The sequence below is a fragment of the Lactuca serriola genome, chromosome 3 (assembly GCF_051521515.1).
Source record: "Lactuca serriola cultivar US96UC23 chromosome 3, Lser_US96UC23_V15, whole genome shotgun sequence".
NCBI classification, from domain to species: Eukaryota; Viridiplantae; Streptophyta; class Magnoliopsida; order Asterales; family Asteraceae; genus Lactuca; species Lactuca serriola.
The window spans coordinates 79,200,985-79,273,073 of NC_136410.1; the positions used below are offsets into that span (position 1 = coordinate 79,200,985).

General features: G+C 36.6%; 3 protein-coding genes and 2 non-coding genes across 7 annotated transcripts; 3 read left to right on the forward strand and 2 right to left on the reverse strand.

Annotated features, from left to right (window-relative positions):
• Positions 1-28,163: 28,163 nt before the first annotated feature.
• Positions 28,164-29,637, reverse strand: LOC145095430 (uncharacterized). The gene is made up of 6 exons (XM_079033313.1): positions 29,389-29,637; positions 29,166-29,295; positions 28,998-29,056; positions 28,587-28,935; positions 28,269-28,440; positions 28,164-28,185 (listed from the first exon to the last, which is right to left on the reverse strand). The coding sequence occupies exons 1-6, from the start codon at positions 29,635-29,637 to the stop codon at positions 28,164-28,166; spliced, it is 981 nt and encodes a 326-aa protein (XP_078889439.1).
• An 11,737-nt stretch (positions 29,638-41,374) lies between these two features.
• LOC145092729 (ABC transporter C family member 10-like) lies at positions 41,375-51,614 on the forward strand. Of its 2 annotated transcripts, XM_079030711.1 has the most exons (13): positions 41,375-42,902; positions 44,549-44,869; positions 44,933-45,019; positions 45,105-45,536; positions 45,615-45,686; positions 45,762-45,926; positions 49,524-49,818; positions 49,908-50,122; positions 50,207-50,512; positions 50,588-50,651; positions 50,733-50,972; positions 51,208-51,320; positions 51,426-51,614. In XM_079030711.1, the coding sequence occupies exons 1-12, from the start codon at positions 41,448-41,450 to the stop codon at positions 51,318-51,320; spliced, it is 3,765 nt and encodes a 1,254-aa protein (XP_078886837.1). In that variant the 5' UTR covers positions 41,375-41,447; the 3' UTR covers positions 51,426-51,614. The 2 variants fall into 2 exon arrangements, with proteins under 2 accessions (XP_078886837.1, XP_078886836.1); XM_079030710.1 differs by having other exon boundaries at positions 45,105-45,686.
• A 9,088-nt stretch (positions 51,615-60,702) lies between these two features.
• On the reverse strand, positions 60,703-64,098 carry LOC145092730 (Metallo-hydrolase/oxidoreductase superfamily protein). 2 transcript variants are annotated; one of them, XM_079030713.1, is made up of 13 exons: positions 63,658-64,098; positions 63,047-63,188; positions 62,819-62,973; positions 62,561-62,743; positions 62,401-62,476; positions 62,215-62,292; positions 62,053-62,138; positions 61,899-61,972; positions 61,762-61,807; positions 61,577-61,686; positions 61,318-61,492; positions 61,110-61,221; positions 60,759-60,957 (listed from the first exon to the last, which is right to left on the reverse strand). In XM_079030713.1, the coding sequence occupies exons 1-12, from the start codon at positions 63,922-63,924 to the stop codon at positions 61,156-61,158; spliced, it is 1,458 nt and encodes a 485-aa protein (XP_078886839.1). In that variant the 5' UTR covers positions 63,925-64,098; the 3' UTR covers positions 60,759-60,957; positions 61,110-61,155. The 2 variants fall into 2 exon arrangements, with proteins under 2 accessions (XP_078886838.1, XP_078886839.1); XM_079030712.1 differs by lacking the exon at positions 61,110-61,221 and having other exon boundaries at positions 60,703-60,957; positions 63,658-64,097.
• A 5,874-nt stretch (positions 64,099-69,972) lies between these two features.
• TRNAS-UGA (transfer RNA serine (anticodon UGA)) lies at positions 69,973-70,054 on the forward strand. The gene has a single exon. It is a non-coding gene; the product is annotated as a tRNA-Ser (tRNA).
• A 1,445-nt stretch (positions 70,055-71,499) lies between these two features.
• TRNAS-UGA (transfer RNA serine (anticodon UGA)) lies at positions 71,500-71,581 on the forward strand. Its single transcript has one exon. It is a non-coding gene; the product is annotated as a tRNA-Ser (tRNA).
• Positions 71,582-72,089: the final 508 nt, after the last annotated feature.

The following is a 72,089-nucleotide window of genomic DNA, read 5'->3' on the forward strand; positions in this document are numbered from 1 at the left end:
CATTCGAGTTGACATGCGTGGGCATTGGATGGGGTTTCCAGAGTGTGAGAAATAATCTGCAGCGAAAAATTTATCTAACATAAGAGCAATCCATTGAGGAAAGGAGACATGATCAGCGCATACATTGGCACGAAGAAGTTGAAGAAGTTGATCAAAGAAGAAAGCCCCATAATCAAGTCTTTTGTTGAGAAGAAGTGAACAGACGACTTGTTGCTCATAAGTGCTCAGTTGATCACCACTTCGAGACTTATGACCCACACATTTGCACAGAGCACCGGTGAAGAATTTCCATCCTGGAGTCATACATTGACGCAGAGTGAGAGCTGATCGAGTACCAGCCTTTGAGTGATCATATCCCAGTTGATCAAATAGACGTCGACAACGTTCAATAGGAGGAAGTTCAGAGAAGGGTTCAAAGATTGGTAACCTGAGCGCAACACTGAGGAGGTCAGCGGTAATAAAGACTGAGTGTCTTCCACGGCCAATAGTCCTGGAGATGACATTGTTTTCTTCATTGATTGCTGCAGTGTAGTAGAACTCACAGACTTGTTCAGGAAAGAACTTCGATGGAACGTCACTGATTGCGTATCGGAGATGGCAGGAGGCTAGAAAATTAACAAAGTCATCAAGTCCAAGACCTCGATGAACATCTGGAATGTCAGGGTTGAAGACAACGTTGGTGGCTTTGATGTATATTGGAAGAGGAGGAGAGTTTGGAGCAGGGATTACTCTTCGTGAAGTGGAGGAGAAGGTGAATAGTGATGCCGCCATTGAAGAATTTTAGGATTCTAGGGTTTTGAAAAGAAATGAAGGAAATTTGAATTATGGAAGGAAGGTTTGAAAAAGAGGAGGAAAGAGGTTTAAATATGGAACGAAACGGGTTTTAAAAGGTAATGATTATCTTCTTCAAAAATAATTGCGTATCATAACAACCTGTCAAATCAGAAAGATAGCCGTTGGGTAAAAAGAGTCGTTGGACTGAAGATGAAACGACAATCAGTGTCTGCGGAAGCGCTGAGATCAGTGTCACAAAAGTTACATGCTGAGGATGGTTCTCCGTCAATTCAAGGTACAACTTGCTTGATTGAGGCTAGCAAGGAGGTTGGTGCATGTGATAGATACTAGTTACATTATCTAACCATTGGCACAGAATGTTGTGTCTTTATCAGTGCGTGGTTCGTCTTACTGAATCATTAGACACTGAGTGAGAAGAAGGTAAAGAGAGGATTGTTGCGTGTGATAGACCGTGGTGTTTTGGTCTAACCATCGGCAAAGATTGTTAGACTCTCATCAGCGTGTGTTTTGTCACACTGAATCACAGAATCAGTGAAGATTGGTAAGAAGAGATAGTTGCGTGTGATAGATCTTGGTGCTTTGATCTAACCATCGACAAAGAGTTTCAAGTTGTTATTAGTGTATGGTTCAATACAGTGAATCATTCAACTTTAGTTTAGAGGATTTGAAGAAGAGAGAGAGATAAGAGATCAAACCAAGTACTTAGTATGAAAAAATCATCAGCATGTCATCATCAGCAAAAAGTACATCAACTTATAAGACAATAGCAAACATTAGCAAAATAAATTACAAAGAAATCATTCCAAGTTCTCCAATAATGTGAGCAGTTGTTTGAGAATCCAGTGCCTTAGTGAAAATATCAGCTAGTTGATCTGAAGTCTTGACATGTTCAAGAACAACCTTGCCTTTCTCAACATTATCTCTGATGAAGTGATGTCTGATTTCGATATGCTTTGTCTTTGAGTGCTGAACAGGGTTTTGTGTGATCTGAATGGCACTGGTGTTATCACAGTATATGGGAGTCTTTGTGAACTTGAGCCCATAGTCTAGAAGCTGATTCTGAATCCATAAGAGCTGAGCACAACATCTTCCAGCTGCAACATACTTAGCTTCTGCAGTCGAGATAGCTACTGATGTTTGCTTTTTGCTAGACCAGCTGATGAGACGATTTCCAAGGAAATGACATCCACCTGATGTACTCTTTTTGTCTAAGTTGCATCCTGCATAGTCTGAATCAGTGTATCCAAAAAGTTCAAATGCTGAGTCGCGAGGATACCACAATGCTAAGTTCTGAGTCCCCTTCAAGTATCGAAAAATACGTTTGACGGCCATGAGATGAGACTCCTTGGGATTAGCTTGGAATCGAGCACAGAGAATGGTTCCAAACATGATATCAAGACGACTTGCAGTGAGATATAGAAGAGATCCAATCATTCCTCGATAAAGAGAGTGATTGACATCAGTTCCAGTTGGATCAGCGTGCATCTTATCAATTTTGGACACCAGAGTGGAGGCTGGTTTGCAGTCACTGAGAGAGTACTTAACAAGCAGGTCATAAATATATTTACTTTGGCAAATAGAAATACCTGATCTTTGTTGTTGAAGTTCAATACCTAAGAAAAAAGTCATCTTCCCCATCATGCTCATTTCAAACCTTTGAGACATGATCTCAGCAAATTCCTTGCTCAGTTTCTCACTTGGAGAGCCAAAGATGATGTCATCGACATAGATTTGAACAAGTATCATGTCTGAGCCTTTGTTTTTGATGAAGAGAGTGTTGTCGATTGCTCCTCGTCTGTATCCATTTTCAAGAAGATACGATGTCAGCGTCTCATACCAAGCCCTGGGAGCTTGCTTCAGTCCATAAACAGCTTTGTCTAGTCGGTACACATAATCTGGGTGATTTTTGTCAACAAAGCCTGGGGGCTGACTGAGGAATACTTCTTCTTCTAACACACCATGAAGAAATGTTGTCTTCACATCCATCTGATAAACAATGAAATACATGTAGGATGCGTATGCGAGAAACAGTCTGATTGCTTCAATGCGAGCAACTGGAGCAAAGGTATCCCCGTAGTCGATGGATTCAATTTGAGTGAACCCTTGAGCAACAAGCCTTGCTTTGTTGCGAGTAATGATGCCATCTTTATCAACCTTGTTGCGATAGACCCATCGTGTTCCGGTGATGGTCTTTCCTGATGGTCTGGGAGCAAGAGTCCAAACCTTGTGCCTTTCGAACTCATTCAGCTCGTCTGGCATGGCTTTAATCCAGTCAGCGTCTTGAAGGGTTGAGTGTATCTTGTCAGGTAAGATCATTGAAACGAAATTAACATACATACATAAATTATTAGATACACGAGATCTGGTTCGGACACCATCATGAAGATTCCAAATAATTTGATTAACAGGGTGATCTCGATGTTCAGGAGCTGATACTGATTCCAATGGATTTGACGCTAAAGTGTTATTACTGAGAGGAACATCAGTTGCAGGAGACACTTCAGCTTCAAGGGTTTCATCAGCATCTGACGAATTAGTTGATGATCTAACTGCAGTATCTTGATTCAAGGAACTTGGAACTGGAACGATAGAATCAGAAATAGTAGCTTCATCTTCAGGATGAGGAACTTCATCATATGGGCAAGAAAGAAGCTCTTGAAAAATAGAGGAAGAATGAGTGACTTTTTCATCAGTGTATGATTCCTCATCAAACTTCACATGAATGGATTCTTCAATGCACTGCATGTTCACATGAAAAACATGAAAAGCCTTTGAAATAGATGAGTACCCAACAAAAATACCTTTGTCAACCTTAGGCTCAAATTTTGATCTTGGATCACGCTGATTAAGAATATAACAAATACATCCGAACACGTGAAAGAAGGATACGTCCGGCTTTCGACCTTTTAGCATTTCATATGGTGTCTTCTTGTGAATCCTATGAATTAGAGATCGATTTTGAGTATAGCATGTTGTATTAACAGCTTCAGCCCAAAACGACATAGGAAGACCAGCATGAATCATTAAGGTTCTTCCTGCCTCAATCAGTGTTCGATTTCTTCGTTCAGCAACTCCATTTTGTTGAGGAGTGCGAGGAGCTGAAAAGTTTTGCCCAATGCCTTTATGATCACAAAATTCTTCAAGAGTTGAATTCCGGAACTCAGTGCCATGATCACTCCTTAGCTGCTTAACTTTGAGACCCGTCAGTATCTCATTTTTACGAATCAGCGAGATAATTTCCTGTGCAGCATGACTTTTCTTTTTCAGGAAGACCACCCATGTAAATCGAGTAAACTCATCCACAACCACTAGAGTATACTTATTTTCTCCTTGAGAACGAACAGGAATAGGTCCAAACAAGTCCATGTGTAGTAAATGAAGAGGAACAGATATGCTAGAACATGACTTGGGTTTGAATGATGACTTGGTTTGTTTTCCTTGTTCACACGCTGAGCACATCTTGTCTTTTACAACGCTGAATTTTGGGAGACCTCTAACTAGATATTGATTGGATATTTTGGATAGATTCTTAAAGTTCAAATGAGAGAACCTTTTGTGCCAAATGCAGCTGAGATTGGTTTGAGACTTTGTAAAGAAGCATTGCATCAGCGCCTTGTCACTTGAGAACATATCAAGAACATATATATCATCTTTTCTACTTGCTGAAAGTACGATGTTCTTGTCAGTGTTGACAAGTCTTCCTTCCTTCTTTGTGAAGTGAACTTCATAATCAGCATCACACAGTTGGCTGATGGAGATAAGATTGTGTTTGAGACCCTTTACATATGAAACTTTTTGAAAAACCACGTTATTGCACTTGATATTTCCATATCCTTTAGTGAACCCCTTTCCATTGTCTTCGTATGTTACTGCAGGACCAGTTTTCTTGACATAGTCTTCCAGGAGAGACTTGGATCCTGTCATATGTCTTGAGCAACCACTATCTAAGTACCAAAGATGCTCCTGACCCTGCAGTGCTGAGAAACTAGTTAGAACACACTGACCCATTCGAAGATGGGTCATTCACAAAGTTATTTGATAATAAGTTATAACATTCTTTAGGAAGACAGTTTAAAGAATTTGACTTAAGAGTCCATTTTTCATTTCTAACTTTAATGTTATCAGCTCTTAAAGATGTTTCATCAAATGAACATTCATTGATCTTATGAGAGGTATCACCACATCTGTAACAAACTCTAGTACCAAAGTTCTTCTTGGTGAGCATATTTCTAGACTTAACACATTTAGACTTGTAAGATTCACCAAGTGAACTTTGAATCCTTTTGTTTATCATTGAATCACAACTGAATTCAGTGTCAAATAAATTATGATCAGTGATAGATGCGGAGCTGACATCAGTATCTGATTTGGACTTATTCACAGAAGCATCACAATCAGGAAAATACTTAAGTTGTTCATGAACAGCGTGAAACACTCCATTTGAGATAGGGAAGGCAATAATATTCTCAGTGAGAGGAGTTGGTCTCACAAGATGTGTTGGGTAAGAGGTTGGATCAATTCCGGTAATTTCAACATCGCACTCAGTAACACCATTAGAGTTAGTAACACAGTATTCATCAATTAGACTCTAATTAATAAAAGAGTTACTGACAAACTTGTTTTTGAAATTGTTTTTCACCTCATTCATGGAATAACATTCAGATTTTTTTTTCTTGTGATTTAAAAACCTTTTCAGCTTCTGCAAAGTTACCCCCAAGAATTTTCTCACATGAATGTGGAATTTGAGAAGAAATAATATAATTAGCATTTTTGTGAGATTTTGCCCAAATTTGAAGCACAGTTTGTTCTTTGATCAAAAGATCTTTAATATTATCAATTTCAGCAGACAAAGATGAGTTTGACAAACTAGTGATTCTAAGATTTTCCTGAGTGGAATCAATAATGTTATTTTTCATGGATATTTCAGTTTTAAAAAGATCAAGTTGATTTTGCAAATCCCTTATTGTTTGATTCTTCTTAGAATTAAGAACACCCAAATATTCAAACATTTTGATTTTTTCATTCATTGAATAAGAAACAAAGTTTTTAACCTGATACATAGAAGGAGAGTCAGTGTTGTGCTTCCTGGAATATTCAACTGTATCAGACATATCAGCATCAAATGTACTTGTGCTGTTTTCACAATCATCTGTGTCTTCTATCTTGACCATCAGACACTTAACTTCATCATCTGATGACTCCTCATCAGTCTTCCATTTTTCTTCTTCAGCAACAAGAACTTTATGTTCCAAGTTCTCGGCTTTCAGTTTCTCAACCATCTTGTTGTACTTCTGCTTCCAGTATTCATCCGAGCTTTGGGTTTTTTGTTTGCATTCTTTTGCAAAATGATCAGTGCTTCCACAGTTAAAGCACCGAGCTTTCCCTTTCTTATCAGTACCATGCTTTTTATCAGCGTCTGGTCTTTTTGAAAATTTACCACCCATCTTCTTCTGAAACTTTGAGAAGTTTCGGCCTGATTTCTCAAAAGTCTTTACAATCAAAGCCGCACTGGCTACAACCTTTTCGAGATCATCAGTGTCGCTTTTAGAAGAATCAGTATCTGAATGGTTTTCAGTGTCTGACTCTGACACTTGCTTTTTGTTTGAGAATAAAGCTACAAATGATTCACGCTGAGAATCCTTCATCAGCTCCTTTCTCTGAAGCTTGGATTCCTCATAGTATCGTAGGTTTCCATAGAGGCTTTGTAAGTCCATAGTGTTGATCTTCTCACTGTTTTTCATCACATCAACATGGTTCTCCTAACCTGCACCCAGAGAATCCAAAAACTTCTGCACTGGAACAGTTCGATGCTTCAACTGAGCTAGTCTCCGCAGATCATTAATAAGAGTATTGAACCTGTTAAAGGTTTGAGTCAAGGTTTCACCTTTCTTTGCAAAAAAATGTTCATACCTTTTGTTTAGGTCATTTATTTGAGTGGCTTTGACTTCTTCAGTGCCTTCAAAAGATACAGTCAATGTATCCATCATCTCTTTTGCTGAGATGCAATTCTGAACCAGCCCAAAGATATTGTATGGCAATGCGTAGCTGATTGCAGCCCGAGCACGAACATCTAGACCATTTTTTCTTTTGTCATCTGCCGTCCAGTTTTCTCTAGGTGTTTTATTCATAGCACGATCAGGAACATTGTTTTTCAGAGGCTGATACATCGGAACATATGGACCCTTTTCGACGATGTCCAACATGTCTTCATCTACCGACTCTAAAGCATATAGAGCCTTTATTTTCCACATAGCAAAATTTGTTTCATCAAAAGGAGGAATTTTAGCGGAAGGATGATTTGATGAGATTGATGAAGAAGAAGATGAAGCCATTTGTTTGATAAAAGAAACATGCTCTGATACCAATTGAAAAGACCTTAGATCAATCGATTTATCAAACAATGACCGTAAATAAGAACAATAAGATTTCACAAAGAAAAACTTTCACTAAGAATGATAATCTCACAAAGAGATTATCGTATGCACAAAGCGGCTATTAGGGTTTGTGAAAAGCGTTACCCTACACAAACTGATACTAAAGAATATATACTACTATTCTAGACAATCCCTACAAATCAGGGATATACAGCTAACTAAACTATGTTATCTAAGGAAACAAGATAAATACAAGATCTGTTACAACGTGCTGAATGAAGCTATATACACTGAGCTATTGTGATGCTGATGCTGATAGACTAACATCATCATATTTCAAGGTTTGACCTTACATACGGTGTACCAGCGTCCTTTTCAGAAAATCCTATATTTTCTACTTAAAAGCAGTCTTCTACCAAGACTCGACAGTGTTATGTTTTAAAGAGAAATTTTCTCTGAAATACTATCATTACCAAAATATGGTATTTGACTTTTAAAGAAAGTAGGAGAATATCACTAGTAAAATACTAGTGGAAAATAACATATGCCTCAACAGAATGACTGCTGACCAAGGCAAAAGAAATCATAGACTCCAGGAGAGTATCGAATGAATGATACACCTGGCTTAGTCTAACAAAAGGAAACACAGACCCCAGACGGTATTGAATGAACGATACGGCTAGCAAGGTGTAAAACAATGAAACACAGACCCCAGACAATATCAAATGAAAGATACAACTAGCAAGGTCTAAAACAATGAAACACAGACCCCAGACAGTATCAAATGAAAGATACAGCTAGCAAGGTCTAAAACAAGGGGAAAAATCCTAAGTGGGTTGTTTCAAGAATACAGTGTTAGATTCTCATTACCTTAAGGCCATGAATTATAAGGTAAACATGGAGATACTCGTAACCATGCTGATTGACACTAGAGTACTTGACGCCCTGCAAGCGTCTGAATAAATATGACATTTCTCACCCTTTGGCTTGGTAGGCCATGGACTGTAGCTAGTAGTCAGGGTGCGGGAGTGTCAGTCCCATATAGATCTATAAACACAATGCCCGCTCTCCCTACAGGAGACTCTGGTTACCAACTCGACAACGGGGAGATCCATGTCTTGAAGATGCATCTCAGATTCTGAATTCTATTAGAGGCGCTGGAGAAATGATATAGACTCGCGTGTGAACTGACTCCTATGGAATTCTCGTACTAGAAAGAGTGAATAGAACCTCCTAACTATTCCTATAATAGTTACTAGTGTCTCTGATTTATGAATGATGAATGGAAGGATGCCCTTGCTACCCAAGGGAAATGAACTGGCCGATGTAAATCTTTATGTCTATACATGTATACATAATATATAACTAATGTTTGAATGACCTTCGGACGGATAACCGATACCCACCAGACCACATCCCAACAAGGAAAAGGAAATAGGGCGAACTAGCCTTCCTAAGTCTTTCAAACATTATTTATATAACTATACAAATACAGACATGCATTTAACGAAAAGTTTATGAATGATGAATGGAAGAATGTCCTTGTTACCCAAGGGAAGTGAGCCGTTCGATGGAAACCTTTATGTCTATACATGTATACATAATATACAACTAATGTTTAAACGACCTTCGGACGGATACGGTTACCCACCATACCACATCCCAACGAGGAAAAGGAAATAGGGTGAACTAGCCTTCCTAAGTCTTTTAAACATTATTTATATAACTATACAAATATAAGCATGTATTTTAACGAAATAAAAACATAAAAGAAAACTCTGATGAAAACCTTTACACATAAGAAAATTTACGACTTGATGTCAGTTTGTAAAACAAGTTTTGAAAATCTTTGGAATCCTTTGAAAAAAACCTTTCATACTTTATCAAGAGTTGAAAACATAATTTGGAAACCTTTAAGCTGGATAAACAGTTCAGTATGCAAAATCTATTTTGCTATACAGTTATTAATCACATATGATTTACATAATAACTGTATAGGTCAACTTGTATTCCCCTTATAAAAGCAGTTAAAATCATTCAAAAGGTTGATTCAGGGGTATGAACTCACCTGTTGTAAGTGGATCGGGCGGAGGTGCCGGTTGGGTGCTCGGTGTCAAGTGAAGACTTGAACACACTTAGTGACCTATTAACATATGATGACATATGTTTACATACAATTAGTAATTATAATACTAATTTAAACACGTATACGCATCCTAAAGTGCGGAAAACACTTTGGTTAAGTGCTAGGGGTGTCCCGGATAGTATCTAAGGGTGTGTATGGCCTAGTTAGGGAGTTTACTATTCAAGATAAATTCTTTACAGAGTTTTCGGCCCAAATGACCAACACCCCATGAGTTTACGGCTGTAAACTCATGGTGGGGGTGTTCTAGGATGCTTAATCGTCTTATCTCACTAGTGGAATTAGGCTAGGTCCAATTATATGGCATATAAAGGGGTTTAAGGCTCTAAATGGACCATTTGAGGGGTTTACGGCCCTAAACAAGGAGTTTACGGCCGTAAGCTCTTATATGCTCATTCCTTTGGTGTATTAAGGTCTAAAATGGTAGAGAATAAAGTTCTATGCATTTTTCCAAGCCATATAGGGGAGTTAGGGCATCATTTGGCCACTTTTTGGGAGTTTACGACCCATGGACCAATCCTAGGGGGGTTTACGGCCGTAAACTCCTATGTCCAATGTTTCTTTAATGTTTAAAGCCCCTATATCAATTGTGATTGATTCTAGACATTTTCCCAGGCCATAGGAGGTGTTTAAGGGCAATTCTAACACCTTTATAGGTGTTCACGGCCCATGAAGAGGGGTTTATGGTCCAAGAGTGTTCTTGGGCCATAAACTCATGTTTACTCTCCAAAATGCAAGGTTTTAGTGTTCTAAGCTCGAAGGTGTAAGTCTACAAGTCATATCTAAGCCCTAGGGGTGATTTGGAAGGATTTTGGGGCTTCAAAACCCCACTTAAGGGTGTTTACGGTCCAAGAGTGTTCTTGGGACGTAAACACATGATTTGGCCCCTATTTGATGTCTTAAACATGAATTTTCATGTTAAATGAGCTAAACAACAAGTTATGGTAGATTACTTACTAGTTTGGGGCTCGAAACGGGCGTTTTGGATCGAAAGCAAGTTGTAGAGAGAGTGTAGAGAGAGAGTGGAAAGGTTTCAAATGGAGTCCACTCCCCCTTATATAGGGGTTGAGTTTGTGGCTCAGTGGAAATCGACCCGATACTGACGTTAAACGGGGCTTTTGGTCGCACCTGATTAAATGGTCATATTTTGACTTGGGTGAAACTAAAACTTTTCAAGGGATTATTGAGGGTGTTTCTAATTTGTTTCAACCCTTACTAAGTCATTATAAAAGGCCCAAATTAATTAACCAATCCAAAAGGTTAACGGACAGTTTAATAAAGCGAGGCTTATTAACGGAAGGAGATGTTAAAAATGACGGGATAAATTTCGGGTTGTCACAGGTTCGATGCGGTTATTAGCCAAAACCTCACCACTAACCGCAAATGCGGTTAAACCATTTTCAAAACTGCTTGGTGCAGTTAAGCGATTATTTTTGCAGTGCGGTTTTGTTTTTCTTGTGTTGTGGTTATTAACCGCATTGATTTGGTGCGGCTATTTGTGTGGTTTTTAACCACAATTTAGAGCTCAAACGGTTTTAAGAGTTCAAACATGTTACTTGTAATAATAATAAAAAACCATAATGTATAAGACAATTAACTTAAATCACAAACAATTAATATCCTGAAAACGTCAAATCAACAGTAATTAACAATAAATTTCTTAAATTTTCTAATTTCATCATTTTTCAAAGTTAAACATAACAAAAAACCATACTTTTGTGTTCTAGTATTTTATTCATCTTTCATTCATGAAACTTGTCTTATTTCTAATATTTAATATATTAATAATTAATAAAAAAAAGTTGTATATAATATATGCGGTGCAGTGCAGTTTTTTTGCGGTTTTTGAAAACTAATAACCGCACCGCACCGCAAATTTGCGGATTTTAATAAACAAAAAACCTCACCATCGGTTTTTATTGCGGTTGCGGTTTATCGGTTGCAGTTTATGCGGGTTTTGCGGTTACTTTTAGTTGCGGTGAGGTTTTTGCTCACCCCTAGTGTATTCCAAGACCCAAGAGCAGCACGAGGAGCACCTCAGGGAGCTGCGGTGAGGTTCTGCGACGAGAACGACTGTATGCCAAGTTCTCGAAGTGTGAGTTTTGGTTACGAGAAGTCCAGTTTCTCGGACATCTCATTAACCAGGAGGGGATTTTGGTCGACCCGACCAAAGTCAAGGCGGTTATGCAGTGGGAGATTCTGAAATCTCCCTCAGACATCAGGAGTTTCTTGGGATTAGAAGGGTACTAACGGAGATTCATTCGAGATTTCTCCAATATTGTAGTACCCCTCACTCGTCTAACAAGGAAGAGGGTGGATTTCCGGTGGGGCCCTGAGCAGCATAGGGCATTTAAGACCCTCCGACAGTGTTTATGTGAGGCGCCAATGTTAACGCTCCCCGAGGGAGTCGAGTATTTTGTAGTATTTTGTGATGCATCCATCACAGGCTTGGGGGCGGTCCTCATGCAGATGGGACGAGTGATAGCCTACGCATCGTGGCAACTGAAGTGGCATGAGACGAGATACCCTACGTGTGACATCCCCTAATTTCTCGGCCAGAAAAGACCGATTTAATTTATGTTTTTTAAAATAAAATCAGAGAAATCTTTTTAAAAGATGTTGCGGAATTGGTCCCTAAACAACATATGATAAAAGTTTATCAAAACCTCGGGATGTCATTTTCCGATACAGATCAAAAGCATAAACAAGACATTATAAGCCTTTCAACAGTTATTTACAACTACTGGCCTAAAATCCAAAAATCTCTCGTCGTCCTCCAACTATGCTCGAGGTCCACTACCTGTAAGATAAAAAGTTGAGTGGGTCAGGCTTGGGATCCTGGTGAGCATATAGGGTTTTCAACCCACAATAATAATAAACTTATTAAGTTCACCAATCAACAATAACCCTGATTACCCGTTCCCGTTATCCTCACTATACGTCCCTAAACACTTTTCACAAGGGACCTAGCCTAAAGAATATCATCAGGATGGACACTACTGCTAAGGGGTTTCCCCAGCCATACATGTCCTAAAGGCAACCATGAGGGGGATGGAGTACAACGAATGAACACTCTAGTTCATTAACACCTACAGGTTGCAGACCAGCTAATGTTTCCCACTGGACTGTCTAGAATGTCCGTCATCGTCATCCAAACTCCGCTAGATGACTGGATCTCAAAACACATCGAGGCCTCTCATCAATTTTATTTTATCACAGATCACTATCTACCCATGTTCTACCCAACATATTTGTAGATAAAAATACTTATACAGTTTAAAACTTGTATAAAACATCAACACAACAGTCACCTCAAATAAACAATTAATCTTTTTACACATAGCACGTATTATAAGGTAAATACTTCATATCTATGTGTAAAATGAAAGTGACTATACACTCACATGATTTGGTGATAATCGGGCAGCAATTCATTTCCTAAAACGATCGTTTCTAATAAAACTAGGAGTTTTATTGAGAAACCGGGCTTTGTAAAAGTTGGGCTTCGAAACCGAACAGATAAATTTTCCGGGCTTCTCGGGCACTTCGTGGCGTATTCCGGGGCTTATAATCGATATCGGGGCTTTGGGGGATTCTAAGATGAAGAAAATATGAAGAAAGTGGCTAAATATGGCAAAACTCCAAAAGTAACCGAGAGCCTTCGCAGGTACCCTTCTATTTATAGGGTCCGAAGTCCTGATCCAACGGCTGAGAGGCTCCTGATCCGACGGCTGAGAGGTCTCGCAGGGGGTGGCTCGCACGAGGGTAGAATGTGCGAAGGGGCTGCTGGCTTCTTGTGATTGGACCGAAGCGTGTGTCTGAAATCGGTTCCGGTGCGCAGGTGGTCAGCACGTGCGAGGGCCTCGGTGGCACTTGCTGATTGGACCGCGGAGTCGTGACCCATGTGCGAGGCTCGGAGCTAGGCGGTGCGAGGTTTGGTCCATATGCGAGCCTCGGATTGGACCTCCCTTCGGTCAAATCAGAATCCGACACGTGGCACATGCGAGGCGAGGGTGCGGTGGCAACTCGTGACCATGCGAATTTTCTCGGTTTTCGCGCCAAAACTTCTAAAATCTATAACTTTCGCATACGAGCTCCGTTTTTGACGTTCTTTATATACACGCGTAGCTAAAATTACGCTCTACAACTTCCGTTTAGACTTTGTCAGCAAATTTTGACTTTAAATTTTATATTATTATTTTTTAACAGACCGGGATAGGAAATTCGTTAAAAATTCATAACTTCTTCATCTGATGTCCGTTTTCGTCAGAATTTTTACCGTTGTGTTAATAATGACGAGACCTTCAATTCTCGTTTAGGTTGTGTCGGCTAAAAATCGCTCAATCTAAAATTCGAGTTTTTAGCTGTCTACTGTTAAGCTAAAACTTCGAAAAATCATAACTTCCTCATATGAAGTTAGATTTGGGCGTTCTTTTTATCGAACTTCTCGGTTTAACGAATACTACGACTTTAGTTTAGATCACTAAGGCTAAAAAGTAGTTTATCAAAAACTCACTTTTTACGACATTCAGCACCATGCCGGTTTTGTCGTGAAACTTCGACAGGTCATAACTTCTTCGTTATAACTAGGATTTTGGTATTCTTTATATCCCCGAAATCCTTGTTTCGACCACTACAACTTTATGTAAAGATATCGAGCTTATCTCACACTTTAATTTTGACGCTTATTTTTATTCTTAATTAATTAAACCCTAATAATTAAGCATAAAACACAAAGAATTCACATAATTCCTTTTTAATTTCTTCAAAATGAGTTACAAAGGTTAACCTAGACTATCACCTCAATATAAATGCCTAGGCTAGAAACACGAGTGTTACAATTCTCTCCCCCTTAAGATGATTCCGTCCCCGGAATCATATATCACCAAACCACTACGGGTAGCGACTCATCATGTCACTCTCCGTTTCCCAAGTGAGATTTGGCCCATTCGTATGTTTCCAACGCACAAGCACTAAATCGACCATCTTGCGTCACAACTTCTTAGTCTTACAGTCAACGATTGCCTCAGGTTCTTCGATCAACCTCTTGTTTTCATCCAACCTTAACTCAGAAATCGGAATTATGTCGGGCACATCTCTCGTGAACTTTCTCAAGTAACACACCTGAAAGGTGTTATGAATACCCTCCAGTTCTTCCGGTAACTCCAGCTTGTAAGCTTGATTCCCGATCCTCTGAAGAACTTTAAATGGTCCAATAAACCTTGGACTCAACTTTCCTCTCTTACCAAATCTTATAAGTCCCTTCCACGTCGAGACTTTAAGTAAAACTGAATCTCCAACTTCAAAGGTTATCAGTTGTCTTTTCTTGTCAGCATAACTCTTTTGTCGATCTTGAGCAGCTAACATCCTTTCTCTTATCACTTTCAACTTTTCAGCAGTCTGATGGACTATTTCAAGTCCCATAAACTGCTTTTCCCCAGCTTCCAGCCAACATGATGGCGTTCGACACTTTTCCCCATACAAAGCGTGATAAGGTGCCATCTTAATGCTTGAGTGGAAACTATTATTATAGGAAAATTCTACTAGAGGTAAGTGTTCATCCCAGTTACCTTGGAATTCTAGGGTACATGCTCTCAACATATCCTCCAATGTTTGAATCGTTCGTTCGCTCTGACCATCGGTTTGCGGATGGTAAGTTGTACTCAAACACAACTTGGTACCTAATTCCTCTTGTAGACTCCTCCAAAATCTCGAGGTAAAACGGCTGTCACGATCGGACACAATCGTTAACGGAACACCGTGAAGCCTCACAATTTCCTTCACATAAGAATTCGCAAGTTTATCCATAGACCATTTCTCTTTGGCTGCTATGAAATGTGCACTCTTATTGAAGCGATCAACGACCACCCAAATCATGTCGTGACCGTTCCTTGTTTTGGGCAGTTTAGTCACAAAATCCATGGTGATGTCTTCCCATTTACCCATGGGTACGGGTAAAGGTTCTAAACTCCCATACGGTTTCTGATGTTGTGCCTTAACCCTAGCACAAGTTACACACTCGGCCACATACTTAGCAACATCAAGCTTCATCGTCGGCCACCAATAATAGGGCTTTAAATCCCTAAACATTTTTGTACTGCCAGGATGAATCGAGTACATGGTCTTGTGAGCTTCTTCCATCAGAAGATCTCTTACTCCGCCCCTCTTAGGTACCCAAATTCTATATTGGAATACCTTCAACCCTAGGTTGTTTGTACCGAAGACTAACGTTTTGCCCAAACGTTCTTCCTTTCGGTCATTTTTCTCCAAAGCTTCCTCTTGAGCTTTCTTTATACTTTCCACAATTGTCGAGACAACTTCAATTCTCTACGCTCTTGGCCTTTTCTTTTCAAGTTTTACCTTCCGACTGAGAGCATCAGCAACGACATTTGCTTTACCAGGGTGGTAAAGTATCTCACAGTCGTAGTCCTTGAGTGACTCTATCCATCGTTGTTGCCTCATGTTCAATTCCTTCTGATTAAAGAGATATTGGAGACTCTTATGATCAGTGAAAAGTTTACACTTTGTGCCATAAAGATAATGCCTCCATATCTTTAAGGCAAATACTACCGCTGCCAACTCCAGATCATGAGTGGGGTAGTTCTTTTAATGTTCCTTCAATTGCCTCGATGCATACGCTATCAATTTATCCCTTTGGGTCAGAACACAACCTAACCCAACTCCAGATGCATCGCTATAAACTGCAAAGTCATCAACTCCTTCAGGCAACGAAAGAATCGGTGCTTCACACAATCTCTTATTCAACTTCTCAAAGGCTTCCTTATGCTTCTCATTCCAAGCATAAGTAGCTCCTTTGAGGGTCAAAGCTGTTAATGGAGTAGCAATCGAAGAAAAGCCTTGGATAAACCTTCGGTAATATCCAGCTAATCCTAAAAAGCTTCGAATCTCCGTAGGACTTTTTGGTTGTTCCCACTTCATTACAGCTTCAATCTTTGATGGGTCAACCATTATTCCTTCTTGGTTAACCACATGACCTAAAAATTGGACTTCTTGAATCCAAAATTCACATTTGGAGAACTTTGCATACAGCTTCTCCTTTTTCAGGACTTCTAGCACTTCACGCAGATGCTTTTCATGCTCCTGCTTGCTTTTCGAATAAATCAAGATATCGTCTATGGATACTATCATGGATTTATCTAAGAATGGTTTACAAACCCTATTCATCAAATCCATGAAAGTTGCTGGGGCATTGGTTAGTTCGAATGACATAACCAAAAATTCATAGTGTCCATATCTCTTTCTAAACGCAGTCTTTTCGATATCCTGCTCTCTCACCTTTAGTTGGTGATATCCCAACCTAAGATCGATCTTCGAGAAATAGCTCTAACCCTGTAACTGGTCGAACAGGTCGTCGATCCTCGGAAATGGGTACTTGTTCTTTATCATTACTTTGTTCAGCTCTCTGTAATCGATGCACATTCTCATGCTCCCGTCTTTCTTCTTTACAAATAACACAGGGGCTCCCCAGGGCGATGAACTAGGTCGAATGAAACCTTTGTCTAATAACTCTTGAAGTTGTGTCATAATTTCTTTCATCTCTGTTGGTGCTAATCGATATGGTGCTTTTGCTATCGGCGTCGTTCCTGGTAACAAGTCGATATGAAATTCTACTTGTCGATCAGGGGGCAATCCGGAAAGATCTTCGGGAAAGACTTCCGGATAATCACACACCACCGGAATATTCTGCACCTCCTTCTTTTCCATCTTAGCATCGATCACGAACGCTAGATATGATGTACATTCCTTGGCCAAACACTTTCTGGCTTTCATTAGGGAAATGATTCCAGAATTTACTCTGCGTTTGTCTCCATACACCATAAACGACTCTTTCCCTGGCGGGTTTACTTTTACTATCTTCTTTCTACATAATATTTCTACATCGTTGGCGCTAAGCCAATCCATTCCTAAAACTATGTCGAATCCATTTAACTCGATAGGCAATAATTCCTCGTGTAACTTATTCCCATCCAAGTTAATGAGGATGTTTTTCATACGATGGCTAACATGTACAAACTTGCCACTAGCAATCTCGACTAATAAGGCATTAAGTAGCCTATCTACAGGCAAAGCTAGCTTTCTACCAAATTCATGCGATATAAAGGAGTAATTGGCTCCAGAATCAAACAAAATTTGGGCAGGCAATTCGTTTACGAGAAAGGTACCTAAAGCGATATCGGCTTCTACTTTCGCATCTTCGAGTGTCATCTGAAAGGCTCTCGCCTTCGGCTTTGGTGGTAGATTGGGCTTTGCTGCATCCTTCCTCTTTGGACAGTCTTTAAGAATATGCCCTACTTCATGGCACTCAAAACATACTCTCTTGTCGGACGGACACACATTGGCATAATGCCCAGTCTTTCCACATTTGAAACAAGTTACCTCCTCACTACATTTCCCAGAGTGCTTTTTTTTTGCACTTGTCACACCATTTCGCTTCACCTCCTCCTCCTCCAAACCTCTTGGACTTAGAAAATTTGCTTTTCTTGTTGGAACCTGAAGTTCCTTCAAATTTTCTCTTTTCACCAACTTCTGCCCTCTCCAGACCCTTATCTCTGTTCTGAACTGTGACAACCCAAAAATTTCCATTCGGTAAAACCATCCACTACAATTGAAGTCAAATTTGTATCAACTAACTATCAAACTTTTGGGATAAGTTTGAGTGTTTTAAGGTTAGTGCTCCAGAGGATATCAGGAGAGAGCATACACTAGGGTTTAATATGTTGTAATAAGTGCCCAAACCTTCAAGAGTTTGGAATATTACAATCCAAAAATGGTATTCGGACCAAAAACCCTCAAGGCTATATAAAAAAATTAGCCATTTTGGATTCATTTGTTACATTTCTAGCTAGAAAAAAGTCGATTTTCTCTCTCAAGGATCTTCACCCGATCACCCCCAACTGTGAGTACTTCAACCTAGAGTGTATATAAGTGTGTTATATGCCTTAATAACATGAAAATCAAGTCAAAACAACAAGATATGGGAGTTTACCGCCCAAGAACATCTTGGAGAGTAAACTCCTTTATAAGGGCCAAAGTGTGCCCAATGTCCCTCTAAGCCTTGGGACTAAACCTAGAGACTACAATTACTTGTTTTAGACCCCCAAAACATTAAGAAACAAATCTAGAAGTGAGTTCACGGCCAAGGAAGTTCTTGGGCCGTGAACTCCATTTTAGGGTGCCAAAATGCCCTAAATGCCTTCCATAACCCAAGAGACAAGCATAGAAATTTACCTAGATGTGTTTAGGACCCCAAACAACCAAAATATCATCACCCATAAGTGTTTACGGCCGCAAACACATGACCAAATGGTCCATGGGCTGTAAACTCAAGATAGAGGTGTTTTGATGCCACAAACACTTCCAAGGGCTTAGGCATGAATTTAGAATGCTTCTTTATGACCTTTAGGACCCTCATAAGTATACTTGGCCATGAGTTTATGGTAGTAAATTCATTTGGGCCGTGAACACCCCAAAAGTGCCAAAAGAAGTGGTCTTTCTCATCCTAGAGTAGAGCTAATGTCCCTAAATCACCCCCTAGACTTCAAACTAGCACTAACCCATGAGTAACCATGAGTTTACAGCCGTAAACTCCCTTGGGCCGTGAACTCATGGTAGTAAACTCATATGTGTGCCTTATACCTTCCTATGTTGAATCATATGTGATTCCAACACCTAGCCAAGGTGTTTCCTAGTCCCGGAAGGTGTTATCTTTCATATAGTTGTTTATAAACACTATATTCATGTCATTATGTGTCCTTAAATATCATTTAGGACTTATTGTGTCTCGGAACTTCATTCGTGGAACTTCTCATCCGTACGCGCATACCCGTTTGAACCACCCACATCAGGTGAGTTCATACCCCGTAAGGAATCTTTTAGCTATTTTAATTGTTTTAAGGGGGGGATACAAGTTGAACACAATGATAATTGTGTAAATGTTTGTTATAAACATCTTTCAAAATGTTACTTATGTTATTTATAAGTTGTTAAAACATTTCAAAACTCTTTTAAAGGTTATGTTACTTTATAGTTATACAAAACTCCATTTTTAAAGTATAAGCATAACTTTGTAGATAAATGAGTCTTTTCAGTAACACTCCAGTTAGAGCATTAGTAAGCTATTATAGGTATAGTTTAAGAGAATGTTATTCATTACTTCTAGTACAATGAAGCACACACAGAACAGAACATAACATAACATAACATAACATAACATAATAAGGTGTTATAGCATGGAACAATTTCAGGATCTAACTATACCAATGAATCACAACGCATTATGGTAGTTATATTGGGTATACGTGATCACATAACTTTAATGTGGATAACGTGGCCTAGCAACTCGTTGCGAAAGTCAACCTTGATTCCCAGAATCTCTCGTAGGGAGAACATTTAGTATGGGAATTTCGTATCACATTACGACCTTAATAAAACACATATGTTTTTAGGTTGTTAGTACCTCCGTATGTCATTATAAACGACAAAAGGGAACTCATTTCTCCCATTACTTTCATAAAGTGTCAGTAACACTTGAAAGTTGATCTATTCTCGAATCGAGATAGGTTATAAACTAGGGAGAATGTACTTTTCAGTTGACAAAGGAACAATATAGTTTTGGTAGAAGACTGCTTTTAAAAATTTAGAACCATGATGCTGACCTTATGATTTCGTAATGTATACACTATAGGATACATATATGCTAAGTAGATTCCGACAGCTAATAGGATGTGTGTTCTTCGCTGTACGTCATGTTCCCGTTGGATGTGGGTTTACACCGAGGTCACCCAATCTATTATCTACCCGAATCTATATATATTTATGCTTAGTATACATTAAGTCATCATAAGGGTACCAGGTATGGATCAGGTCATAGGACACAGGGTCAATGCAAAGTTTTTCTAGTACAAAACTTTCGTTTCAAAGTCAGTACTTTTGATATACAAAACTAGCGATTTCCCAGTTAAGGGCTTAATCCATTTTATTAAGCCAGTACAGTTTTAAAGACTTTAAGTGAGTTAACTCTATAATACCTTAGTTTATACACCATGTTTATATATAAGACTAGTATCAGACAGCTAGTAGGATGTGTGCTCTTCGCTGTACGTCCTGTTCCCGTTGGATGTGGGCTTACACCGAGGTCACCCAATCTACTATCTACCCGATATCAAATTATATATAGCAGTATAAACAAAGCTATTATAAAAGTAATCACCATAGTCAATATTTTATTATAAGAAATATAGATTTTCTTAAAAGGAACTCTCCATTAGATATAAAGGAACCATTACAAATAACTCCATGAGTAACAAGTGAATACACCAAGGTTATATATGACAACGATCTAACAACCAATGGAAAGTCTTGTAGATGCGCATAATCGATTGTTTGTTTACTCCAAGTATATATAACTTTTACCCACTTATTACGCATAGAAAGTCTTGTAATGTCATTTTACTCAACTCCCATTTTAAGTAGGAAATATATGATTTTCTAGAGGAACAGGAAAACTTTACAAAACAACACCTTACAGCTTACAGTACTTTACATATACATTTTCAACCACATTTTTACAGCTTACTCACATCACTAAAATCTTATGAACTCACCAGCTTAATTGCTGATCAACTCTTTCAAATAACTTGTATTCTCAGGAGACTATTAGACAGGTGCTCGTGCTGGGACTTCAGAAGATGAATCATTATAGCTTCAAGTCTTGTTTTGTTATTTGTTTATGACTTCTATGTTTTGTGAACACATACATTGTAAACACTTTCTTTCTAAATGAAATGGTTGTTCATTACTTGCTTACCATATACATATCTCGTGATACTTGACATGACGTCCTCCACCCCCGAACGTTTCCGCCGTTCTGGTTTTGGGGTTTCCTCAGCCATACATGTCCTAAAGGCAACCATGAGGGGGATGGAGTACAACGAATGAACACTCTAGTTCATTAACACCTACAGGTTGCGGACCTGCTAATGTTTCCCACTGGACTGTCTAGAAAGTCCGTGGTCGTCATCCAAACTCCGCTAGATGACTGGATCTCAAATCCCATCGAGGCCTCTCATCAATTTTATTTTATCACACATCACTATCTACCCATGTTCTACCTAACATATTTGTAGATAAAAATACTTATACAGTTTAAAACTTGTATAAAACATCAACACAACAGTCACCTCAAATAAACAATTAATATATTTACACATAGCACGTATTATAAGGTAAATACTTCATATCTATGTGTAAAATGAAAATGACTATACACTCACATGATTTGGTGATAATCGGGCAGCAATTCGTTTCCTAAAACGATTGTTTCTAATAAAACTGGGAGTTTTATTAAGAAACCGGGCTTTGCAAAGGTCGGGCTCCGAAACCGAAAAGATAAATTTTCCGGGCTTCACGGGCACTTCGTGGAGTATTCCAGGGTTTACAATCGATACAAGAGCTTCGGGGAAGGTTAAGGTGAAGAAAAGATGAAGAAAGGGGTGAAAAATGGCAAATATCCAAATCTACCCGAGAAGGCTCGCAGGTCCCCTTATATTTATAGGGTCCGAAGTCCTGATCCAACGGCTGAGAGGCTCCTGATCCGACGGCTGAGAGGTCTCACAGGGGGTGGCTCGCACGAGGGTAGCATGTGCGAAGGGGCTACTGACTTCTTGAGATTGGTCCGAAGCGTGTGTCCGAAGTCGGTTCCGGTGCGCAGGTGGTCAGCACGTGCGAGGGCCTCGGTGGCACTTGCTGATTGGACCGCGAAGTCGTGACCCATGTGCGAGGCTCGGAGCTAGGCGGTGCAAGGTTCGGTCCATATACGAACCTCAGATTGGACCTCCCTTCGGTCAAATCAGAATCCGACACGTGGCACATGCGAGGCGAGTGTGACGTGGCAACTCGTGACTATGCGAATTTTCTCGGTTTTCACACCAAAACTTCTAAAATCTATAACTTTCGCAAACGAGCTCCGTTTTTGACGTTCTTTATATACACGCGTAGCTAAAATTACGCTCTACAACTTCTGTTTAGACTTCGTCGGCAAATTTTGAATTTAAATTTTATATTATTATTTTTAACAGACCGGGACAGGAAATCCGTTAAAAATTCATAACTTCTTCATCTGACGTTCGTTTTCGTCAGAATTTTTACCGTTGTGTTACTAATGACGAGACCTTCAATTCTCGTTTAGGTTGTGTCGGCTAAAAATCGCTCGATCTAAAATTCGAGTTTTTAGCTGTCTACTGCTAAGCTAAAACTTCGAAAAATCATAACTTCCTCATATGAAGTCAGATTTGGGCGTTCTTTTTATCAAACTTCTCGGTTTAACGAATACTACGACTTTAGTTTAGATCACTAAGGCTAAAAAGTAGTTTATCAAAAACTCATTTTTTACGACATTCAGCACCGTGCTGGTTTTGTCGTGAAACTTCGACAGGTCATAACTTCTTCGTTATAACTAGGATTTTGGTATTCTTTATATCCCCGAAATCCTTGTTTTGACCACTACAACTTTATGTAAAGATATCGGGCTTATCTCACACTTTAATTTTGACGCTTATTTTTATTCTTAATTAATTAAACCCTAATAATTAAGCATAAAACACACAGAATTCACATAATTCCTTTTTAATTTCTTCAAAATGAGTTACAAAGGTTAACATAGACTATCACCTCAATAGAAATGCCTAGGCTAGAAACACGAGTGTTACACTACGCACGATCTTGAGTTGGGAGTGGTGGTATTCGCTCTCAAGATTTGGAGGCATTATCTATACGGGGTCCGATGTACTATATACACGGATCACAAGAGTTTGAGGCACATCATGGATCAGCCGAACCTGAATATGATGCAGCGTAAGTGTTTGGATGTATTCAAGGACTATGATTGTGAGATCCTTTACCATCTTGGTAAAGCGAATGTGGTTGCGGACGCTTTGAGCCGCAAGTCAGTTGGTTCTTCTACCCAGAAAGGTGTATGAGGATAACTGTGAGTTCCCCGCTTGTGAGCATGATTAGAGATGCTCGGGTTGAGGGCATGAGACCAGAGAACTGGAAGTTGGAGCGGATTAAGGGCGAGAGCGCCCGGTTTGTTCAGGATAGCCGCGGATTATTGACCCGACACGGTCGAGTTTGGTTTTCGATGTCCGGAGGCGTCAGACAGTAATGGAGGAGGCTCATAAGTCTCATTTTTCTATACACCCGGGGGCCACCAAGATGTACCGCGATCTGAGCTTGAGTTACTGGTGGCCCGGTATGAAGCGAGAAATCGCTTGGTATGTTGAGAGGTGCCTGACCTGTAGGATGGTCAAGGTCGAGCATCAGAGGCCGCATGATAAGCTGCAGCCTCTGGAGATTCCTATGTGGAAATGGGAACAAATCACGATGGACTTCATTAAGAAGTTGCCAAGGATGGCAAAAGGGTTTGATGCTATATGGGTCATCGTGGATCGGTTGACCAAGAATGCCCATTTCTTGGCCATACGGGAGAGTTCCTCGGCCGTGAAATTGACCGACATGTACATCAGCGAGATTTTGTCTCTCCATGGGGTTCCAGTCTCCATCATTTTTGATCGAGATGTCAGGTTTACTTCCCGTCTTTGGCAGAAGTTTCATGAGGAACTGGGTACGCGGCTGCACTTTAGTACAATGTTCCATCCGCAAACCGATGGACAGAGTGAGCGAACCATTCAGACCCTCAAAGACATGTTGCGGGCGTGTGTCATTGACTTCGGTGGGAGTTGGGATTCCCACCTACCGCTTGCAGAGTTCTCCTACAACAACAACTGTCATTCCAGTATTGGCGCCCCGCTTTTTGAGCTGTTGTATGGTCGAAGATGTAGAACCCTGATATGTTGGGGTGAGGTTGGACACATAGTGATGGGTCAGACGAAGGTAGTCTTGCAGACTACCGAAAAGATCCAGCAGATCAGACAGCGGCTGCAGACCGCTCTGAGTCGGCAAAAGGGTTACGGTGATAAACGTCGATCGGATTTAGAATTTCAGGTTGGTGACATGGTACTTCTGAAGGTCTCGCCCTGGAAGGGTGTGATCCGCTTCAGGAAGAGGGGAAATTTGGGTCCCCGTTATATTGGGCCATTCAGGATCATTTCCAGGGTTGGCAAAGTGGATTATAGACTAGAGATACCGGAGGAGCTCAGCCGAATTCATAGCACATTCCATGTTTCGCAATTGCAAAAGTGTATTATGGATCAGGAGGTAGTAGTAACGATGGATGATATTCAGGTCGATGAGCGCCTGAATTACGTGGAGAGGCCTGTAGCCATCTTGGAAAGGAAGAAGAAGATTTTTTGGAACAAAGAAATACCTTTGGTGAAAGTGCAGTGGGAACATCGGAGGGGATCCGAGTGGACATAGGAGCCGGAAGCGGAAATGCGAGAGCATTACCCGGCGTTGTTTATTCCAGCAGACTTCGACGGCGAAGTCTAGTTCAAGTGGGAGAGAATTGTAACTCCCCGATTCTCATATATTGTTTAAATATGAATTTCTTTGATTTTAAGGTCTACTCGACAAGTTGGTTGTCCTGCGCGCCAAGTAGCAGCGGGTTGGGGACACGTATTTAGTGGCCTACTCGCCGAGTCCATGAAGGGACTCGATGAGTAGGATTTGGCAGATGAAACCATAAATCCCGGGGTTTTGCACCCTATTTAAAGAAGCATAAGCTCCTTTGCTCTCTGTGCAGTCCTTTGAGAGCTCAGAAAACCCTAATTCGTGTGGTGCTTCATTCTTGTGTGTCTAAAGCTTTGGAGAGGAGATCTTTTGAGAAGAAGAGCTTGGAGGACAAAAGGCTAGGGGCAAGGAAGTGTGGGAAATCAGAAATCTACCTCAGATAACATCATTTGGAGGTATCAAGTCGTCACCTTTACTTCATTTTCCTTCTAAACCTCTTTTGGTTGAGATTTAGGGTTTTTATGGTTTGGTTGAGATGATAATGTGGGATATGAGCTAGATCTAAAGTTGTAACTTCAGATTTGGACCCTTCTTGGGTTCTAAAGTCATAAAGCTCCAAATTTGGTCATGTATGAAGCCTCTTTGAGTACGAAACCCCATTGTGAGCTTGGATTTGACATTTAGAGCCTTTGTAGCTATGCATGCACGTAAAGTTTGCAACTTTACGTGAAAAGCATGCCTTAGAAGATTGGATATGTAATTTGGAGCCATTGCATGGCTTAAAAGAGTCTATATGGCTTAAGGACTGAAGGAACTCGGCAAGTCACAAGGTTGACTCGGCGAGTCTCATGAAGATGAGCCTGGACCCGACGAGTTGGACGAACAACTCGGTGAGTCTGATGAAGATTGATGTAGACTCGCCGGGTTGTATGAACAACTCGGCGAGTCGGTCGAGGTTTCCCAATTTATGTATGCGAATGTAACCGTCGAGTTTCAAGAAGGAAACTCGACGAGTGGCCTTAGGGTTTCGATCTTAAACCGAAGGAACTCGACGAGTCACTCCGGTGACTCGGCGAGTGGGCTAGTACTTCAAGGAACTCGGCGAGTACGCGAGGGTACTCGGCGAGTTAGGGTCAACATGGACTTTTGACCTTGACTAATGACTTTGACTTTGATCAGGGTTTGATTAGTTGGCTTATGGGATACCTTGAAAGATTGGGAACTTATGGGTATGATTATACTATGGTAATAGGTGGGGGAGTTTGTGGCAGTGATCCGAGGGTTGAAGTTTATCTATCGAGTCGACATCTGCAAGGTGAGTTATCCTCACTATATCAATAGGGTCTAAGGCACCAAGGCCGTCCCTTTAGTTGTTATTGTTATGGTATGCTACATATGGTTATGATCTATTAGATCGGAATCAGGATAGACAGTATGTTATGCGTTTACGATCCGTAGGGTTTGGTATGTTAGTGACCTGCTAGGTCGATGCTCTAGTTATGAGAGATTGCTATGATTGATGATCAGTGAGATAGATATGTTGATGTTTGTATATGACAGTATATGTTAGTTATGCGCACATAGTTATTTGCTTGTTGCTTGGGTTGAGGCGGTCCTGCTTTGTGCTGAAGGCCAACACACCCTATGAGCGGTCCGGGGAGACTATAGGCCCACGCGGCAGTCCAGTTATGTCGAACGCTCGGGACAGATTCAGATAGACTGTAGGCCCTGCAGGGCGATCCAGTCAGGCCGATGGCCCAGTATGCATGTTGTTGATTGTCTGTTACTGATATGGTATTATCAGTGTGGTATTGGTATTTTCGGGGGTAGCTCACTAAGCCCTTGGGCTTACAGTTTTCATTTTAATGTTTCAGGTACTTCAGGAGATCATGGCAAGGCGAAAGCGTGACTGTACCGCTCCTCATCCTTATGATCTGGTTATTGGGACACTCTGATGTATAATGATTGAAAACTTTTTGTAAACAAATACTATTTGGTTTGATTTATGATTGGAAAATTTTAAATTTGGCGTAAAATTTTTGGATGTTACAAGTTAATCAGCAGATCCAAAAAAATGTATATCGACATTTCAATCTTCCACATGATCTTTGATGAAGTGATACCTTAGTGCGATGTGTTTGGTCTTTGAATGTTGCACTGGGTTATGACATATACGAATGACGCTTTCAGAATCACAATACAAATGGATTCGCTTGATGTTTATGCCATAGTCACGAAGCTGACTTTGAATCCAAATGACTTGTGAAGTACAAGAGGCAACAACTATGTACTATGCTTCAACAGTGGATAGGGAGACGCGAGTTTTCTTTTCAGATTGCCAACTTACGAGTTTGCCATCAAAAATTGGCATCCTCCCATTGTACTCTTTCGATCTAAACCACAACCTCCAAGTTCAGAATCCGAAAATTCTTACACAAAGAAACCTGAACTTGAAGGGTACCATATTTCGAGTGAGGATGTTCGTTTAAGATACCTGAATATGTTTTTGACAACGCTCATGTAGGGTTTGCGAGGATTCATTTGAAACCTGGCACAATAGCAAACCGAAAACATGATGTCTGGATGACTAGCCATAACATACATTAATGAACCTATCATTTGACGATAAAGTGTCATATTAGCGGCCGATTTGTCCAGAGACAATGTTAGTTTTGTTTTGAATGTCATTGGAACCTTCACCTTCGAATCTCCCACCATTCCAAACATAGAGAGTAAGGTCTTTGTATAAGCCTCCTGATTGATAAAGATACCATCCTGACTCTTTCTTATATTCAAACCAAGGAAAAAAGTTAATCGCACCCGCGAAGCTCATCTTAAACTTAGTTTCCATTAACTTTCGGAACTCAGCAGTTAAGCTGGGGTTAGTTGATCCGAATATGATGTCATCAACGTAAATTTGAACGATCATCTATTGGTCACCATCTTTCTTGCGAAAGAAGGTTGGGTCGACCGATCCTTGTTTAAATTTAGCTTGTTTTAAAAAACGAATAAGAGTTTCGTACTAGACTCTCGGAGCTTGCTTTAGACCAGAAACTGCTTTGTCTAGAATGTAACAGTGGTTAATATATTTTTCATTTATGAACCCTTGTGGTTGTTCCACATACACTTTTTCTTCCAGTTCCCCGTTCAAAAATGCACACTTGATATCCATCTGATATACTTCAAAGTTCTAGTGTGCAGCGTATGCCAAGAAAATGTAAACATATTCCAGCCTTGCAACTGGAATGAAGGTTTCTTCATAGTCAATACCTTTTTCTTGACAATAACCCTTAAAAACTAGTCGCGCCTTGTTTCGTATCACATTTCCTACTTTGTCCAGCTTGTTACGAAACACCCATTTTAGACCAACAACAGATGCATCCTTTGGAGTGGGAATAAGTCTCCAGACCTTGTTTCATTCAAATTCATTGAGCTCCTCCTGCATAGCTTGCACCCAATCAGAATGATCATGAGCAATTTGAACATTTTTAGGTTCAATTTTGGAGATAAACGAATTGAACATGCAATACTCCACTTTAGAGAATAATGCAGTCCGCTTCGCCTTTTGTTGTGCTCTCGTAAGAATTCCTGAAGACGAATCTCCTGTTACTTGAGTTTTTGGATGATCTTTGGTCCATTTAGTCAATGGAGGGAAATTAGGATCATAGGTTGGATCCAGTTCAGCGTTCACATCCTCAAATTCTGATTGCACGTCCGAATCATCATTCGTATTATTATTCTCCCCTTTGAATGATAGAGGTTCTTCTACATTCGGAGTTGAACCCTCCCCCTGGAGTGGTGTTCTTGAGTTACTTGAGGAGATGAATGCTCCCCCTGAAGAGGTGTACTTGGTGTGAAGGTTGAAGTAGCACCCTCCCCCTGTGATGTAGCATTCACATCTTTCGATTGAGACAGATTTTTCGAGTCTTGTGGAGTGGGGTGTTCGTGTTCCATAACTTTCACAACATCGTCTATGATTTTCTTTAGTTCCTTTACTTTGTTGTCTACTACTTTGGATTCTGAGTATATTGCCTTTTCTGGCTCGTCGAATAAGTTCATAAACTCCTCATGAAGGCTAGAAAGAGAAATCATCATCAGATTTTTCATGGGAAAGATTTCCTTTGATTGTGAATCGACCTTTTGATACTTCTTAAGATAAGTGTCATCAAAGGTGACATAGTAGGTCTCTTCGATTCCCTTTTATCTTTTATTGACAATATGATATGCCTTCGATGTTAAAGAATACCCGAAGAAGATACCTTCGTCAGCTTTCGCATCGAATTTGTTCCTTTGTTCCTTTGAGTTAAAGATGAAGCACCTGGAACCAAAGACATGGAAAACATTAACATTAGGTTTTCCATTATTAAGAATTTCGTAGGAGGTAATAGAAAATCTTTTATTTAGGAAAGATCGGCTTTGCGTGAAACAAGTTGTGCCAATAGCTTCTGCCCAGAAGTAGAGTGGAAGATTCGCGATTGATAGCATGGTTCTCGAAGCTTCGCATAAAGAGCGGTTGCGTCTTTCAACGACCACGTTCCATTGAGGAGTGTAAGGAGTCTAAAAATTATGAGTAACTCCTTTCACAGTTAGAAATTATTCAAACGCTTGGTTTTTGAATTCCAACTCGTTGTCAATACGAATGTTGCGAACCAGCTTTTGCAATTGTAGCTCGATCTGCTTTATGAAATCCTTGAGTTTGGGAGTGGCTTCGGATTTCTGTTTAAGAAAATGCACCCATGTGAATCTGGAAAAGTCATCTACAACTACGAGAATATATATGTTACCACCAAGGCTTTCAATTGCAGAGGGACCACAAAGGTCTATATGCAAGAGTTCAAGTGGTTCTATGACTTTCGTATTTACAATTGTTGGATGACTCTTCCTGCTCTGCTTCCCCATTTCGTAGGTTGTATAAAGATGTTCTTTATCAAACTTCAAGATAGGAAGCCCTCGCACATGATCACCAAGAATAAGCTTGTTGATGTCTTTGAAATTGAGATGTGAGAGTCTTCTGTGTCATAGTGTAACGCCCGCGTTTCCAGGCTAGGCATTATCATTGATGTAATAGTCTAGCTTAACCCTTGTAACTCTTTTTGAAGTATTAATGATGAAATATTTGAGTATTATGTGAATTATATGAATTATGTGTTTATTTTCTTAATTATTATAATTTAATGAATTAAGAATAAAATAAGCGTCAAATTTGAAGTGTGGGATAATCCCAATATCTTTGCATAAAGACGTAGTGGTCGAAACAAGGATTCCGAAGATATAAAGAATGCCGAAATCCGAGTTATAACGAAGAACTTATGACCTGTCGAAGTTTCGCGACAAAACCGACAACGCTGAATGACGTAAAAAGTGAAACTTACGTTAGAGAAATATTTAGCCTTAGTGATCTAAACGAAAGTCGTAGAGTTCGTTAAACCGAGAGCGTGCATAAAAAGAACGCCCAAATCTGACTTCGTATGAGGAAGTTTTGATTTTTCGAAGTTTCGACTTAGCAGTATGCAGCCCGAAGACTCGATTTGAGATCGAGCGGTTTTTAGCCGAAACAATCTAAATGAGAATCGAAGGCCTCATTAATAGGAGTAAAACGATAAAAAGATAGGTGAAAACGGACGTCGGATGAAGAAGTTATGAATTTATAACGGAATTTTCCTGTCCCGGCCTACCAAAAATAAATAATAAAAATAAAATCAAAATTAACCGACGGAGACTAAACGAAAGTTGTAGATCGTAGTCTCACCTACGCGTGGATATAAAGAACGTCGAAAACGGAGTTCGTATGAGGAAGATATGAATTTTTGAAGTTTATTAAATATTTTCGATATTATATATATATATATATATATATATATATATATATATATATATATATTCCGATATTATCCGAATGGGGGGAGTCAGCGATCTTATCGTCATTACGCCCAGCGTAATCTCAAGTTACGTCTAACGTAATTCGACCTTCCAGCCCCTATAAAAGGAGGTTGAGGGCAACCGAGTTCATTGCTCATTTCTTCCCTTTTTCTCGTGTTTTTGCATCGTTTTTCGTGCAAGAATTATTCCGAAGCCCCGGTATCATTCCCGAGCCCCGAAGCAAGTCCCGAGGTCCCGAAGATCCCGAGAAGTAAGATTCCCGAGCCGAAGCTCTGCCCGCGAGGAGTCTGGTTTTTGTGAAGATCTTCCAGATCTGCCGAAGAATACTACTTCTACAAGCCGTAGTGTTGTCCGTGATGGGTTTTAGTCATAAGACATCTTATGTGCTCATACAAACCCTAATGCTTGGATCTAGGTTTCTCTATTGTACATGCTTTGAATCCAAGACTATAAACCCTAATTCTAGCATATGGAAATCGATATTAACATATAATTAGGTTTAAGATGTTACCTTGATTGTTATGTAGTAATAACAATCCAAATTCCTTCTTGAATTGACTTTGGAAGGCTTAGAGTCACAAGTGTCACTCCTCTAATGGCTTACAAACACCATAAGCAAGTGGAGAAGGTATAAAGAGAGAGGGGAGGTATTAGAATTCGTCTCTAGGACCTCTTAGGAAGGCATGGACGAATTCATGAGCCTTGGGGTCTTTATATAGGTGTAGAGATTAGGGTTTTAGTCCTTATCCTTATCTAGTTGCTTGCCCATCAAGTAACCATAAGATAAGCCTTGAAAACCCTTATCCTAGTCGAATTCTAAGGCCTTATCACCTTAAATTCATTCAACCTATTAATAAGATAATCCTTACCTTATTTTGTAACTATCACATAATTACAATTCAGCCCCTCTAGTTTAATTAATTACATTTGATCACAAAATTAATTCTTAATTAATTATTGACCAATATTAATTAAACAAATATGATTTCTTCTTTAATATATTATTCTTATAACATATTAATAAATCATAATAACCTCTCTCTCTCTATTTATTTCTCCAATCAAGTTGCTTTGGTGAAGGCAACCCAAAAGGAACATGCACCATCGGGTCAAGTACATACCAAAATAGTTATGGACTTAGACACTAATCCAACAGTCTCCCACTTGGATAAGTCTAATAACTATTCTGCGTATGACTTCAGATCCTGATCTGCAATCGTAGCTTTCCAAAGCCGCTGTCAACTCTGATCATATCAGATACGCGTGTCCTTAGATAAGGGATCACATATTCCTCCATTCTAGATATCATATGAGATATGATTTCAAATCATTCTCTTTGTACTATATCTCGATTCCCGATTTATGACGACTGACTAATTGAACAAATCAAATTAGCCCTAGCCCGGCCGAGCATTTACGTTTGTCATCACTAAATCATCGAGGGGCCCAAAGATATCGCTTTTATCCTACTTTGAATAAAAGGAACGTATAAACTTTGATACAATGCTTGCTTGCACTCACTAACCGAATTACACACAACAATATGTTTTATAACACCAAGTTACTAGTGCGTTTACATATTATCAATGTGCAACCGATTCGCAAGATACAACTCACACATCTCGGTTTCAAGAATATAAGATGTTATCGTCTCACCAATCACTCGTGATACAATCCATGGAGTGATCCAAGTGAGCGTGGGTTTAATCCAATGCTCAAATCACATTCATAAGCACTCATGAATGTTGTAGCAAACATTTGCTTATGTCTAATACTCTTTTAGACAATCCACACACCAATTCACGACAGTCTTCATTCATATCTACTTCCAACATATGAACAACTGTGGCCCGTTCGAATAATTCGATTATTCTTAATAAATTCAATTATTCTGGAAGTCAAAACATGCAAATGTGAAACACAAGAATAATACTAATCTCATATGGCCTCAAACCTTTGAGTATAAATAAAACTCCTTTTATTTATCACCATATCGATTACTCATTATTTGTCGTTTCGGGTAATCAACTTCTTACTTGAATTCCAACACTTGTCCCATGCTCCTAGCATGCACACAATGTTTACCTATGGTTCTTACTTTGTGAAATAGATCACATTGAACACATTTCCAATCCTTCTCATTTCACAACTCCTAATCCGTTTTTCATAAGTTAAAGAATATCAAATTCTTGTTACTTATAGAATATGCTAGATTATAACATTATATGCAACTTATCCTTTCGTAATGTCACTGCACCAAAGTCATAAAGACTATTGCCAATGATATTACAAAGTCCTCTATCGGAGATTGTTACAAAACAATTCCATAGACGTGATGTCTCTCACTCAAAGTACATTCTTTGAACATCCTTTTGCATAGAAGTTTCTAATCTAATCATAGATTTCTCAATATTCAATTCCCAATATGGACACACTTCCATATGTTCCATATGACAACTCATTCTTAATAGAATCTTATCTATTCGTACCGATGTCGATATAGTCCATCCAATATGGAAACATTTCCATATTTTCCAATACTATACTTCCAACTACTCACAAGCGACCAATCCTCGTCGAACTTGGATTGTCCTTTGATAGTTGTTTAATTATTTTAGTCTAAACCGATTCTAGTCCTTTTTCCCTCTAAATATGCTAGACATTCGGAAAATTTTAGAATGGTCAAACATTAAAGCATTTGCAATCGATCCTATACCCGAAGCGTATGGGACACGACGCATAATGTTTTATTTGCTATGTTCTCAAAATTCGAATTGTGAAGAGGAATGTCGTAATCATAATCGAAATTTTAAGAACACACTATGTACCTTTGACTAAATTTATTAACATTTCTCAACCTAAGCCTTTAGATTTGAAATGAAGCATAATATTCTCTCCCTTAATTATAGCAAAACAACTTTGCAACCCTTACGACTTTGCAAGGTATAACTCTTGTTTTCTATAATTAATATTGCCAACTTGCAGTACGTGCCTTAATAATCATACAATCATAACATTTATGCTCCCACTATCATGATGATTATTATAAACATAACACTTATGGTCCCACTAGCTTTGACATGTATTTAGAAACAGCTTAACTTTCAGAAAAACAATGCTTATTGAATTTCTTAAGTTCATGTTTCTAATACTTAGTGCTTTGATAATCTTTTATCAAGGCTTCTTGACCTTATACACCTTTGCCTTAGATAGTTCATATGTGTGTGTAAACAATTGCCAAACCTCACAATTCAAATTATGGAAAGGGATCCCGTAACCATAATCGAATTCGAGAATGCAATTTTACAATCACTATCTTCTTAAAATCTTTCTTAGTGAAAGCATTTCCTCACAATCATTTTTCATGAAGGAGGAAATCTTATGACACTTAGATTTAAACGGTGTGTTTGTTCCTATCCATGTGAATTTGTCAAAACCAAAGTTTACGACAAATTCAAACTCATATGGATCGAACTTTCTTAATCTCGGTTTCTTGTCTTATGGTAGCACAGCTGCCTACCATGTCTTCCAAGTAGTTAAGCAGCTCACCTTTTCTTATCAATGTACTTTCCATTGATCAAGGTCCTTGCCTTTTATGCATTCAAATGAGAACTCATAGGACTCACATGCATAATTAACTCGATTGGATTGACACAGAAACAAAATAATGTCATCACGATAGGTTGTAAACCTCAACTCGTGTGCTAGTGATGATCGATAAGATTCATTTGATTTGTTCCTGAAACCTTTCAAGACTATTAAGACTCCTACTGACTCCTTGACATATAAGATCCTTTTGTCAATAAACATTTCTTGACAAACAAATATTCAAGAGTTAGTGTAGCTTTTATCAAGACTCTTCATAAATTGGTTCTAGTTGGTCTTTGTCTTATCCAAGACATCACAACTTTCCACATTTGATGAATGTTATAAACCTTTAATACTTTTCACTCATTGTCACAATCTTAACTTTAAGACTTGTCATTGGAACGAAGTATGATAGACTTCTTGATTTAACCATTTCTTCAATCCTTGATTCCTCTTCTTAAACATACAATTGTGCTAAGATTTACTTAGAGGATCAATTGAGATATGGTTCTTAATCATTAAGACCTATCATAAAGCATAAAAGGTACTCTCCCTTCTTCTTAGAATGGAGAAACTTTTATCTTTCTGCCTACTTGATTCTTCTTATTCGTTCTGCTATTGATTTTAAACTTTTTCAATCAATTCAGAATTACACTTAATCTTGTAAGTATAATCATATTTACTAAACCTTTAGTAAATCATGACAAATATCTTTTGTTACTCTTATGGTGGACTTGATCAACACCCAACTTTTTGTGCTCGGTCTCCTAGTCCTTCACTTGACACTTTGTCAACGAACTAGTCTAATTTCCAAATATGAAATTTCTCATTCATCATGCAACCAAGTTGCGTGATTCCAAATTTCTGTCCAATTGAAACTTGGGCGATGAGAAACTCTCCCTATTTGGTAAACTCTCGACTTTCCATAAATAACATAATAAGAACCAAATCTATTATAGAAACATTTTAACATCAATTTTTCATACACGCCATTGCAAGGATAAACAAATAAAATTTAAAATCAAAATTTATTTTATTGCGGAAAAATTTGTCCTTACAATGCAACTCATTGAAAAACTTATGCTAATACATCTTTCTTAGCAATCTAACTCTAACTCTAAGTAGTAGCTTAAGAATCTAATCTTCGAGAAATGCGATCGAAATCCATTCCTTCATGGTTAGATTCTGCTCACTTCTTCCTTTAAGCTCCCGTTCTTTTGTTCGATTCTACAAAACATCAATTGTAATCTTATCACATTATGTATTAAGAATCTAGAACAGAAGCTTAAAAAAGTTAGTTAGTGGATTTTACCTATATTAGAGCCATACGTTTCGACTCTCCCATCTCTTAGATCTCTTACGTAAATGGGGCAGCTTCGTCTCCAATGCCCTTTCTCTTGGCAATAAAGCAAATTGACTCTTTTTGGAACGGGACATGGAACTACTTCAGACATTGCCTTTCTATTATGATCAAACTTTTCGATCATAGCATGTCTTTCGTTGCCATTGTCTATATCCATAGAGGTCTTAAAGGCAGATTCACCAATCAACTTTGTTTTTCCATTGCGCCAAACCATTGCTGATTCAGCAGCAATAAGCATATAGGTGAGATCTATAAGGGTCACGTCGCGGTTCATCATATAGTACTCTCTTACGAACTCACTATATGAGTTAGGAAGTGACTGAAGAACCCAATCAACAGCCATTTCCTCACAGACAACGGATCCCAACATTCTTAACCTATCAATGTGTGACTTCATCCCTAGGACGTGTGCACACACCGGCTTTCCTTTTTTATGTTTACTTGCCAAAAGGGCTTGAGTGATCTTGAACTTTTCAAGCCTTCGAACTTGTGGGTTAGGGAGAATAATCGGAGGAGGGGAGGAAGTGAAGTATGATCTCTTGTTCCTCGATCAAATCGTGGAATATCATCTTCATGTGGAAAGCTTGTTCTACGGGATTTGGGAAAACCATAGTTGTCGAACTTTGACATCTACAATACGGGAGAAAATGAATTCAAGTTAGTTGATTGAATGAGTCCTTAGCAAATCACCCAAATGAGATACTAAGGCTAGGACCCAACACAATATTCTACAACTCAGGAGAGGGATGTCGTAACCCTAATTGCAGAATATTTGAAGGTAAGTGAATGACGATTCACTAATTTCCACCATGAAAAACGAAAAAGAAATTTAATTTTTAAATCTATGAAAACTCCTAGATCCTTTGAGATTCATTGAACTTTCAATGGCATGTTTAAATCTCGATATGCCCCTCTTGTTTGTGACTGGGATGCCGAGGATCACAAAGCGGGTGTGAATAACCATGCAAACTTACATGACGCCCTCACATGTTACAGTCACCTATTCGATGTGCCGGTAAACCACACACGCTCCACCAAACTATGACAAACATTGAGTCACCCTTTGCTACCTTTGCTTAGAACCATTTAGTGTGCCGGTAAACCACACACGCTCCACTAACGTCTTTGCAAGGGCACAAAGTGTAATTTCATGGAATTGCATCAATTCACATTTGCCTAAGTAACTAAGATTGGAAATTTTATGAAAACATTTAGTTACTTTAATAATTCATTATACTTATAATGGAAGGTTTCGTCCTATCCTACCCGTTCGGCTAACGACCCTCCACTAGTCAAGAGTGCGGTGGGTAAGAGTGGATACCTATTCAATCGCCATTTTATAGGCAATTTCCTTAAACACCCCTTATAGGGTATATTTTACACTTTTAAAATACTAGGTGGTTAAATTTAACAATTATACTTTTAATTCAATTAAATTGTAAACCAAAACTTTTATGGATTTATTAAACTTCTTTTAATTATACACCTTAATTAATTAATAAAACCATAAGGGTGTGATTTGAACTTTTTCAAAACAATACTAGAGTTTTAGAATTTAACATTCCTAATTAAACTTTTAATCAACTTTTAAATTCCAAAACTTGAGGGCAAGTTTTGAAACATTTCAAACATTAAGGTTTAGAATTTAAATATACATCAAAATTAAACAATTAATCAAAATTTAAATTCCAAAACTTGAGGGCAAGTTTTTTTGAAACATTTCAAAACATTAGGGTTTTAACTATTTAAATTTCAAAACAACAAAACTTTTGGGTTCAAATTTAAACTATAAAACCTAAAGGGGAAAATATGAAACTTTTCATAACACAAGGATCAAATAACAAATAATCTAAATTAACAATTAATCACATAATTATCCATATTTGATTTATTTAATGATTTCTTGCAAAACAATTTATCAATTTAGTCAAAATAATTAATCAATTATCACATAAGGAAACAATTATCTTATTAATTGATAAATATCTTCAATTAGATCAAGAATATAGTCAAATATATCATAAAATCGGATTTATATTGATCTAATATGATAAGGTAACTATCCATAAGCAAAAACAGCAAGAAATCGCGAAGATATCCCCATCTGACGAGTTGACTCGTCCAGTCAAGCTTGGACTCGTCGAGTCTGCATGGACTCGGCGAGTTCAGCTATGGACTCGGCGAGTCCAGCCTCCAGAACATCAAAAATCGAATTTTTTTTGAACATGTAATGCATCAATACAATAGAAACCAATCAAGGCTCTGATACCACTGATGGGTTTTAGTCATAAGACATCCTATGTGCTCATACAAACCCTAATGCTTGGATCTAGGTTTCTCTATTGTACATGCTTTGAATCCAAGACTATAAACCCTAATTCTAGCATATGGAAATCGATATTAACATATAATTAGGTTTAATATGTTACCTTGATTGTTATGTAGTAATAACAATCCCAATTCCTTCTTGAATTGACTTTGGAAGGTTTAGAGTCACAAGTGTCACTCCTCTAATGGCTTACAAACACCATAAGCAAGTGGAGAAGGTATAAAGAGAGAGGGGAGGTATTAGAATTCGTCTCTAGGACCTCTTGGGAAGGCATGGACGAATTCATGAGCCTTGGGGTCTTTATATAGGTGTAGAGATTAGGGTTTTAGTCCTTATCCTTATCTAGTTGCTTGCCCATCAAGTAACCATAAGATAAGCCTTGAAAACCCTTATCCTAGTCGAATTCTAAGGCCTTATCACCTTAAATTCGTCCAACCTATTAATAAGATAATCCTTACCTTATTTTGTAACTATCACATAATTACAATTCAGCCCCTCTAGTTTAATTAATTACATTTGATCACAAAATTAATTCTTAATTAGTTATTGACCAATATTAATTAAACAAATATGATTTCTTCTTTAATATATTATTCTTATAACATGTTAATAAATCATAATAACCTCTCTCTCTATTTATTTCTCCAATCAAGTTGCTTTGGTGATGGCAACCCAAAAGGACCATGCACCATCGGGTCAAGTACATACCAAAATAGTTATGGACTTAGACACTAATCCAACAGTCCGATCATCTTCTGATCAAGTGAGTGTGTAGTTACTTTCTTCTAACGTATAATTATGAAGTATTTTATACGAAATACATGTTATGTGTATAATTTTGTTGTTATATGTGTGAATGTATATTCATTCTCTTCTATCTCATAGATCTGATTTATTTTCTATGAAATACGTGTTATGTGGGTGTGCCTCATCTGTTATGTGGAATATGTATTGAATGAAAATGCTATACAGGTTTTAAACTATGTATGAAAATATATATTTTTATCTACTAATATGTTGGGTAGAACATGGGTAGATAGTTGGTGTGTAATAAACAGATGAGAGGCCTCGATGTTGTTTTTGTTGTTGTTGATCTAGTTATTCAGCGGAGTATAGATAACGACCACATACTCTTTCTAGACAGTCCTGTGGAACGCTAGCAGGTTCATAACCTGTAGGTGTTGTGAACGATGTGTTCACCGGTGTACTCTATCCCCCTCATGGTTGCCTTTAGGATATCTATTGTTGAGGAAACCCCTTAGCAGTAATGTCCGTCCCGATGAAAATCCTAAATTAGGTCCCTTGAGATAGATGTTGTTTTAGGGACGTAAAGTGAGGATAACGGGAATGGGTAATCGGGTTATTGTTGGTTGGTGAAATTAAATATAATTTATTTATTGTGGGTTGAAAACCCGATATGCTCACCAGGCTCCCAAGCCTGACTCACTCAATTTTATTTGTATTACAGGAAGTGGCGCAAGAGCGTAAGATGGATGAATCATCGAGTTGTTTTGTTTACAAGTCTGTATATGTATATATTTGTTGAATGACTTGTAATGTTATCGTTTATGCTTTATGGTCTGTATCGGAACATGACATCCCGAGTTTTGATTATATAATGAAAATGCATCTCTTGATGAAATGCTTTGATAAGTATTATTTTATCATGTTTTGTTTTGGGAACAAATTCCGCAACACTTTTAAATCAAAAGGATTTACTCTGAAATTATTTTAAAAAGCATAAATGAAATCGGTCTTTTCTGGCCGTGATTTTGGGGATGTCACACATAGCCAGCTATCATCAGAAGAAGCTCTCGTAAGTAAGAAGATCGGAGGCTTCCTTCTATGGGGTCCAGATTCAGTGGATACATCTCGCCTTTTCTCTTAGACTTCAACATCATAGTCTTTGACTTCTTCTCTATAATTTTGGATCCCTCATCGTCGAATGAAACTTTCAATCATTTTCCAACAACCAACTGTGAAACACTTATAAGGTTGTGTTGTAAGCCTTCTACGTATGCGACCTTGCAAATTAAAAATTCTCCATTTGTGATCATCCCATAACCCTTGATTTCTCCAAGTGAATTGTTTCCATACTTCACTCTTCCTCCATCCTTTAGTGCCCTGAATTCTCACAGTTTTTCCTTCCTTTTTGTCATGTGACGCGAGCAGCCACTATCTATAAACCATTCTGAGTCAAACTGCTCGTCACGAATAACCTGCAAAAATCAAAGAGATTTAGGAACCCAAAGTTGTTTGGGTCCATGTGAGGCTTTCGCAGTAACAGGAAAAGTAATAGCAACATCAACTAAGTAAAAAGATAAAACTTGTTTTTAATATAGAGAAAGAAAAGAATGGTATAAGAAATGAGAGTGTATAGCGTGGTTTTTATAGATAAAACTTGTTTTTAAAAAAATGTTTTTTTTAAATTAGTGGTTCAACAGCTACATGACCGGTTAAATATGAAGCAAACTCTTATTGGTCGTTGCAACTCGTCCTTCCCACCCACGGTACACCACGACAACGATGCACCACAAATGGTCGGGCTGGTGTGCACGACCGTTGTCCGTGGCCAGCTAGACCACAAAGTGGTTCATCGATGGTATACCAATTGGTCTGATAGACCTAATGTATTATATTCCATCATTTTAATATTTAAATATGTGCATTATAAAAAAATTGATAGAGTTAGATAGAAAAAATGATGATGTATTAATATATTAAATTCTAAAGAGTTGAATACTATGATGTCCATCTTTTATGGTAGGTTCTTAAAAAGCTTTTTACTATTTGAAAAAGCTTTTGAAATTCTTCTACCGTCGGAAAAAAAAAGACTTTGCATACACAAAGGTTTATCTTCCACTAACCTTTTAATTTTTTTCATATGTTTTGTATATTTGATCCCTAAATTAACCATTATATTTTATACCCTAGTGATATTTAGCTATTAAATTTTTTTATTAGTTAATCAGTTGATTTAATAAAAAAAATAATAAAAATGAATGTACTTTATAAAAAAGTTATATAATTTAAAAAGTAGTTGTAAAAATTCTCAAAATTAAAAAATAATAAATACTATAAAACATTTCGGTTACATAATATTTTACTGTTTTAATATTTTACTGTTTTGTAGTTTATTATCTTCTATGGTTTCGAAAAAAAGTACCCAGAGACAACGATAATTTATAAATTATATGATAGAACTTATAAATGATAAATTAGTTGGAGAGTTTTTTTTTTTAATGTTAACCATTAATAATATATTTACTAAAAAAATTTATTAAATAAAAATTAGTGAACACAGGCTCTTATAGACGATGTGTTACCAAGAAAAGGTCTCACAAAAGGAACCACACTTATTCAAAAGCTTATTTAGATAAAAAGCTTTTGAAAAGAAAAAGGATGCTCTAAACTAAAACTAGATCCGTAAAGATTCTGTCATATACACGGTATTGGGTGTTCTTTATGTACCATCGATACATAGCATGTGCACGTAAGTCACTAAGTCACTTCATCGATTTTAGAAGAAAACTTGTGAGCAGGGTTTTCATGGCCCTAAAACAAAAAAACGTCGAGAATGGCTGTCTTTATGAACCTCTGCAAACTATTCCGCCATCTGAAACAAACGAAAATGTTACTCCAATGGTTGAAGCAGGAACGTTAAGTAAACTTACATTCTGGTGGCTAAATCCTTTGATGATAAAAGGAAAAACTAAAGTTCTTGACGACAAAGACATCCCAAAGTTACGAAGAGAAGATACAGCTAAAGAATGCTATTCCAGATTCATGGAGACGATGAAGAAGCGACGTGCTTCCGGTGGTCGTGGTGATTCCGATCCGTCGATATTGTCAACACTGTTCGTTTGGCAATGTAAAGAGGTCGTGATCACAGGCTTCTTTGCACTAATAAAAGTGCTCGCTTTGGCTTCTGGACCTTTGATTCTACGAGCTTTCATTAGGGTTTTCCAAGGGAAAGAAAGCTTTGAGCATGAAGGCTATTTTCTGGCGTTAGGTCTACTTCTAGCGAAATGTCTAGAATCGGTATCGGAGAGACAACTAAAGTTTGGGAGTAGAGTGATCGGACTCCAAGTGAGATCGATGTTATGTGCAGCCATTTATCAGAAGCAACTCCGGCTATCCAACGATGCTAAATTGAGTTACTCCTCCGGTCAAATAATGAACTACGCCACCGTTGATGCTACTAGAATCGGCGAGTTCCCATTTTGGTTTCATCGGGTATGGATGATACCTCTTCAGATATGTCTGGCGATAGTTATAATCTATTTTTCAGTGGGAGTTGCAACATTTGCATCTCTTTTAGTAGTAACGTTGACAGTTGTTGGAAATATCCCGTTGGGTAAGTTGCAACATGAAAACTTAACAGGACTTATGATGACACAAGACCGAAGATTGAAGGGTATAACGGAGGCTGTTACAAACATGAAGGTTTTGAAGTTGTATGCATGGGAGACGCATTTCCGGGAGGTGGTTGGAAAGTTGAGAAACGAAGAGATGAGATGGTTATCGGCTGTTATCTCACAAAGAGGCGTCTACTTGGCTCTTTATTGGTCGTCTCCGGCGGTTGTAGCAGTAGTTACGTTTTGGTCGTGTTATTTGTTGGGAATCCCACTTGATGCAGGTAATGTGTTCACGTTTCTGGCAACAATTCGGATCATTCAGGAGCCTATTCAGAGCATACCTGATGTTGCAGCTGTGTTTATCGAGGCAAGTGTAGCGTTAGCTCGTGTTGTTAAGTTTCTTGAGGCGCCTGAATTGCAGAAAGAGGGAACAAGTCATGTGAATGTGGAAGATGATCAAGATCTATCTGTAATAATCAAATGTGAGAGGATTTCATGGAATGATGATTCATCAAAACCGACCCTAACCCATGTAAATCTTGAGGTTTCAACAGGCAAAAAGGTGGCAATATGTGGAGAGGTCGGGTCGGGTAAATCGACTCTTATATCTGCCATTCTAGGAGAGGTTCCCAACATAGAAGGCACGGTAAGTCTTCTTAAATTTTGACCTACCAAATAACTTCAAGATATATATTGTGCTCTTTACCCATTACTTGCTTCTAGCCCTGCGGTATCCGATTTTGTTTTCCTTTTTTAAAGTCGAAGGTTCAAATCCCACAATGGCTATAAATGGAATAACTTAGGAGTAGTTTATAATATTTGCTTAAAAAAAAACCATTACTTGGTTCAAACCGATAAAATTGTTGTTAGCCACAAATTGCCCATGTCAATTTTGCCACACAACATAAATAACATGACGTTTTCAGAGACGAATGAACTTGGTAAAAAATACAAAAAGAAAAAAAAAAGTAAACACACTCACATGCATATTCTCTCTCCTCTCTCATCGACACTAAAATGCCAGTTTAGTTTGCCCTTATGTCACCTTTGAGGGGGTGGTGTTTGTATGGCATGTCAAGCATAGGTCGAGTGTTTTTGTCACCTATTCCCTTAAGTCTTATAGTCTTTACCATTTTTAGTATCGGCTCCATATATAGAGATCGATCCCTTTCTACATACATATTATGTGTGTGTGTGTGGAGAGAGAGAGAGAGAGAGAGAGAGAGAGAGAGAGCATGGCACATTATAAGTGAAGAGAGAGGAACTACACATCCTACCGCAGACGAGGGTGTTTGCCACAGTTGAAGTGGTGAACCACACTTCCTACCACATCCACACCCTCTAGTTTTAGCCCCACCCCACTAGATACATTAGACTTTTTATTCGACTTACCACTTCACTACATAAAGATAATCTTTGTTTTAATAGCATATTCAACTTTTCTCTTTTTTTTCTCTATTACATTTTAATGTATTATTTTTTATAAATTTTAATGTATTAATATTTTGGTTTTAATCACATATTTGTTAAAGGAAAAATCTAAAACCGAAAAAACACCAAAACTGGACCAAGAAAATCCACGCAAAGATCGCACTTCCGTACTAAAAAATCAAGACCAATCCCAAATAGAATGAAATGAAAAAAAAAATGTCAAAAGTCAGTCTAAAAAAGACTTGTGTCGATACCGGTGGCCAAAAAAATCGGACCAATTCGAGATTGACCTAGACCGGTCCGAAGTCGTTAATATGCAACTCTGCATGTGACTACTTCGCAAGAATAAAATAGGCTTTTGAAAACCCTTTGAGTCGACCTTAAACCATTTCCAACAACAACAAAATATTCTTGATATAATTCCTTTTTAGTAAGTAATATAAATTTTCAAACATAACGTTTATATTTATTAAAAAATACAAAAGAAAAATGTGTATAAGTTTGAAACATAAAATTTACTAATACATAATTAATAAACTAATTAATATTAATCCAGTTGATAATATAACCTTACGAGTAACAAATATTATATATATGATATTGTTATGAAAATAATAAACTAAAATCAGAATCAACATGTACACATAAAACTTTAACACAATATTTGGTTTTAGTGACTAGTATAATAGCAACGTTAAGTGTATTTGGTGTCATATTGCTCACGAGCATCATGTATAGATATAATGGTATAATAAATCAATCCGGTTGAGTTATTTTACATTAAAACACGTGGAAAAATAGGTTTTGGGCTTCGATTAAAGATTGTATTATTAGTTTGAAATTGGATTTTGAATTTTTCAGGTTGAAGTTTATGGCAAGGTGGCATACGTTTCGCAAACAGCATGGATCCAAACAGGGACTATTCGTGAAAATATTCTGTTTGGAATGTTGATGGATGAGGAAAAGTATGAAAAAGTAGTAGCACAATGCTCACTTGTGAAGGATATCGAGATGTTTCCGTTTGGAGACCAAACAATTATAGGAGAACGAGGCATAAATCTTAGTGGTGGACAAAAACAACGAATTCAACTTGCTCGGGCATTATATCAAGATGCAGATACATACCTCTTGGATGATCCGTTCAGTGCAGTTGATGCACATACTGCATCCAGTCTGTTCAAGGTAATCATCGTTTTCATATCTCTCTTTAAAAAATACAATTCATGAAACGTTTTTTATTTATAGGAATACATCATGGATGCTCTATCTAGCAAGACGGTGTTGCTTGTAACTCACCAAGTCGATTTCTTGCCAGCTTTTGACGATATATTGGTGAGCTCATGACCTATTTCACAAACTAGTTGTTTTAAGGTTTTTAAGCTCTTCCACTATTAACGACTTTTGATTCCATTTACAGTTAATGGTAGACGGGAAGATCGTGCAAACAGGAACATATGAGAAATTACATGCATCTTGTAGAGAGTTCAAAAACCTTATGATCACACTTAGGGATACTTCCACTTTAGATAATCAAGAAGCACATGATGATTCTCAACACGGATTTAAAGCTCTATTTCAAGAAACCAAAAAAACTAATCCTAAAGAAGAAATTGTAGGAGAACAATTGCTTAAGCAAGAAGAAAAAGAAGCAGGGGACACGGGTTTTAAACCGTACAAACAATATCTTAGCCAGAGCACCGGTGTTTTCTACTTCTCTATGTTGGTTTTGATAAATTTTGTGTACATAATCGGGCAGGTGTTGCAAAATCTATGGTTGGCTAAGGAAGTGCACAGTTTTGGTGTAAACCATAGGAACATGATGCTAGTATACACGATCCTCGCTTTCATGGTTATAATCTTATTATTTAGTCGATCTTATTTTGCTGTTAAACTAGGGGCTAAGACGTCGATAACAATGTTTATGAAGTTGATTACATCACTTTTTCGAGCACCAATGGCCTTCTATGACTCAACACCTATCGGAAGGATCATCAGTCGGGTAAGTTGATATCTTTTTACCTATAAAATTATGCTCGAATGAACTACAAGAAGCTTAGGAATCTACTTTTGTTAGGTGTCATCCGATCTTAGCATTGTGGACCTTGAATTGGCAATAAAGCTTACGATGTGCGTAGGAGCAACGATGAATGCTTACTTAAGCTTTGGGGTCTTGGCGTTCCTAACTTGGCCTACTTTGTTCATTATCATTCCCACGGTTTATGTAACGATACTTCTACAGGTAAAAAAGGCTATACTTTGATTTCTAAATGCCTACTAAATTCAGAAGCTAAATAATCGATAGAAGGAATGTGTTATTAAATGTAACTGTAAACAACTATCATCATGAAGAATGACCCAACAACTATCATTATGAAGAAGGCCTAATGACATAAAAGCTCTTAAGGTTGGTTGATAGAAATGTTGGGTTTTATCCTTTTGCATATTTTGGTTTATTAAAACCGGGAGTTTGCAACTTTTTTTCAGTTTTACCTTTTTGTAGATTTACCTGGTAAAATCGAACATTTCTACAAAACTTAAAAAACTTTAAGGAACCATAAAAAAGGGTAAAACCAAACAGTTAGGTCAACCTTAAAGGGCTTTAATGAATCAGAGAAATGCGCTAAAGAGTAAAGACTATAATTGAAAAAAAAAAAAAAGGTGCAAACTTCTGACTTTAATGAAACAAAAATACGCAAAACGGTAAAACCGGATATTTTTGTCAAACTTAAGGGCTTTTATATTATTAGGCATATGAAGAATGGCTTCTCTTAAAGACTAGGACTTATTTAACTAAAAATGGAGACTAGTTCTAACAAAAATAAAAACACTCTACATGTATGTTCAGTAACCTAAGCTTTTAACTTTTGATAAAGAACTAAATTTAAAAATATAAATAAATAAAAACTTTGTTTTAAAATACAAGTTTAAACTTTTATTTAAACAAAAAAAAAACTTCAATCTAAAAAATATCTTAGGTAGTTTTCAAAAGCTTTTAGTTTTTATTTTTATATAATTCTATATTTTTAAAAACTTAGAACTATTTTTGTCGAACACTTATACACAAATATAATATATAGTTTCTAGTTACCACCTACAACCTACCACCCACCACTTATCGGTTACCAAATTGTTTTGTCAAACATACCATATATGTAACGCTCCCTTCTTAAGCTAATAATGTATTTGCATTTAGATTAATACATTGAATTTAGTTACTCCAAGCAGTCCATCTTTCACCGGGTCTCATAGAAAATGGAATCATATATCAATATGTTTACTCTTGTTGTGAAACATTTAATTATCTTGGTATCTCCGACTAGGGGTGTTATTCGGTTCGTTTTTTCGGTTTTCGGTTAAATCTGTTCGGTTTTATCGGTTTTGGTTTATTCGGTTACGGTTTATTTTGTTTGGTTTACCGGTTAAACCGATTAAATTTTCGCAAGTAAATATAAATATTAAACTAAAAGAAAAAATGTGCTAAACTTTTACCAAATAAAGATAATACACTAATATATGACATTATATTCAATCTTTCATGATGTGATGTTGGAAGAATTGATGCGAACAAACAAGTTGTAGAGATGTGTTAATATAGCTTTAATTGCATATGAAAAAAAATATATATTAATTGACATTTGGTTGATTTGTTTTTGATTTTGAATACAAAATAAAACAATTTTAAATTTATAATGGTTACTAACTAAATAATAAGTTATTAAAATATAAGTAATTAATCTATAAATTTATATATAAAATTTTAATTCATAGATATAAACTATGCATATATATACTAATTAAATAGCTTATTTGGTTTTTTTCAGTTTAACCAAAATAATGAAAATTTAACCAAAACCAAACCATATAAGATATCTTTATTTGGTTGACCAAACCAAATAACCTGAGCTAAAACTAAACATTATTTGGTTCGGTTTGATTATTCGGTTTTGGTTTTTTATCACACCCCTATCTCCAACCAAACTCCAAATATCATTTTTAACTCCATTCTTCTCGATGTCACCCCATTTCTTGCACATTTGGTGTGAATATTATAACAAAATATAAAGTGATATTATTCATGGAGTTCAACTTTTGGTTTCAGTTTTAGTCCTTTTTATTTTACTTTTATAGATTTCTAGTTTATTTTAATTACTAATTAAACATAAATGCTATTTAATATATGTGATATAATGTTATATATTTAATGAAATTAGGTAATCATAAATATAAAGTTTAATCTTTATGTATTGAATTTATATAAATTTAAATACGTTATAAACAAAATTAAACATGATAATATATTTTGTAAGGACTTATATATATATATATATATATATATATATATATATATATATATATATATATATATATATATATATGCAATTAACCTATATAGAAAAAAATGTAACATTTGTTAAAAACTAACTACTATAATCGATATTTTTGACAATTTATATAAGTTATAAAAAACATATACCGGAGAGTACACTTTTTGCTGTAAAAATAATGTACAAAAGGAATAGAATCTGAAATTAAACACTATTTGCCTCAATTTTTACTTTATTTAGTTGTAAAAAATAAAGTTGGGTTGGGTATGGTCTCAGTATAGATACTTATAGTTTTATCACGCAATCTCAATTCGTGTTTTCTCTCTTCAACGCCCTTACGATCCCTACAATATGACCTACAAACCATATTTCACCTTTTGTTTTGCCTATTGTGGAAAGGGCAACCACGGGTTATGGTTGTTTATATGAGGACTAAGAAACAACTTTAGCGGTCGTTTGATAGTTGCTGACTGAGAAAGTGCTGATTGAGAAAGGTATGTCTGAAAAATAAGTTCTGACTGAGTAAAAAACTATGTTGTTTGATTATACATATGACTGAATGTACTGACTGATGCAAAATGACCACTTTACCCTGATAATAATAATAATAATAATAATAATAATAATAATAATAATAATAATAATAATAAAGTAATAATAATAATAATAATAATAATAAAAATAAAAACTTCCAGCATAATAGATATTAAATATACTATTTTAGAGATTAAAACACAAAAAACCATTTAGCTTGCGGGTATTATTGTAAAGTCTTGCTTTCTTTCTCAGTCAGCCTCCTGCCAACTCCTTTCTCAGTCAGACATTTCTTACCGAGTCAGATGACCAAAGTTGGATTATCAAACATATTTTACTGACCGAGTCAGCCAAAAACGTCTGACTTGACTCGGTTAGACGCATATCAAACGGGGCCTTAGTCCCCACCATTAACACAAACCCGAAAGTACTTCTAAATCATCCCTTAAAATACACCTAGTTTGAAATTTTCTTTATGTTATTGAAACTTCATTTTTCATAAAATATTGCAACCGAAAACTCCAGACATTTTCAAACATTAACAAAATATAAATGTTTAGAAATTAAAGAAAACAGAAAGATATCTATTAATCAAGCATTAAACATCGGTAAATAATAAATACTAAGTCATGCTAAAACATCGAGAGTACTAAATACTAAACTATCTCCAATCTTTTAAGTAAACTTGTGTCTCTATCCACAAGTGACTCCACTATTTCAAACATCAAAATAATATGTCACACTAGCAAGCATGACCGCTTACATAGATTTTGACTCTATAATTATTATACATATAACATCATATGAAATAGCATCAATATGGAATCACTTCAAGTCTTCAACTTCAACATCAACATCTAAACACTAGGACTTATTTATGAAATAAAAGATTATTCAAACACAAATAAAAAAGGACATATACCCAACATGTATTTAATACCTAAAAACAATATGTCACTTGATCATTTTTCACATAGAAATTCTACAACGCTTCTGCAAAGGAGTTGATGCGATTAGATGGCACGAGTAAGTCGTTAGTAGCAAGCCATCTCGCACAGTCAATTGCCGGAGCCGTAACCATCCGTGCGTTTAGCAAAGAAGATCGTTTCTTTCTAGAACATATGCACCTTATTGATGGCAACGCGAGTCCATTTTTTCATAGTTTTTCAGCAAATGAGTGGTTGATCCAACGTCTTGAAATGCTATGTGCACTTGTTGTTTCATTGTCTGCCTTGGCCATAACTTTGCTTCCATTTCAAGCTTCTGACTCAGGTTAGTGATTAATAATTTCAAAACCATATATAATAATCTCAAAAACTACAAGAAAGAAACGGTGTTTTTGGTGTAATTAATAATGGCAGGTATCATTGGAATGACTCTTTCATATGGGCTCTCATTGAACGTTGCCCTTGTTGCTTCCATCCAATTTCAATGCCAACTTTCAAATCAGATAGTTTCAGTCGAAAGACTAAAGCAATACATGCATATTCCTAGTGAAGCCCCAGAAATCATAGAAGCCAATCGTCCCTTAACAAGTTGGCCAAGTATCGGTAGAGTTGATATCCAAAACCTTAAAGTACGTAAGATTTTCAAACATATTTCCATGTATTATTCATTATTACAACTTTTGTTGACTATTTGGTTATGTGTTGAGATGCAGATTAGATATCAACCGAATTCCCCATTGGTTCTTCAAGGAATCAATTGTGTATTTGAAGGAGGACACAAAATTGGAATTGTTGGAAGGACAGGGAGTGGAAAAACAACTTTGATAGGCGCTTTGTTTCGACTAGTGGAACCTACACAAGGAAGGATTGTTATAGATGACTTAGATATCACTTCTATTGGCCTTCATGACCTTCGATCAAGTTTTGGTATCATCCCACAAGAACCAACTCTATTTAGTGGCTCCATTCGATATAATCTTGATCCCCTAGCAGAACATAGTGATCACGAACTGTGGAAGGTAATAACATATCACAATCAAACACATATTAATCAAAAGCCATCAACAATTTCTAATGATCATTATGTATTCCAGGTTCTTGAAAAATGCCAACTTCGAGAGGTGATTCAAGATAAAAAAGAGGGGTTAGACTCGTTAGGTAATAAGCTTTATAACTTCTACATTATACTAAAGATTAAGATGGTGTTTTGGTATTAGTTATATGATAATGTAAATACAGTTGTGCAAGATGGCTTGAATTGGAGTTTAGGACAACAACAACTATTCTGTTTAGGAAGAGCCCTTTTGAAGAGACGAAAGATATTGATACTTGATGAAGCCACAGCCTCAATCGACAATTCAACAGATACAATTATCCAAAAAACAATTCGGGAAGAATTTCAAGATTGTACAGTAATAACAGTTGCACACAGAATACCAACTGTTATAGACTGCACAATGGTACTTGTTATGAAGGATGGTGCGTTCTTTCTTATATCTTTCTACTAACTAGCTACCTTTAACTTTTCACAAGCAAACAATCGCTCTTACAAAAATTGCCCACAAAAGCATGTATTTTGCAAGTAATACAAATTCGAAAATCCTCCATCCTTTCACAAGTTGTGGCTTCTTACAATTTTCAAGAACGAGTAAAGGAATTCAAAATGCATGCTGATACTTTTGAAATAAATGAGAATTATGATTTTACGTTACAGGAAAGGTGATGGAGTATGACAAGCCCATGAAACTGATGAATGAACCAGCTTCCTTATTCACGCAGCTTGTTAATGAATATTGGTCACAACATAAAGCCTCAGGATTAAACTAGGTAAGATTTGTGCTACGAAAATAATCCACATATATTCCTCCTAACAAGGGCTTTTCTTGTAGTGTGAACTGTGTATGATTTCATATCCCTTTTCTCATTTTTCAGATCAAGTGAGACCTCATAAGATGCAATGCCAATCAATAATTAGATTTTCTCCATGATCATGAAGAAATTGAGAATTATCGCCATGTAATTTACCTTTTTAGATCAAGATGCAATGCCTTATGATTTGGTTTAAAAAGGAAAAACTATATATCATCTATTTTAAGTTTTTAACATCTCTTAAATTTTCCACCTCTTTGGTACACTCAGGTATGTGTTCTTTTTTAACAAGCTAAATCATCTGTTTATGATCATGGATAATCTGATCTTATTATAAAAGCATACTTTATAAGATTTAACGTAACTTGTTTGAATAACCTCACATATGTCATATGTTTATATACAAAGGTTTCCTAATGCTATTATAAGTTATAACTTGCCTACAATACTTTCTAATACATGATGACCTGATCAAAGCTAATCTAAGTATGTGTCGCTAATAGTCTTATGCAGTCTTAGTAGAAGGTGCTCAGATGCTAAGACTGTTGACTTAATCCAGAAATTTTGTTATGAGTTTTTTAATTATTTTTGCTGAAAGTTATGATCAAAAATTAGAGTTTGAATAAGACTTGAGCCATGTTGGCTATAATACCAAGTCTAGAGTGTAGTGTCGTGACAACCCAAGTTGTCCCGTTACATTTCCCCGTTACCGTTAACGGAATATTCCACTGTATAAAGGTTCCGTTAATTAGAGGGCGTCAATGTAACAAACATTCCATTGGCTTACATTTAAAATGCCGTTAAGTCGTGATAAAAGGAAATGAAAACACAGGACACACATTTCCATTTATTTGGAAAATGTCAAGTTTTATTATTACGACCACTAAATCGGGTGCTGCGACCAAAAGCCCCGTTTAACGGCAGTATCGGGTAAAATTCCACTGAGCCCCGACTCAAAACCCTATATAAGGGTGAGTGGACTCCATTTGGAGACTTTTTACACTCTCTCTCTATACTCTCTCTCTAGACTCGTTTTCGCCCCGAATCCGCAACCAAACGCTTCCAAATTGTAAGTCAGCTTACCCTAGCTTAATCTAAACATATGGAATTATGTTTATAGCCAAAAATTCGGACTTAGAAGCTGTTAGAATGGAGTTTACGGCCTAAGCTCCTTCTTAGGCCGTAAACCCCTTAAACAAGGCCAAAAGACCCCAAACTTGTCCCTATAGGCTTGGAAATAAATTAAGGGAATTGCCTAGGAGTGTTTAAACATCAAAACACAATGATTTAGGGCATAAAAGTGAGTTTACGGCCCAAGCACATGCTTAGGCCGTAAACCCCTCAAAACCTTGTCAAAATGCCTCCAAAACACTCCCAAACCACCCTTAGGCTTCATACATAATTTAGGGACTTAGTATTTGGAGTTTGGATCAATTAAACACATCAAAATGATGGGGAAAAAGGAGTTTACGGCCCAGTTCTATACCAAGGCCGTAAACACCCCAAATCATGCCCAAAGTGTGGTTTTGCTTCCCCAAATGGCCTTAGACATTTACCATAAAATACTAGGATTGATACAAGGACTTAAACACAAGAAATGGAGGGATTAAAAGGATTTTACGGCCCAAGAAAGTGTCTAGGCCGTAAACTCCAATATAATGCCCTTAGAAGCCTCAAATCCACTCATGCCTTTTATGAAAAGTACTTAGAAAAATCCCATGAACAAGCTAGAAGCCTTAAAACACCCTAGAACCCATCACCATGAGTTTACGGCCGTAAAATCATGGTGAGTAGTCCCTGGGCCGTAAACTATGTGATGAGGGTTTACTCTTGGATAGTAAGCTCCATTCCTTAACCATACACACCTTTAGACGCTACCCGGGAGACCCAAACACTTAACCAAAGTGTTTTCCGCTCATGTGAGCGCGTATATTTGTTTAATTAGTATTAAATGTGCTAATTGTATGTGAACATATGTTATCATATGTTAAATAGGTCATTGTGTGTGTTCAAGTCCTTGCGTGACACCGAACGCCCAAACGGCACCTTCGTCGGGCCTACTTACACCAGGTGAGTTCATACCCCTGAATGAACCTTTTAAATGCTTTTAAATGTTTTATAGGGGGGGAATACAAGTTAAACATGCCAGTTATCATATCAATCACATGTGATTGATAACCCGCATGCACAAGATTTTACCCCGGTACACTGTTTACCGAGTAGGACACTATAATGGTTTTCAATCGTTTCAAAACTCTTACTTATACCGTTTTAACTAGATTCATTCTAAACTGGTTTATGAAAGATTTCCTAAAGTTTTCAAACATATTTTTACAAAAGAATACAATTTGTGATTTTCTCCGGACATAGAGGTTTTTCATCAAAGATTTCCTTTTTCGACGTATACTTTACTTATTAAATACTGTTGTTTCTCTTATACTTATTTTATACTCCTACTCTGTAACGCTTTCACTTATACTTGAAGTTACTTATACCTGATGGACGTTCATGCTTATTCTCACTCTTACTTAGTGATACGATTCTACTTCGCTTATACTTGATATCGACTCTACTCCACTTATACTCGATACGCTCTTACTTCACTTATTGTCGTCTCTACTTCGTGATACGCTTATACTTGTTCGACACTCTTGCTTCACTTGCGACCACTCTTACTTCACTTTTTAGACCCTCCTACTTCATAAAGATCACTTCTACTTGATACACACTCAGTCGTAGTTGGATATATGTATGTGTATATAGGTACATATAAGTAATGATTGAAAGACTTAGGAAGGCTCGTCTGCCCTATTTCCTTTTCTTCGTTGAGATGTGGTCTGGTGGGATCGGATGGCCGTCCGAAGGTCGTTTGACTCATTAGTTATATATTATGTATATGAGTATGGACATATAGGAATTCTCTAGTCAGTTCAGTTAAGAGTCTCTACCTCTAGTCCACACTTACATTAGAAACCCACTATTGGGAAGTCTCTACCTCTAGTTCAGCACTTACACACTACCCACTATTTGGAAGTTTCTACCCACTATTTGGGATGCATCTTCAGGACACGGCCTTCTCCGTCGTCTAGTCGGTAACCAGAGTCTCCTGTAGGGAGAGCGGACATTGTGTGTATAGATCTATACGGGATTGACAACCCCGCACCCAGACTGCTAGCTACAGTCCTGGCCTACCAAGCCAACGGGTGACAAATGTCACATATTAGACGCTTGTAGGGCGTCTGGTACTCTATTCAGTATGGTTACGAGTATCCCGAGTTACCTTATAATTCTTTGGCCTTAAGGTAACGGTATTTCGCTAGCAATTTACACTGTATGCTGGTATCTCATTCTCAGAGTCACTCTGTTTTGACCTTACAAGACGTATCTTTCATTTGATACTGTCTGGGGTCTGTCTCCTCTGTTTTGACCTTACAAGACGTATCTTTCATTTGATGCTGTCTGGGGTCTGTATCCATTGTATTCACAGAATCCATTGTATTCACTGTATTCACCGTATTCACTGTGTTCACTATTTTAGACATTGCTAGACGTATCTTTCATTAGATATTGTCTGCGGTCTGTATTCTCTGTTTTAGACCTTACTAGTTGTACCTTTCATTTGGTACCTTCTGGGGTCTGTGTCTCCACTTGATTAGACTGAACCAAGCATGCCGTTCGTTCGATACTCTCCTGGAGTCTATGATTCCTTGCCTTAGTCAGCAGTCCTCACTGCTGAGGCGTAAGTTATTCCCTGATGACGTTTGATTTCTTTAATAATCAAATTCAGTATTTTGATAATGATAGCAATTTAGGGAAAACTACTTTTTATCACATGACACTGACCAGCCTTGGTAGAACGCTGCTTTATTAAAGAAAATATAGGATTTTCTGGAAAGAACTCTAATACACAGTAAACACTTAAACTACTACTTTATAAAGTTATTTGAATAAATGTCACTAAATGCTTATGAACTCACCAGCATTTGTAAAAATGTTGATACTCGCTTTTCAAATAACTTGTATTCTCAGGTCAGAAATTAGACAGGTACATCCCCGGAGCAGTTGAGGAAGATAGCTTAGTATCACGCTGTATTTATTTCTATTACTTGTATTACCTGGATGTACTGTAATGTAACTATGTAAAATTATTACTATTAATGCAATGTTTTGTTGTACTTTGATTACTATATGCATGTGTTGTGATACTTGACATGACGTCATCCACCCCAGAACGTTTCTGCCGTTCCGGTTTTGGGGTGTGACAAGTGTGAGTTAGTTTCTTTGTTTTTCTACATTTGATTAGTTTAAAAGGTGAAAGTGTACGTTGTTGAGAGTGTCTTGTTTCTGTTTATTGTGAAAGTGAATAAAACAGTGCAGCTTTTGCCCATTTTGTCCCCTATCCTCTGTTTTGTTTTATCTCATAAAAGCCTTCATACCACTTTAAGCTTTCCCTGTATTACCAACATTTGGTATCAGAGCATAACCTGGTGCATGCCCAAGTATCTGCCACGAGTGAAATAAATGACAAGGAACAACAATGGAAAAGATGGGCAGGTTACACTTCATTACCCCATGCTGTCAAGAAACAATTATGCCGCTTGGGCTATAAAGATGAGAGTGTTCATGCAATCTCAAGGGATTTGGGAGGCAGTCGAACCTAGAACAACAAACAATGTTGTAGAAGTCAAGAAAGACAAGATGGTATTGGCTGCCATCTATCAAGGTATACCAGAAGATTTACTATTGGTGTTAGCGGAGAAGCAATCAGCCAAGGAAGCATGGGAAGCCTTGAAAGTGATGTTCATGGGGGAGGATAGAGTGAAGATAGCAAGGATTCAAACCTTAAAGGCAGAATTTGAGGCTTTGAACATGAAAGAGTCGGAGGATGTGGATGAGTTCGCTATGAAAGTGAGCAACATTATGAGCATAATATGTGCCTTGGGAGATACCATAGAAGAATCATACATAGTGAAGAGGATGCTAAGAGTCGTGTCATCCAAGTTCCTACAAATTGCATCAACTCTGGAGCAGTTTGGAGACTTGGATGTGATGACCGTTGAGGAGGTAGTAGGGAGGTTGAAAGCTCATGAAGAACACATGAAGGGTCACGTTGAAAATGAAGAAAGAAAACTCCTTCTTACTCATAAATAGTGGACAGAAAGAAACAAGAAGAAAAATGAAGAAGACTCCAAGAACAAAGAAAATCGTAGAGGTTGCAGTGGGTCAAGAGGACAAGGCATAGGTCGCGGTAGAGGCACCACCAGCAACCGTGGTGGTCGTGGAGGTCGTGGTTCTCACCAGCAGAAGAGCCATGAACCATCAGAAAGAAAAGACAAGAGCAAAGTGCAATGTTACAATTGCCAAGACTTCGGTCATTATGCGGTTGAATGTGGAAACCCAAGGCATGAAAGAAACCAAGATCTAAACTTGGCTCAAGAACATATCAACGAACCAGCCCTGCTATTGTCGGTTCTTGATAAAATTGTTGAAGTCCATCTAAATGAAGAGAATGTGAATCCATGGTTAAAGACAGGAGATGATGAAGCGAGCCAAACGAACTTATGGTATCTAGATACGGGAGCTAGCAATCACATGACCAGAGACAAGAACAAGTTTCGTGATCTAAATCAAATGATTCAGGGCTCAGTCAGATTTGGAAATGGGTCTAAAGTAAGAATTAAAGGCAAAGGCTCAATAATATTCCAGTGCAGAAATGGACAGCAGAGAAAGCTCCAAGAGGTATACTATATAGCAGACATATGCTCAAATATAATAAGTCTTGGTCAATTGGCAGAAGGTGGAGATGAAATTCGTATAAAGGACCCGTTTTTATGGATCAATGATGCTACAGGAAAGCTACTTATGAAGGTACAAAGATCTCAAAACCAACTCTATAAGATTTCCATGAATGAGGTAAGATCAGGATGCTTGATTGGTGAGATAATGGAGCCAATGTGGCTTTAGGACAAAAGGATGGGTCATATAAACTTTGATACATTGAAGTTTATGTCTGACAAGAATCTTGTTGAAGGAATGCCAAAGATAAGAAAACCCACACAACTCTGTGAAGACTTTCTTGCAGGGAAGCAAACGAGTAGAACCTATCCAACAAAGACTTCTTATAGGTCGAAGAAGAAACTTGAATTGATACATAGAGATTTATGTTGGCCCATCACACATACTACATCCTCTAGGAACAAGTATTTCATCATGTTAGTTGACGATTATACAAGAGCTATGTGGGTCTACTTGAGGAAGACCAAGGATGAAGCTTTCCATATCTTCAAGAACTTCAAGGCAGCAGTAGAGAACGAAACAGGTGAAAGAATGAAGGTGTTTCGTACAAATCGAGGAGGTGAGTTCCCTTAGAACTAGTTCACCACGTACTGTGAGGAGTGTAGACTCAATAGACATTTCACAACACCATTTTCTCCACAACAAAATGGTGTTGTGGAGAGAAGAAACAGAACAGTCTTGGAGATGGTGAGATGCAATCTGAAGACGATGAGAGTACCAGATGTGTTGTGGGGAGAAGCTGTCAGTCACGCTGTGTATACTCTGAACAGAGTAAACACAAAACCACTCAAGAAGGCTACACCACATGAACTGTGGACTGGAAGAAAGTTGTGTGTATAACATCTTAGGGTGTTCGGTTGTGTTGCCCATGTGAAAATTGCCAAAAGACACCTAAAGAAGTAAGAAGATGGTTCATCTTGGAGTGGAGAAGGGAACAAAGGTGTACAGACTACTAGACCCAGATATAGGGTCAATTTATGTGAGTAGAGACGTAGTGTTCGAAGAAGATAAGGAATGGGAGTGGGAAAAGGCGGTCAAGATAAAAGAAATACCAGGTATGAGCTTTATAGTGGAAGGTTACGACCAAAATGATTTAGATGAGGTTGGATCAATAATAACTCCCGAAGAAGGTGAAGACAGGCTGCCACAATCTAATGATATGTGGACTAAAAGTGGGCCAGAGCCCAATACACCCCAGATGGACTCACACACAACCCTACATGATAGCCCAGATACCGACTCCATAAAGATTAGTCCGACTAGGAGTCCATCACAGCAACAAGCCAACAATTGACATCGCCAGAAACCCCAAATTCTTCTATCGGCTCATCAAGCACGATGTCAAGCTCTACTGGTGGTGGGGCTCCCAAGCGATTCCGACTACTAACTGATTTGTACGAAAACACTAAGCGATTGTTGTTGGTTCACGATGAGGAAGAACCCACCTCATACGCAAAGGCAAGAAAGCGATTAAAGTGGGTTGAAGCAATCAAGACAGAGCTCAATTCAATTGAGAAAAATCAGACATGGAACCTGGTTGAACTCCCAAAAGGACGAAAAGCTATTGGATTGAAGTGGGTATTTAAGGTGAAAAGAGACCCAAATGGAAGAATTTTAAAGCACAAAGCGAGATTGGTGACATGTGGTTACGTTCAGAAACCGGGAATCAATTATGAAGACGTTTTTACACCGGTTGCCATGCTTGAGACGGTACATGTTCTATTTGCCCTTGCAGGAACTCATGGATGGCTTGTACATCATTTAGATGTTAAGTCAGCTTTTTTGAATGGAAATCTGGAGGAAGAAGTGTATGTACGACAGTCAGAAGGATTTGAGAAACTAGATCAAAAGCATAAAGTTTACAAGCTCACAAAAGCCCTTTATGGGCTTAAGCAAGCGCCTAGATCTTGGAACGCTTGTTTGAACAGGTACCTGAAGGATTTTGAGTTCATAAGGTGCTCTCAAGAGTATTCAGTATATACTCGAAACAGAAAAGGGAAAGTCTTGATAGTATTTGTCTATGTAGATGATTTGCTTGTGACAGGAGATTGCAAGTCATAAATAACAAGCTTCAAGACACAGATGAACAAATGGTTTGAGATGAGTGACTTAGGTCTACTATCACACTACCTGGGAATAGAGGTGAATCAATTTTAAGGTGGGGTCACCTTAAAGCAGGAGGCATATGCAAGAAATATTCTAGCAAAAACAAGAATGGAAGACCGCAACCCCACCGAGTGCCCAATTGATCAAAAAGTACAATTGAGAAAAGATGGAGATGGTGAGCTGGTTAACCCAACTGAGTACAGAAGCATTGTGGGAAGCTTGTGGTATTTAACACATACTCGTCCGGATCTTTCATTTGTAGTTGGTGTTGCAAGCCGATTCATGGAAAAACCAACCGAAAAACACCTCCAGTTAGTAAAGGGTATCATAAGGTATGTGAAGGACACCTTAGATTATGGTTTTGTCTATTCAAAAGGTGAGAAAGAAATCAAGATTGATGGCTATTTGAATTGACGATGGATGTAGATGACAGAAAAAGTACCAGTGGTGTGGCATTCTACATCAATGATAATCTAGTTACATGGGTATCTCAAAAACAATGGAGTGTTGCTCTATCCTCGTGTGAAGCGGAGTTTATGGCAGCCACAATGGGAACATGTCAAGGTATTTGGATAAGACGCCTACTCACTGAGATAACCAGCCAAGTAATAGAACCTGCAACTCTGCACATTGATAACAAGTCAACCTTAGATCTCATGAAAAACCCGGTCTTTCACGGGAGAAGCAAGCACATCGACACAAGATCCCATTTCATTAGGGAATGTGTGGAAATGGTGAAGTAAAGGTGACTCATGTTTGCAGCAAGGAGCAAAGGGTAGACATTCTTACAAAAATTATGGGAAAAGTGAAGCATAAAGAGATGAGGGAGCTGATTGGAGTCAAGCATGGAGTTGCAGATGACCAATTCTGGATTAGGGGGGAGATTGTTGACTTAATCCAGAAATTTTGTTACGAGTTTTTTTGTCAAAAATTAGAGTTTGAATAAGTCTTGAGCCACGTTGGCTATAATACCAAGTCTAGAGGGTAGTGTAGTTAGTTTCCTTATTTTTCTGCATTTGATTCGTTTAAAAGGTGAAAGTGTAAGTTGTTGAGTGTCTTGTTTCTGTTCACTGTGAAAGTGAATAAAACAGTGCAGCTTTGTCCCCTGTCCTCTGTTTTGTTTTATCTCATAAAAGACTTCATACCACTTTAAGCTTTCCCTTTATTACCAACAAAGACTGTCTGTAAAGTCATGAAAAAGGAGGTGAGAAACATCGGCCTACCAAACCACAAATCTAATTGATATAGATGAATCACTATAATAACGGATTCAAAACATTTTTTTTCAATTCTCAAAAACAAGATAAACATTTTGTTTTCCACCAAACCAAATCTTCATCAACCAATATCTGTCCACTCGAGCATTTAATACATGAGTGACGTATGTACATTATCGGATCAAATCTGCACATCCCAATCGTTGTGATATAAAATATAATTTTTCCAAACCATTCTCAACATCTATATAAATAAGTTTAAATTTAATACATCATATAACTTGTAAATTCTAGAACTTTCATCTAGAATTTAGATTATTGCGTACACAATACAACAAAGCAACACCAGAAGCTGTTAGACCACCAAGCAGCATCAAAGTTGGATAATTAATAATGCGGTTTTGTACATATGTCCACACCCACCGTAAAAAGAAATGAACTCTACATGTTGACTCAAACTTCTCTACACAAAACTCCTACAAAAATAAAAATTGTAATCATTTTTTATATGTTTATTTAAGATCAACAAACTTTAAATTTTCTTTTTATCATATAGTATAAGGTGGTAACAAATTTTCAAGTTTAAATATTTTGGAAAGTCTTCGGGTTAAAATGCAAAAAGTTTAACCTAAGGTAAAAGAAGGGGGGGAGTCAGCAGATGACGTGGCCTGGGTTTATAATTTACCCACGTGGATAGTAAATTGAGAACAACTGCGCCTGTAATTTTCTAAAGAGAACTCCTGCATAATCTCAAATCAATTTATGTAAAATTCATTTTTATCAATTTAACTATTATTTTATAGGTTTAGTGTGAACGTTTTTTTTTTTTTTTTTACCTTAGGCAATTTGTTTTGATGAGCAAGATGCTCAACATGAAGCCTCACATTAGATGCAGCAATCACCCAAAGATTTCTGTCCACGTCAGCATATGTATATGCAACTATATCAAACAAAGTTTTTGACCCTGATTCTATAGCTTTCAAGATTGTAGATTCTCTACTTCTACGATTCCTGAAATAAACATTTTACTATAATACCCATCCAAACAAAACACCAATGTAAACTTTTTTGATAATTAATATGTTTTTTCCATACTTAAGATAACCACAAAGCATGTGTTTTGGCCATAAATTAACCCTTCCATGCATGGAGATCAAAGCATTTGGTGAGAGGTCCATAAATTTGTAAGTTGTTTGGAAGTAATCCTGAAAAAGAATAATTTAATGTTAATATAAAATTCACATGAAAAAAAAATTGCATAAAAAATTGCACTCACTTACATTCATATTACCACCAGAATTTATATCCAAGAAAGCACTTCCTTGTCTGAAAATAATAACAATTTTTATAAAAAAAATATATTGGAATGCAAATAATAATTAATTTTAATGTCAAGGTGTAGGATCTTGGATCTTACCCCACACAATGATCACCTGCAATCAATGAATTAGTGCTAACATGCAACAATGCTAGATGTCCATCTGTATGCCCCTACATGTTTTAATTTTTAACTTTTTAGTTCTTAAATAAGTGATCATTTTAAGTTAATTAGATTATTAAGTTGTAATTACTGGAGCAAATATGATTTTGAATCTCTCTCCACCAATGCAGATCTCTTCTGTTCCAGAAACTGTTGTACAACCAAGAGTCCAATCATCTGTATGCCATAAATCAGAAAATAAAGTCATGTTCAAGGGTATTTTTGGTAATATGTAAATGTAAAAAGTTGTGACCTTTTCTAATGCGGCTTATGGTGTTTTTATGTGCCAAAAGACAAGCATCAGGATTGGTTTTTTGAACAGTGGAAAGCCCTGAAAGGAAACATCAAATTTTGATCATTATTCATCAAAAGAAATATAATTTTTAAATTATAAAACATGGGAAATGTAATTAAATTTTTTTTTTTAGTTGTTGCTTACCATCAACATGATCACGATGATGATGAGTGACAAATACAATTAACTTTTGTGGTAAAGCAGTAACAATTTCTGCAAGCTGGTTTTCACTTTCACCATTAAAATTACTTCATATTTAAGAAACTAAAAACATAATTTAATACATCAAAATCTATACATTTACCTCTTTATTAAACTCTGATCGACATCCAGGATCTATTATCATTGCATCTCCTTGAGCAATAAAGGGACTACTTTCATGTTTAACTTGATTATTCCCATTTGTAAATACAATCAAATTTGTTGTATGAAAAGGTTGTGCTGTTTTGCTTCTCATAGGTATAATGTTTACTCCAGGAGGGTATTCCTGTAATTTTATGCAATAGCATTAAAAGTGGAGACTTTACTTGATTTATAGAACATTTAATGGAAGCCTACAAACCTGACATGACAATGTTGGAGGCAATTTCAAGGAATGAGATTGCATTGACTCTTTGAGTAGACTGTTGACTGCTAATGGCCCAATTCGATTGCCACCTGGCTTTACTTGAAGAAGCAAATTGGAGCAAATTTCATTGGAACTCCATTGACAATGGTCTGCAAAAGTCAACCCATAACATTCATTGTTTACAATATGAAACATTGTAATTGAAATTAGCATGTTGCTAACCTTTTAAAGTCTCAAGAACAAGGTCTCCAGTAACATACACAGTCTCAATAGGGAATCCTGGTCCAAAATTAGGTTCTTCCACAAGCTTCAAAAACTTCCATTCTACTCCATTGACTGATTCAAAACCTACTTGTCCCAAAACCTAAGATCAGGCAAGCAACTTGGATATTACATTGATATGCAATAACATCGTTTAGAAGTTCATATCATGATAATTCCAGAAGTCCTACTCTCTCCCTTCCAAAATCAGAGATGTGGCTTTTGGTCCAAAGAAGATACAGTTTGATTTACAAAGTGCATAAATGGGAGTTGCATTTACAATTGAGGGCAACCATTACTAAAACTATCTCTGTTCGAATAACTGATGCATTTTTACTGGATTGAATCGTAGTGCTTTCTGAATACAAAGATTATTCCTGTTTACTTGTGCGACTTATTGAAACAGAAGGACTATTCACTTCCAAAACGAGTTTATCTAGATCACAACAACCTAGTTTAAGACCTGGTATTTTAATGAAATCGAAGGAGTACATCTGAATAATTCGATTCTATAATAAGTTTACTGTACGGATTATAACGAATTCGTTGGTAGAAGATAAACTCATTAATACCTCGCCAAGAGCTGAAGGAAGGTCAAATTTCCTCAAATTGAGCTTATGCGAGCACGCTTCTTCGCCTTGCAGTACAAACTGAGGCAAGGAATCTACTTCCGGTGATAGTGAGGTCAACTTCGCCGACGGCAAGTCCCAGAGGTCGGAGTCAGCATACGAGTCGTATTCTTGATCATCGTATTTGGGAGGCGGAGTTTGCTTAACAAGAAGGAACTCGTCGTTATTGTTAGGGTTCCTGATGATCGCTGCGAGCTTGTATGTCGCCATTGATGGATTGAGAAATTGGAATAAAACGAGGGTGGAGCTTTTGGGGGATTTTTGCACCAAGATAGAGTTAGGTGCACCGGTTTTGGTGCCACCTTACGACCTCCTTTATGCGCCGCCGTAACAGTGGGTGTGATACATTATCACAACTATTATCACAACAAAAATGTCTTGCGTCAATAGTCATATTTTTTGTGTTACAACATCAAATATAATATTTACACATCAAATATAATATTTGATAATACCTACTATTTTTTTTCTGATGTTTTTTAATTTTTATTTTTCTAATTCGTTTTATTTTTTTTAATTTATACCATATTATTTAAAAAAACATTTAAATTAATAAAACATAATTAAATTAACTATTTAATTAAACATACCATTTTAAAAATAAAAACAATATTACAAAAAAAAAAAAACATTGACCAAAAACATACGATAGTCATAATAATTTTAAAAATATAAAACCGATATTTCCGCTCGATCTTCGCCTTCATTTTTCGGAGCACTTTCGCCCGTCTCAGTAGCATATTTTCATCGCTAGTTTGAAGCATCGTCAAATCCTTCACAATACGATCTTCTTCGGCTTCACGGCGAAGGAACTCCAAATGGTCACGTTGAGTGTGATTTCGTTGTGAGCGTCAGATTTTTGTTTCATTTCCGCTTGCTCTCGAAGTCTACTTTCATTTTCCTCTGCGTGTCATTGAGTTGGCCTCGCTTTTCGCGACCTATCGGTCGTCGATGCGGGGAGATCTCTTTGATGTCGTTGAAGTCGCCCAATATATCATTTGTGTACGCATTCAGGTCGATGTTAGTGTGCCCGTCTGAAACGTCGATCGAACCCAATACGCGAGACCTCTTGGATTATTGCTCCGAAAATGTGTCTGTTTTATTCCATTTTGGGTCTTCCTTAACAATCTCTCAAATATTTTCGTGCTCGAAAACATGACCCGTCTCGACATGATATTGGTCAATTGCTTCTCTGTAAACATCAAAAATCGGTCGTACCACTTTGCTTGTGCAAGGAAAGTTTGTTGTAGATGAAATTGAACTCGGTACACCTCTTGCTTATTTGAGTCCACTTGCTAATCAACATATCGTGATTGCGATAATTTTCATCATACTTCAAACTGGTCCGAAATTTCCCGATCACGGCCTCCCAAAAAGCAATTTTTCTCATATCGTTTCCTTGAGTAGGATTTTTTGATGTCCCACACCATGACACCGCCAACGCATATTCTTCCTCTATAGCCCATCGTGCTGGAGGTTCGTTTTTCGATTGCTCCACTGCAACCGCTTTCCCTTTCCTTCTTGCTCTCCCTTTGTTAGCCGTTTTTTTTTTGGGCTCCCCCCCCCCCCAACCCCCTCCGCTTGTGTCTCAGGTACCATTTCTTCCATGGGTGGTGGTTGTGTGGTATTTTGTTGAATTATAGCGAATATGTTTAAAAGGTTTTGTGGAAGGGTTATGGGGAATTGTGGTGGGGTGAGGCGGGATTGAAAAAGGTGCCTTGAGTGTTGAGGATGTTCGCGTACAACTCATATTGTGCAAAACCGAGAGGCGAAGATGTATTTGTGTTTAGATGATGAGTGTTCGGGTTTTGATCCATAGCGATAGAATGAGTACTTGTTTAATGATTCAAAACATGATGAGAGGAGTAATTTGGATTGTAGGTAAAGTTAAAGTCAAAGTTGAAAAAATAAATTTGTTGTTTTTTTTTTTTTTTACATTTTTTACCATTTTTAAACGGCCCAATTTATTACCGTGTGAGAATCTTAATCCAAATTAGACCTGGCAATTTCAAACACGAAGACACGAATCTGTGAGAGACACGACACGACACGAATACACGACACATATACATCTTAAAAAATGAGATAAAGCTTATTTCTCATCGTGTAATCGTATCGTGTCAAATTTGTGGCTGACACGTTTTCATGACACGAATACACGAATTGCCAGGTCTAATCCAAATGAAGTCGTTTCTACCACACTAACGCCTCGTAACATAACGTCGGGTAACACCTGTTGGGGGCGGTGTAGTCGGCGTTCTTTTGAGTGTCATGTCGTATAAACGGGAAGTTTCGTTGCCGCTCCTACATGTCTTAATCCTTCAAAAAAACTAAGAATAATTTTAAACAATTTTCACATTTTCTTTCAAGAAGCCATGTTAATAATTATAAATTAAAATTTTTAATTAAAAACTAGCGGAAAAACCCGGGCTTCGCCTCGGGCCGTTTTTTGTGTCTTTTATGAAAAAATGTAAAAGTTTTGACTGCAAGAACCAAAAGTATCAAAATGTCTAAAGAATTAAATGAGTTTGAATTAGCAAGTTTTTAGAAAATGGACCAAAGTTGTCAATTCCTTAAAGTTTTGTAGCCAAAATTTGAATATTAAAAGGTTCCTAAAAAAATGTAAAAATTTTGATTCCAATGACCAAAAGTGTCAAAATGGCTAAAGAATTAAAGGGGTTGGAATTAGGAAGTTTTTAGAAAACTGACCAAAGTCGTCAATTTCTTAAAGTTTTCTGGCCAAACTTTGAATATTAAAAAGTTCCTGGAGTTGAAATTAGCAAGTTTTTAGAAAACATACTAAAGTCGTCAATTTCTTACAGTTTTGTGGCTAAACTTTGAATATTAAAAGGTTCCTAAAAAATGAAAAAAAAAATTGATTCCAATGGCCAAAAGTGTCAAAATGGATAAAAAAGAAGGGGCAAAGTTGACAAAAAAAAGACAAGTTTACTATAAGGGGCTGGAATTATCAAGTTTTTAGAAAAGGAACCAAAATTATCAAATCCTTAAAGCTTTGTGGTCAAACTTTGAATATTAAAAGTTCGTGAAAAATGACCAAAAATCTCAAAATAGATAAAAAAATGATCAATTATGTCAAACCCTTAGGAACTTTATTGTTCCTAACGGAACATACAATTAATATATATATATATATATATATATATATATATATATATATATATATATATATATATATATATATATATGTATAATGATCAATAATAATATTGACTATAAATTTATCTTGAGCAAATTACACGAATGGTCCATGTGGTTTAGGGTAATTTGCGTGTTTGGTCTCTAACTTATTTTTTTAACTTGGGAGGTTCCTAATGTTTGTTTTTGTTACACGATTGGTCTATATGTTTACCTAAAAAGACTATTTTTCTCTTGATTTTTTAATTTATTTAAATAAACACACCTCCAACCTCATCCCTTCCCTTTACCTTACTTACTCCATCATTTTTCCTATTTAAATAACAGTTTTTTTTAGGTAAGACAGAGACCAAGCGCGTAACAAAAACAAACAGTAGGGACCAAACGCGTAACAAAATCAAATAGTAGGGACCTTCCGAGTTAAAAAAATAAGTTATGGACCAAATGCGCAAATTACTCCAAACCATAGGGCCCATTGGTGTAATTTACTCATTAATCTTAAAAGTAAAAGGTTAAAACATAAAAGTCCAACGATTACCTCATAGATTCCAAGTTCCAACTACTCACCTCTTCCCTAACTAAATTCAAAGAACTTTGTTGATGCTTTGTGGATATTTCATTTGTATAGCCTTTAATATTTAATAACTTTACTTGTAGAATGTGAGCACTTTTTAGAATTAAAATTATTAAATTGGTCACTAATAATATCTTACAATCTAGTTTAACTACTTTACGATATTAATATCAAAAGTTTATTAATATGGTATATAATATCTTATAATCTAGTTTAACTACTTTACGATATTAATATCAGAAGTTTATTAATATGGTATATAAGTAATAAGTTACATCTTAACAACTATTAAATTTGTTTGAGATATATGATATTGTAACCCAGGAGGATATTTATCAAAGGAGGATATTTGATTTTTGTAGTAAGTTTAGATGCTAGAACTTGGAAGTGGAATTTGGACTTACCATAGCTAACAAATTATTACAAATACGAGTTAACGAACTAAAAAGATAACGAACTTTGGTTTTGTCGATATTTAATTAACTATATTCTTTTCGTATACGCTTGATTGATAAATTTGTTTGGTCTGTTGAAAATAGAGAAATGTTACTTAAAATTGCGAGTCTATTTGGAGCTAAGGTGGGTTTATATGACCCACCTAAATTTTAAATATGTACAATGAATTATATAAGAAAAATAAAAAAAAAATAAGGACATATCATAAATATTTTAAAGTATATAACTTAATATGTTTGAGAAAAAAAAATATAAACTATAGATAATATAAATCATATTTGGTTGTATGAAAGAGTCCTCTTCCAAGAAGAAAATGATGAGAGGGTTTTTCATTATAAATAAATGTTTTATTTTTATACTTCTACACCATAAGCCTCATAAAGGCTTAGTTCAAATGCATTTGCTCCAAATATAAGTTGATTTAGTTTTTTTTTTTTTAAGTTATGATTGTTCTGGGCTTGATCCTCTCGTCACAAATTTTTATACATGTGAACTAGTTAGCTTTTTGTTTGAAAATGTTAATGGAACCATCTGTTTTTTTTTTTTTTTTTTTTTATTATTATTATTATAGACTTTCATCTTACTACTTGTAATTATTGGTGATATTTACCATATTATCAATAGGTCAAATGCATACGAAAATAACAGAGTTGCTTAAATGTGAATAAAAACTAAAGTTCGTACATAGAAAATATATTTTTATCAATAACAACCGCAACAAATTTAATGAAAAATGATTAAAAAGTGGATAGAAAATCTTGTTTTTTTCAGAAAAAACAAGTTGCTCAAATGAGAAGCAAGTGGAGACAGTTTTGTTGTGTAGCTAAAATAAGGTTCATAAACTTAACAAAAATATAGAATTCCAAAAAATTTATATAACTACTTTTTATATAATAGGCATGGTTTTAAAAAAACGCGTCATGACGCGCCTCAAGGCGTGTCATGACGTGAGACGTGGTGTAGCCATTACGAAAACGTTCAAGCGGATGTGTTAAGCGTGACGTCCAAATAACGTGTCAACGCGCACCTTATCGCATTATGGCGCGAGTTTTTTTCAAGGCTTGAGTTTATTTATTTATTTATTTATTTTTTTGTTTTTAATTTTGTTTGTCAAACCTAAAATATATTTTTTTAACTTTTTTAGATTAAATATCAATATAATACTTCTAAAAATTTCATATATTTGAAAAAGTTCAATAATTATATAATTTATCTTTTTTAATGAATATAAAATAGTCACGCCTTTAAAAACGTCATGACTCGCCTAGGCTTGTTATGGCATAACTTTAACCTTGCCACCAAGCTACGATTTACGTTATTTAGAACCTTGATGATAGATGACTCTATAAATTTTGCAATTCACATAACTATTTTTTATAAAATAGGTGAGTAAATACGATTCTTTTAGCTTCCCTCTGATTGATATAAAACATAGCATAAGGAAAAATTATTTGACTAATTTTTCGATATTTAAAATATTATTTACCAAAATTAAAGAAAAAAACAAATCAACATCACGTGTTGTTTACCATAAATGGCATTCGATTAATTTCATAAGAAGAAACTTGTGATACTTGATAAGTTTCGTATAACATCACATTAGGTGTGAGACTCATGTATTACATGAGTTTAATTAAAAAAAAAAAATATGAAATTTTAATAATTTGAATAGTTTGAATTAATAAGAAAAATAAGAAAAATTTTGAATTATTAAAATTAATGAGACTTTAATGTATTGAATACATTACATATATAAACCATTTCTAATAAATATTTTACATATATATTACCTACATATTAAATGTGGAATTTTAATTTAATAAAATGAAAAATACAATAAAATGACAAGTGGAAAATAGAAAATTTAAAAATTCTAGAAAATGCCATTTGTCCAAATGAATAAGAAGAGGACATATGGCAAAAAAACCTTCATTTATTATAATAAATTTAAAAAGTATAACAATTTTGTAGGAATATTTCCAATTCAGGAGTCTTATATTTTTCCTCCAGAACTTTACCAATGTTATTACCTAACGGTTTTAATTAATCTTATCAGATTGCTAAACACAAACGTCGATATGTCCGAGTGGTTAAGGAGATAGACTTGAAATCTATTGGGCTTCGCCCGCGCAGGTTCGAACCCTGCTGTCGACGAATTTCTTTTTTGTATTTTTCCGTCCTGAATTTGATTTTTTATCACGTCTAGTTAAAATTGCAACCAATAAAAAGAAAAGTTTTTAAGCTTGATTTTATGTAGTTAGTAAAGAATTTCTGATCAAATTCACCATACGAAAAGACAGAAAGAATTTTTCGGGTTATAATTATTCTTATAGCAAATTAGCAATGCTGTTAATTTCTTTTGGATATATATATAAATTAATAAATTTGAGAGCATGTGTCATCTTTTCGTCTAAAAAGTATCATATTTTGGATAGTTTGTTATTTAATCGATCAGTTCATACTCAGTTTTTTTTATCTATTAAATAAGAATATATTTTAACTTTTTATTCATACAATAAAAAGTTAGAAACTATTAACAAAAAAACATGGTTATTTATTTTAACTTTTTGTTGATCATAAAAATTGTTGAAGTGACTTTTCCTGATTGACTTCGCTGCCATATGGTTGCCATGTTATTTTCATTTATTTTCGGTTCATTGTTTTTTTCTTTTGTATCAAATCTCTTTTATTTAGTTTTTAACTTTTTATTGATTCAAATGTCACTAGGGTAGTGTTTGGTGTTTAGTTTCGAATACGCTAACGGAAATTACGGAATGAAACATACTTCTGTAATGGAATGAAACGTAACGGGCGTAATTTAAAAAAAATGGTTGTTACAAGGTAATTGAATGAAACATTACTCACAAAAATGCTATATTTTCTTCTGTGGTTGTGATTTTCATTCCATTAGTACAAGTGTTTTTCTGTTTAACTGCTTAAGAAAATAATATGATATAAATTACTTCTGTTCATTTAATCTTTAATAGATGTTTTTTTTATTTTTTTTTAATTTCAATCAAATAATTTTTATTTTTAAAAAATTAATAGAAATATTATTTATTATAATTATATTTTATGATTTCACTAGGTGTGAGACCCATGTATCACATGAGTTTATTTAAAAAAAATTAATATAAAATTCAAAATATTTGAGAAGTTTGAATTTATAAGAAAAGTGATAATTGAATTATAAAAATTAAAGTGTTTTTTTTGTCTTTTAAATTTAAACAAATAATTTAAATAAATAAATAAAGGAAATTAATGAAACTTTAATTTAGTAATTTCGACATTAGAAGGAAATTCTATTAATGAAATTGACATGCATTTATTATTATATTTAAATAATATTTGGCATTTAATAAAATAGAAAAACCATAAAATGACAGGTGGAACACACGATTTATTGATAATTTCCCATTATTTAAGTATTACAAATTTCCTTTATATATTTTTGAAGTTACAGATTGTCTTCAGGGATAGTAACACACGATTTATTGATAATTAATGTATTTCAGATATTATACAAAATAATACGAGACATGAATGTCTTATAGATACTTATAGGTTTTATAATTTAAAAACTTCCAAACAACATCACAGTCGATATGTCCGAGTGGTTAAGGAGATAGACTTGAAATCTATTGGGCTTCGCCCGCGCAGGTTCGAACCCTGCTGTCGACGAATTCAATTTTAATTTTTTTTTCCTATATAAAATCTTTTACGCAAGAACGACGATAAATATGATGCTGCACAGTTTCAGTAGCAGGCTACAAAATAGAGAGAGGTGTCTTCATATGGTGAAGGTACTTAATTGTTGGCTTATTATTATATTCTTGCATATATCATTGCATAAAGAACTTTAGTGGTTGCCATTATTCACTTTATAATGGAAAAAGCAGCCTTGATTGAGTCAATCGCAAACATGTGTCATGATTTGATTCAACTGTTATTGGAAAAGATATTGAATTTGGTTTACGGGAGAAGATTAAAATTTTAAGGAACATGTTAGTATTTTATTAAGACGAAGTAAAATTCATTATGCACGTTGCGACGAAGAACTCATTTGTTATTTGTCTATAAAATGTGATTTTCAAATGTCAACAATTCATATATAGAAGAACGAAGTATCAGAAGACTAATGACGTATACAATACTTGAATTCTCGGTGTAGATGCTACATAGTTGGTTC

Coding starts and splice junctions, on each gene's coding strand:
- LOC145095430 (XM_079033313.1), bottom strand. CDS start 29,637: ATGGGGAAGCAGAGCAGGAAGAGTCATCCAACAATTGTAAATACGAAA. Junction 29,057..29,165: donor AGAAGCTATTGGCACAACTT/GTTTCACGCAAA, acceptor CTTTGGTTCCAG/GTGCTTCATCTTTAACTCAA. Junction 28,441..28,586: donor TACTTCAACCTTCACACCAA/GTACACCTCTTC, acceptor ACGTGCAATCAG/AATTTGAGGATGTGAACGCT.
- LOC145092729 (XM_079030710.1), top strand. CDS start 41,448: ATGGCCCTAAAACAAAAAAACGTCGAGAATGGCTGTCTTTATGAACCT. Junction 44,870..44,932: donor CTGCATCCAGTCTGTTCAAG/GTAATCATCGTT, acceptor TTTTATTTATAG/GAATACATCATGGATGCTCT. Junction 50,513..50,587: donor GTGATCACGAACTGTGGAAG/GTAATAACATAT, acceptor TATGTATTCCAG/GTTCTTGAAAAATGCCAACT.
- LOC145092730 (XM_079030712.1), bottom strand. CDS start 63,924: ATGGCGACATACAAGCTCGCAGCGATCATCAGGAACCCTAACAATAAC. Junction 61,808..61,898: donor GCAGGTGATCATTGTGTGGG/GTAAGATCCAAG, acceptor TATTATTTTCAG/ACAAGGAAGTGCTTTCTTGG. Junction 60,958..61,317: donor ATCAAAACAAATTGCCTAAG/GTAAAAAAAAAA, acceptor TTATTTTTGTAG/GAGTTTTGTGTAGAGAAGTT.